This window comes from Mercenaria mercenaria, chromosome 13 (assembly GCF_021730395.1).
Source record: "Mercenaria mercenaria strain notata chromosome 13, MADL_Memer_1, whole genome shotgun sequence".
Lineage (NCBI taxonomy): Eukaryota > Metazoa > Mollusca > Bivalvia > Venerida > Veneridae > Mercenaria > Mercenaria mercenaria.
Window position 1 is genome coordinate 14,722,832 of NC_069373.1, and position 72,089 is coordinate 14,794,920.

A 72,089-nucleotide genomic window follows, 5' to 3' on the forward strand; every position below is an offset into this window, starting at 1 on the left:
CATGTGCGTCTATGATTAAAGCGATCATAGACATAGGCGTTTATGGTTATTGCGATCATAAACAAATATGTACAATGCTGCGCGTTTATGGCCATTGCGACCATAAACACAATGAGTACAAGATTTAAATGGGCATGACCTTTCGATCTTCGGTTGGCTTTGAATTTTCATAAATATCTACTCGGCAAATCTGTTAACCGAGAGAGATGTGTGCGATCAAATTTTTCCACATATATATTTTGTTCGTTTATTTGAATCATATGTTCCATTACAAAAATGTTTAGTTCTTGTCATTTGGTATGAAAATATGCATAATAACAATAATGAAATTATAAAAGTTGTTTATTGTTCATTGACAAATATTTGTCATAAAATAAACGGCTATTATAGCATATTTGTAAACATGACATTGTAAGTGCTCTGGTTAACAATATATGACGTTGTTGTTGATACCATCCGGAGGCTCATTAGAAAATTCCTCAGACATAATATTTTTGTGTGTTATATTACCAGCTGTATACTTTATGTTAGTCTAAGATTGATATGACATTCACATTAGATCATGTTGGAAACGTAGCCGTAGCAGTGGACTTGTTCTATATATATGTACATTTTATACATATGCATGTATTTCTTAAAGAGCACCAGCTCTGTAGGATGAGTGAATGTCACAAGGTAAGGTACGTAATGTTCTTCATGATAATTTGGCAGACGGTAGTAATGTCAGAATTATTTGTCTACCACTTTTAATCAAATCCCTGGATGGAACTATAGGAATGCCGTCCGTCTGTCCTTCCGCAAATTTGAATCTTGCAGTTACTCAATAAGTATCCAAGCTAGGTTCATAAAACTTAGTACGTGAATAGAGGGCAGTACGTAGATTATGCATGCACATAAGTTATACTTGTAGGTTAAAGGTCAAGGTCACTTTTGAAGATCAAGTAAAATTGTTTCCGCTCCGTAGCTTTTATATGAATTGATGGATTATCTTTATGCCAGACACAAACATTCCCAATCATGATCTATGCTTGTCGGTTAAAGAACAAGGTCACTCTTTAAGGTCATGTAAAAATTTGTTTCCACTCCATAACTTTTATATGCATAGAAAGACTTTTTATTTCCACTCCATAACTTTTATATGCATAGAAGGACGTTTTATTACAACACAAAAATGTTCACCATGATGAGACAATGTGTAGCGCATGTGACCCATGGATGTTGGTCAAAGGTCAAGGTCACTATTGATGGTCAAGTAAAATTATTTCTGCTCCATAACTTTTATGTGCATTGATGGATTATTTTAGTACTGCACAGAAATATTCCCCATGGTGAGACAATGTACATGATCTATGCTTGTAGGTCAAGGTCACTATTGAAATTTAAGTAGAAATAGATCCTATGAACCCCGCCACATATTCAGATATTCCAAGGTAGGATTGATGATATATTCTATTATGCTTATTTCTGTTAAAACACGGTTATGCTTAAATGACGTCTCGTTAACATGCGATGACGTGTTTTTGTTGCGACCAAGAAAGAGCGTTACTATATCTATCTATTGTTTTAGATTAAGGACCTATCAGAATCGAATTAATGTATAGCTAAATCGTGTTTTACCTTAATTAATTCACTCAAAATCGGTTATACGTCACCACAATAATTTCGCGGACGTATAACCTCGTTCCGTATATTAATAACGTTAAAACACGGGTTTTCTATACATTACATCTTAAATAATCATATAGCATTACAATGTTTTAATATATTTAAATAGGACGTAGAAGTGAGTTGCTTGTGTAGCTCAAGAAAATTACATTAATATTTTATGCAGTGTATAACCAATATTGAATGTTTTAATGTATGAATATATTAAAACATAACTCTGCTATGTAGTGTTTTCATTTTAATATGTTTTTATGTAAAAAGGGGGAATTGAAATGTGAAGCACTATTTCTTAGCACACGTATGCAATAAATAGGTTGACATGACCGTGTTTTAAACAGGAAAGAGGTTACACGTGATGTTATTATTATTATCATTATTATTGTTGTTGTTGTTGTTGTGAATTTTCAGAATGAATAATCTAACCTCTGACTTGTATTTACATTAGCACAAGTTACCGCAAAGCATAGTATTTATTGGTCAATCAGCTATGTGGGGGATTTGATGAATTTGCAGTAAATGATAATGGGATCATCTGATGCAACATAATACAGTCATCCTTCAGAAATGTGGAGAGAAAAAATGCTAAAGTAGGGCACCATGCCAATGCTTAGAATGTCCTTTAGACATGTTGCACTTGTTCTAGGCATTTTAACGTATTGTGTTTTATCAGAGTTATTGCCCCTTAATGATATATTGTGATAAAGGATGAGAATTTTAGCAAACTGCAAAGCTTTGACAGTTATATAGGCTAGCTGGGCAGATAGTTACAAGTTTTTGGTCAGATATTTTTTATGGAGTTATTATCATTTGATTATTATTTACAATACTACCTTATCACACCAGTTTCCTGAAATCTTAGAGACATTATTCCCCCTAAAACAATCCTCTAGTTTATTGACTGATTTTGGTTTGTACAATCAAAGTTTGTTATTGCTTTCAACATAAATTAAAGGATTTCTATTAAACATTGTACAAATGTTAACTGCTATAGGGAAATATCTGTCTGCATACTGCATCACGATTGCTCGATAAAGGTAAGACTTGCCCAACCACTTTTTTGGCCGAGCATAATATCGGCCGTAATCGGCCGTACCAGGTGTGTTTTTTCTTTCGCATTAAATTTGATATTTTGCTTTGATTAAAAGTGCCGAAATATTACATTGTTAAAGTAATTATCCACAACAAGCGGTATCTGTAATGATTGCCCGCATGTGTGAAAACAAATTCGACACACTTCGTGTCATACGTATCGACCCTGCTTGGTTGGATAAATCATAATAAAACGATTATCTGACGGATCTTTAATCTTAACTTACTGCTTCAAGTACGACCTCGGGCAAATTAACATTGCTGTATTTAGCAGCTCTGAGCTACGTTACTATATATCTCATACTTATAACAACATGTATTACAGATATCCCCGCTATAGTTGTTTTTTTTATTTATTTTCTTTATTTCCCTTCTTTTCTTTCATAGACATAGTATTCAATGCATACATAAAACTGGCATAGTAACGTAGCTCAGATAATAAAATAATGAAATGAAAATAAAAACTATAGCAGGGATATCTGTATCAGACTTAATCGTTGCATTAAGTTTGATGTCACCATTTGATGAGACTCACAGAGGGGTCAAAATAGTTGTTTTCTAAGTCTTGGATGACACTCAGTGGCCGGACCACTTTTTCGAAGCCGGCGACGACCCTGCATATTTAGATTTCATGAGTAATAAATTCTGTAAGAAGACTGAGGTAATACTTTTCCTTCTGTGGTCAAAGGTTAGATCATTGGTGTCTGCTCAGGACCTTCAGTTAGGAATTAGGCATTGCAACCAATGTGGTATTTTAAAACAAAATTGCATGGAGACCATGGTTAAGATGCATTAGGGGTTGCTTGGGTCAAGCAATGGATTTCGATCATGCAACAACTTCAGGTAGGTATGAGACAAAGAGACAAAATTTCGAAAATAGGTAACTTGCATAGAGGCCAATGTATTCTAGCTACGGTCAAGTCATTTGTGTTTGAAGGTTTTTGAAGTTTTACTTACTGAAGTTAGGACTTTACGTATTAAATATTAGACTTTTAACGCTAAGCCTGCTGGTGGCAATTGATTCTGTCTTTGCGAGCAGTGTTGACTATGATCCGTGCAGGCTGATCATGGTTTGTACTGTTCGCTATTCAATCAGAAATTTTTCTGTCAACACCCCTTCGAATAATAAATGGTATTGTCCAAATTGAATGATGGGCCAGCCGATTTAAGAAACTTAGCAGGCTATGGTTTAATTGAGTGACATTACTGTTGATTCACTAAATCAGTAGCGTGCATTTTTGTGAATTTGGGCTTTATTTTGCAAGATCTAGATATTAGATACACATCATTTTTAAGGTATCTGTGTTAGCTGGCACTTTATAAACTTGTAAGATAGCTATAAGAAATGTTATGTTGTAGTTAAAGTTATGTTTGCCCTGTGTAAAATACTCTTTAAAATATTCTTTTTGGACAATATTGTCAAATTAAAGAAATTCTGAAAATTCAAAAAAGATACTGTTACCATCTTAAGGAGAAATCCAGGAAAATCCTTGTTACAGAAAAAGACAACAAACAGTAGATTTCAGTCTGTTCTTTATTTCTGCTTTCTTAAAAACATAGGTCAATATTTTAGGCCCCGGAATTGCATTAACGGTACAATTGACACTTTCTCTTTTTCTTTAATTTACTTATCACAACATTAAACAGTTCAGAGTTCATTTTCTAAATTTTTGTTTATAATTATGTAACAGAATTTTATGTAAAAATGAAGTAAATCAGTGTACGACTAGTGGACTCTACTGGCTACATAAAACTACATCAAAAGAGGTTGGTACGTGTTCAAAAATAACAGTAGTAGCTTAAACACTTTTCAATCAAAAGAATTAAGTAGATGTTTTTTTTTCAGTGTAAGATTGATATACCTATACAACTTCAGTCACCATCTCCTACAACCTTTCATAACCTTTAATACTTTAAGCTAACACCCCTTCAAGTAATTGATAAGCTTTATTACTGCAAGTTTACAATATTTTACAATATTTAAAACTGTAAGTTCAGTCACCATCCCTTTCAATCGTTGAAAACCTTTAAAAATGTGAGTTCAGACGCAATTCCCTTCAATCTGATAACCTTTCTACTATATGTTCATTCACCATTCCGTTCAAGCTTTGATAACATTTAATAGTGTAAGATCAAACACTATCCCCTGCAATCTCTGATAACCTTTGATACTGCAAGTTCAAAATTCATCCTGTGCAATCTTTGTTAACCTTTAATACTGTATCTTCAATCACCATCCCCTACAATCTTTGATTACCTTTAACTTCGAAATGTGTTGAAGCAACATTCCCTAAAATCTTTGCTAACTTTAATACTGTAAGGTCAATCACCATGCCCTACAATCTTTGATAACCTTTAATACGGTATGTTCAGACACCATGCCCAACGATCTTTGATAACCTTTATTACTGTAAGTTCAGTCACCGTCTCCTACAATCTTTGACAACCTTTAAGACTGAAAACAAACTACTTTTGATAATATTTAAAACTAAATTGCAGTCAGTTGATAATATTTTAAACTGTAGTATCAATCACAATCCACTACAACCTTTGATGATCTTTAATGTTGTAAGTACAGTCTCCATCCGTAACAATCTTTGGTAAACTTTAATACTGTAAAAAATCTGTAAAAAGTTCTTTTGGAAGCAAAGAATGCAACCTAGAAGAAGAACAATAATATCAGACCTGGTTTAATTGAGTATGTTCATGTGAGGTAATGAAATTTGCAACACCTCTTACGCCCCCTAGCACCGGCTTATCGAAACTATTACACATATGCTGAATGGACTCCATTGTAAGTTTACAACCTTTGATGCTCTTTAATACTGCATGTTCAGTCCACACCCGTATCAATCTTTGGTGACCTTTAATACTGTAAGTTTACAATCTTTGATGATCTTTAATACTGTAAGTTCAGTTCCCGTTCGTAACTATCTTTGGTAACCTTTAATATTGTAAGTTTACAACCTTTGATTAGCTTTAATACTGTAATTTATGTCATCACACCTTACAATCTTTGGTAACCATTATTACTATCAGTTTCCAAGTTTTGATAGTCTTTTATGCTGTAAGTTAAAGGGCTTGGAATGCCTTGCAATAGGTAAATTTTATATGAAATCCACCTCAAGCCGTCCATATCACTGAAATAATTTTTAAAATCGGACTACTATTGAAAAAGATATGGCAGTTTTAAATTTTTTAAATAGGCTGATCATGGAGGCAGCCATTTTAGCGTGTTTAAATATCACGTCATTTACACACTGCTGAATTCTTTTCTTAGCAAACAACATTTTAAATAGATTAATTTGATATGTTTTTAATGTAAGATATAAAACATAATAATATTTTTCATAATATCTGGAAAAAGTACACAAATTTACAAAAATAAGTAAATACTTTTCAAATAATTTTATTTATCTAGAAATTTAATAAATTCGCCATTTTGTTCTTTGTTGCCGTGGAAGCAAAACGGCCGCCATTTTGATTAAATATCTAAACCTCATATCTTTCTCATTTTTAAACCAATTTGGACAATTCTTTCTCTTCTTCAAATTGAAATAGATATGGCAGTTTTAAATTTTAAAAAAAGGCTGATCATGGAGGCAGCCATTTTAGCGTGTTTAAATATGACGTCATTTACACACTGCTGAATTCTTTTCTTAGCAAACAACATTTTAAATAGATTAATTATATATGTTTTTTTAGTGTAAGATATAAAACATGGGAATATTTTTCATAATATCTGGAAAAGGTACACAAATTATTTTACAAAAATAAGTAAATACAGTTCAAATATGTATTTAGAAATTTAATAAATTCGCCATTTTGTTCTTTGTTACCATGGAAGCAAAATGGTCGCCATTTTGATCAAATATTCAAATCCTCATATCGTTCTCATTTCTAAACCAAATTGGACAATCCTTTCACTTCTTTATATTGAAATAGATATGGCAGTTTGAAATTTTAAAAAAAGGCTGATCATGGCGGCAGCCATTTTAACATTTTTAAATATGACGTCATTTACACACTGCTGAATTCTTTTCTTAGCAAACAACATTTTATATAGATTAATTTGATATGGGTTTTTTTAGTGTAAGATTTAAACCATGGGAATATTTTTCATAATATCTGGAAAAAGTGCACACATTATTTTTACAAAAATAAGTAAATACAGTTCGAATATGTATCTAGACATTTAATAAATTCGCCATTTTGTTCTTTGTTGCCGTGGAAGCAAAATGGTCGCCATTTTGATCAAATATTTAAATCCTCATATCTTTCTCATTTTTTAAACCAATTTGGACAATTCTTTCTCTTCTTTAAATGATTTAAGAAATCCTAGCAGATGGAATTAACATAAGAACAACATTGCCTTTCCCTTTAATGCACCATCCCACAATCTTGATATTGTATTTTGAATTGCAGTTCTGACTTATGTGGGGGAGGAATAAATTCGGCAAGTAAATAATACTTTATGACCAGAGTTTGTACAGAGTTTATGAAATTGAAATCATTGTTACAAAATGAAGAAACACAATATCTCATAACATTCAAACATATCTTCCTATTGCACAATAAAGATGTTAAATTCATAATTCAAAGAAATATTCATACTTTATTTTTTAGCAAAAGAAATGCTAGAAATAAAAGAAAACATCTGTGTGTTATTGTACAACATGGAAGTATGTTCAAGCTTTTGTCTCGAGATCAGGGGTCGTTGGGGGAGCAAAACCTTCACGACAAACCAACCAGTATGTCTTCACGTTCCCTTTAAATGCAATCAGCAGGTCAGGGTCATTCTGAAGTAAAAGGGTTTTTAGTATAAATATACACACTTATATTACTGTTTCTCTTGAGTAAATGGTTGTCAGATACATTGTACTTTTATGACAATAATATAAAAATATCTGATATATATATTTCTTTGTATTCTAATCCCGTTGTATGAAAGGTTGAAATCTTTTTATGGGAAGTGCCTGTCACAGTTGTGTTTTATTCTTCTTGATATTATATCTTGGTGCCTATATCCACATACATACCCACTTAGCCATCGCTAATTTTTGTTTCTTTCTGTTCCGTTTATTTCCTTATTTTATTTTCAATGGCAACCTTCCATCGCCTCCTCACCCACTCCAACCTCCAAACAGAACTGATGTTTTAAAGCCAATGTTACAGCCTTGCAGACGGACGTATTATGTCCAGTAAGGCGTAGATCTTGTCATAACGTTTGTTGGACACATACACTAGGAGACATACGTCAATTTACAGTGACAGCTTTTGCGTTACTGACCGTTTATTTCATGTAATATTGAAGTAAATTAAGGGGCGTATTATAGCTTTTATAGCAACATCATATCCATAAAATGACTTCTGTCTAGTATTTTTTTCATTTTATTTAATCTTTATTACATCCAAAAATTACCAAATGGACTTTGTCTGTAGAAAAAAATCGCCAGTAGAAAAAATGATATAAAAAGATAGTTGACTTTAGATATTTGTTAAGTCTTGATGGATGATAGATCGTCGCCCCAGAAAAAAAAACGTGGATAAATGTTTTTGTATAAAGAAACATTCGCAACTTTTTTGCTTGAGTGAGAAATATACAAAAATATGGAAGTAGAATAGTGCTAACATTTACCTTTTCGGGAAAGTCGTCTCTCTCTGTGATCACGTACCCTCCAACCTCTGTGAGAATGTCTGCTGTTGTCTTACTCAAGTGGATTTTACAGGCTGGCAAAATAGAAGAGATCTTGTTGAAATATTATACTTATAATGCCCAGTAAAATACTGGTTTTTGAAATTATCTTATATATTAGAAAATGCCTGTTATATGAAATTAATACCATACCTATCAAGTACAAAGAATAATGAAAATGCGGGTTTCCTTGTGGTTTTATCAAGATTGTTGTCAAAATTCTCAGATATATAAACTGATCATTTGATATCATCTACTGACCTGTATACAAGTATGCTTTACCAATTTAGTTAAAGCTATACACGAACATGTTCTGGTGTTTTTTTTTCTCTCGGTAGAACATATCATGTATATTCAATATGTAATGGGCTTTTGGACTTACGTTTGCCTAGCGCCTCCATCTTGTTGGCCACGTTCACGGCCTCACCAAAGACACAATAATGAGGCATCTTTGTACCAACGACTCCCGCCACAACCGGACCTGAAACCATAAAATATTTCGAGTAAATTATATTGTAAATAGAAATCGTTTCCAAAAATTGACCATCCGAACATATTTTGGGTCTACTTTGACTCCTTCAATGTTTTGACGGTAGTTGTTTTATTCTTTCAGTAGCAAAAGGTGTTGTAGAAAGACTTTCGTCTTTTAAATTTTTTATGCTAATATGGTAACACATAGCCGGTGTTAGAAAGGTATAGCGTAATATTCAATGTCATTTTAAATACTGGTCGGTACGCGCGAATTAGTAACGTCTTTATGAATCTTATGGTATAGGAGGTTCATATATTTCGTGTAGCGTTCTTAAGGTAAAGAAGGTATAACGAGCGGGATAAAAAAAACAAGTTGCATCCTTGATATCATGTTTAAATAATAGCAAAAACTGATCTATCTTCACCCGATGTTCTATTATTAAAAAGGTTAAATGCACACTTTTTACGCAAATGACGTCGAAAAAATCACGTTTTAGCCTTGCCCTAAATAGTTGTGACGTTGCCGGTTTGCGTCGATTAATTTGGTTTCGGAGCGTCCATTTAATTCAAACAGTATTGTTTTTTCTTTTAATATAAAAAGCCTGTTGAAACCTATACGATGATATAAATTTCAAATATGTCCTCCGACTATTCGCCGACGGAAAGCTTACTTTATGCAAAAGTCATACCAAAATCTTTCTACGAAATCACTGTTTTCGAGCGGAATGACTAGTGTGTGTAAATACAGTCCCATAGATTTTTTTTTGAAAAAACCCTAATATTATCTTGTATATTTATTTTACTGTAAAAGGAGCGAAAAAAATACGGGGGTCACCGACTTCATTTTCACCGTATTGTCTTTATTTTTCCCTACCCCCATTTTCACGTGCAGATTTTGTGCATCAAAATTTCACAAAGAACTGTTAGCAGTTTAGGAAATCACAATAGAGTTTTAAAAAAATTAATTTCATTTAAGATTATTCTAATTGTGTAAGCCTTTTACGATTTCTTCCCAATTATTTTGCCACACTTGTATACATGGATGCATGTTATACAGAAACAAGCGTAATGAAAAAATTATACATGTACTTCTTATTAAACATTTTCTGCTCGTTCTCCCCTCAATAGATTTTTAATATAACTTGAGAATGTTCCTGAAATGTTTCTGAATAAATTTAAGGTTTTAAAAGACCTTGACTATCGAGTTCGTTTTCACGCTACGATGCTAAGAAAATTGGGAAGTTTAAGCACAGTTAAAAAACGTTACATCTTATTCCCGCGTCTTTTCTACCAAGTTCACATTGTCTTTTTGTAGGATTTATAAGCAGCCTTTATTGAACAGTGTGTTGTATTATCAGCTGGTTTCAGTCCGTTTCAACTATTTCATAAATAGTTAAATACAATATTCCCCGGAATCCGGAGGTGTTAGTTCGAGCCAGACTAGATACTGCTTTCCACGAAGTGGGAAATTTGTCAATTTCTTCTCTTACGGAGAGTGCCTACTGATTAGAAACTATAAAGACAGGTTGTATAAGCAGACCGCCGTGACATTATTGAAGGTTACTGAGAAACGGCGTAAACTCTATAATCAAATGCATAGGGCAATAACTTATATATTTCATGTCCATACACTTATAACGTCTAGGAATAATGATTGTTTTTGGCTTTACGCCCGTTTTCGACAACATCATATTTTTTTCCAAGCACTAAACTCTTTTCCAACAGTAACTTGCAACTGTTCCATTGAAAAATATAAGTCACGGATAGGGTAACTGTACCGGATCGCTCGAATGAACCAGTGTGGCATTGGTTCCGACATGAGGAGTGGGGGTCTTTTTTTGACTGGATGAATTAGACAAGAGACTACTTCTCAGGGTCTGTTGTATTTGAAGTTTTCAAAACGGGAATTATTCTAAAAGCTGAAATGCACATATTTGTTAACCATGGTTTAAAATGTTCATTTAAAAAGATGAAAGTTAACATTTAGGGAATGGCTGTATATGCCGATATTGAGATAACCTGCAGCCCGACATAATTGTTTTTGTTTTGTTTTTATGTTTTTTTTTCTTTGTTTAAAAGATATATTTGTATTATGTTATGCATGAAACAAAGAGCAATCAAATATGGCTAAAATAAAAATATTAGCAATTACACACTACGTAAACCGATATGTTCGGCGCAGGATGCTATGTTCGGCGCAGGATCGATATATAGATTTGAAAACTTTAGTGGTGTTAGTGTTCTCCTTATTTTGGTCTATAAAAGCAATTAACCAGTAAAATCACCTTACTAGTCTTATCACGTAATAAATGAAGTTTCCAACGCCGATTTAAAACCCTGAAAAGATGCCATTTTAATAAAAAACGGCGAAGGTAAATGTGAAACTTATCGGGTTACCTAGTTTACAATAACCTGCTCCCGAACATAGCCGCAAAATTTTTATCCTGCGCCAAACATCGCCTTCTTTCGTTCATATGGTGTATTTCAATCTTAAAAATCTTCACTAAAACACCGATTTAGACATTATGATTTGGAAGGTCGATAAGAAAAAGGTTGATGAATATGGTCCATAAAGATATTGGCTTTGTTTTGCAATATTTTCAAAGAAATGTGGCTAAAAACTTTAAAAATGCTGAATTTGGCGTAAAGTTTCACATTTACCTTCGCCGTTTTTGCTTAAAATGGTATCTTTTCAGGATTTTAAATCGGCTTTGGAAACTGTAATTCTAAGTTTCAATTTAACGTTCGGTTTTTTATACAATTGGTTTTTTATAGACGAAATAATGAGAATACTAACACCACTAAAGTTTTCAAATCTATGTATCGATCCTGCGCCGAACATATTGGGTTACCTAGTGTGAATTATTTATCAAAACGCGAAAGCTCTTTGTTATCACTACCACCTTCCGTCTATTCATATTAATGTTTTACTTTTTTATTTATTCTTTTATTTTATAGTGCCATTTCAAAACAGACTCTGAGCGATCATCTTTTGAGGGACCCGGGTTCTAAATTTGTGCGTAAAAGTTTGGACACGGCACCAATCTGTCATATTTTATACTTCAGTTCATTCATATCACCTGGTTTTGTTTCAAGCTAAAGTTGAAAATGACAACGATGAAGCGGCTATATCCAGCTGTAATGCTCACATTTATTCAAATTAAAAAAAACAATCACACACTGATAAAAACGGCAGAAATTAGATATGAATGCGGTCAAATGCTGAAAAAAATCTAAGCCATATGTTTACTATAAACATAAATATTTCTGTTATATATATTGGCTTCAGGGCGTTCATTCTAGCTTTGGTGGAAGAGAATATATCAGAAAATATATTTAAAGTAGGCAGTAGTTATAGTCACTCCTTTTCTGAACTACAAGTAGATATTTAATTGTTAAAATATGACGAAAAGCTGGATGCGAAATGAAATCTTCAGAATACAAGCTGTTTACCATCAACGTTAAGAACGCAAAGACGTGACGTCGTCAAGCATAATGTTTGACGTTATGCTAGATGGCGCTAAATTACGCATTCTTTACATTAATGTAGTATTCGCCAAACAATATTAAAGTTTCTATATATTGGACGTATAAATTCAGTATTTAATAAATTGATTATAAATTGTATGCATGTTTTATATTACATAGTAAAAATCAACTTTGGTTAAATTAATAAATACTTCATTCTAACTTATTATCGTTCTTACGCATAAGCGGTTTTCATAAATGATGAGTACTACTGAAAAGTACCTACCGCTATGGCAGCCGATTCGCAGTCTAACGTTTGTTCCAGGTATGTGCGGGATTTCCATTCTATTCACGTGCTCTAGAATGTCAAGTGACAGCGAGGCTATCTCGGAGGCGTGTCGTTTACCATTTGGTTTAGGGACACCTAAATCAAGAATTAGCAAAACAATAGTATGTGTAAGAAATGTGAATTGTTTTAATTTCTACAATTTTTATACGTGTCCATCGCGAGTATAATTCAAGCTGTTTCAGGTTCTATATAAACCTAATCAAATTATTCTTCACAGACAGAAAGAGACACAGAATTGTTGCCTATGAGAAGCGTATATAGCCCTGTCAAAACCTGTATAAAATGAGACTTTTGTCGGAATCACCGACCGAAGTCCGTGGATCACAACATCGGGTCTCTCTTTTCCATTTATGATTACAGTAGTAGCTGCACTGTACGAACTACTAACCAGGGAACAAAAAATCAAAGACAACAGGCAACTTACCTGATAGTACTAGATAAGCATCTCCGATAGTTTCCACCTTGTAAACATCGTACAGATCTATTCTCTCATCTAAACACGAGTAAATCATGTTCAGCATCTCAACTATCTGAAAGTTAGACATGCCATATGATATCCACCGAGTTATTTTGACAGTAAAAGTAGTACATGTAGTTGATATCGTTTGTCTTGTGTTTATCGCTGTTGTTTAACAATATTTTTATCAGTTTCGTACCGGCGGGCAGTTTACGTAACCAGCGTTCCTCGATTCTCTACCAGCTCTAACTAGTTCTCCACAAGTAACTGCCAACTTCTACGCATTAATCAGAAGTAGAGGCATGGCTTTTATCGAATGGTCACGGAGGACATAAAGCTTGCCCAAGAACCCAACTCACGACTCGCCGACCCGTAGATCTGCGCTTTCCCATCTGAGCGAAGCGTGCGTTCTAGTTTAGTTTGACAAGCGCAGAAAAAAAGTGATGCATATAAAGTCATGAATGAAAAATATTTGCAGAAGATAACTTTTAATCAAGTGTCTTATTCAAATCGGTTATCACACGTCATAAAGCTGTGAAGATGAAATACAAACGGCTTTGTTCACTACCGGTATGTTGAATTTACTAGAAAGAAAATGAAACGTTAATAAGGCGATTAAATATCTTACCTGAAGAGGCGAGCTGCGTGAAGAAATATTAGTGAAGCCGACAATATCACTGAACATGATGGTAGCTTCTACAAACTCCTCGGTCCTCACTTCCTGATTCTGCTTCAGTTGCTCGGCAACCTCCTTGGGTAGCATCTGATAGAGCAATGTATCTGTTCTCTTCTTCTCCTTGCTTAAAGCCTTAGTTCTGAATCACATCACCAAACAATGTTCAAAGTTAATGGGAATCTGTTTAAGATTGCTTAAATGCTTTTTCTTGTGAATATTTCATGCAATTCTAGTTAAATAAGACTTGTAATAAGTAATAATATTTTTTTCAGCTTCCCTCAAGGAAACATTTTGTGTCTAACAAGAAGGCCAAGATCACCCTAGGTCGCTCACCTGAGAAACACACCATAACAGTGTAAACATGTTTGACCTAGTGATTTCATGAAAACAAATATTCTGCCCAATTTTCATTAAGATTGGGCCGAAAATGTGGTCTCTTTAGTTTAAGCAAGTATTTTTTAGGTATGACCTAGTGACCTAGTTTTGACCCCAGATGACCCATATTCAAACTTGACCTAGATTTTGTCAAAGCAATCATTCTGACCAAATTTCATGAAAACCAATTGAAAAGTACAGTCTCTATCGAATACACAAGGTTTTTCTTCTATTAAACCTAGTGACCTAGTTTTTGACCTGAGATGACCCATATTCAAAGTCGACCTAAATCTTATCAAGGCAATCATTCTAGCTTAATTTAATGAAGATCAATCGAAAAATACAGCCTCTATCGCATTCACAAGTTTTTTCTTTGATTTGACCTAGCGACCTAGATTTTTACCCCAGATGACCCGCATTCGAACTTGACCTAGATTTTATCTAGGCAAGCATTCTGACCAAATTTTAATGAAGATCAATTGATAAATACAGTTTCTATCGCATATGCAAGGTTTTTATTTTATTTGATCTAGTGACCTAATTTTTGACCCCAGATAACCCATATTCAAAGTCGACCTAGATTCTATCAAGGCAATCATTCTGACCAAATTTCATGAAAATTGAAAAATATAGTCTCTATCGCATACGCAAGATTTTTTCTATAATTTGATCTAGTGACCTAGTTTTTGACCTCAGATAACCCATGTTCAAACTCGATCTAGATTTCATCAAGGCAATCGTTCTGACCAAATTTCATGATTTTGCAAAATACAGCCTCTATCGCATAAACAAGGTTTTTCTTTGATTTGACCTAGCTGCCTAGCTTTTGATCTCAGACAACCCATTTTCAAACTTGGCCTAGATTTCATCAAGGTTATTATTCTGACAAATTTCATGAAGATCGCTTCAAACATACAGCCTCTATCGCATACACAAGGTTTTTTCCTTGATTTGACTTAGTGACCTAGTTTTTTGACCCCAGATGACCCATTTTCAAACTTAAATTCATGAAGATCAATTGAAAAATACAGCCTCTATCGCATACAAAAGGTTTTTCTTTGATTTGACCTAGTGACCTAGTTTTTGACCCCAAATGACCAATTTTCAAACTTGGCTTAGATTTTATCAAGTTAATCATTCTTACAAAATTTCATGAAGATCACTTCAATAATACAGTCTCTATCGCATACACAAGCTAAATGTTGACAGACAGACGACGGACGCCGGACATCGAGCGATCACAAAAACTCACCTGAGCACTACTCAGGTGAGCTAAAAAGATTAATTTTCTCTCCACATAGCATATTATAACATATTATAAGAGATGGAAGAAGGACACTAGGCGTATCAATACAGACAGAATACCTAGAATAGTTACAGTGTGTAAGACGAGATTCAAACGTACCACACTTAATTGTATTTATATGAAGTTCTAAAGCCTGTCTGAAATGTTCAAGACAATTCCTAGGTGCGCAAGTTTCGAAAGTAAAATAGCCTATACCTGTGTGTTGTCCGTCAGTAAGGGAGTCCGATGACAGATCTATTGATATCTCTGGATTTTTACAGAGAGATTACAGACCACGCAGATGATAACAGGTTAGAGTATAAGGCACGGCACTGATGTAATTAAATGATGGCGAGTCATATTAAATGGAGGCTTAGATTATATCGATGACAAGCCTTCTATCTAAACGCGATATTTAAGGCATATCTCTAGATGTCTAGAGTGATTCCATAAACGGCATAAAAGAGGACAGGACGGAGTAAATGGACGACGCCGAAGAAAGGCCATCGAAATTAAATCACTTACCTATCTTCAATATGAAGGGAATAACTCTGGACTTCTTCAGTGAGATCATAAACGACGTAGATAATAAAAAGGTAGAGTATAGGGCCGGAGTTTAAGTTAGGAGATCAACAAGGGACAAATTATTCATCTTCGATATGAAGGAAACAATTCTGATCTTCTACAATGAGATTATAGACGATGTAGGCGATGCCAGGGTAGAGTATACAGATAACACAGACAAAGAGATTGATGAGAGTCCACCTACCTATCTGTGATATGAAGGAAACAAGTCTGGATGTTTACAACGACATCATAAACGTCCCAGATGATAAATGGGCACAGTATATGACCATTGCTCAAGTAAGGAGATCAACCAGAGACCACTTACCTATCTGCGATATGAAGAGAACATCTCTGGATTTCAACAGTGAGATTGTAGACGGCGTAGATGATGACGGGACAGAGTATAAGGACGGCGCTGAATATGATACAGATGATGATGATATTAGTGAGGTCGGTCTGTTGTCTTGCCGCTAGAAGACCGTCAATTGTAAGTGCCAGTGACACCTGGGCCTCGCGGATAATATCCTAAACAAAAATTATTACATTAGTTTCATATGTTAAAGAAATCTCCTTTTTTTGGGGGGCGGTGGGGAGGGGTCGAGGCAACTGCATCATAAGATTAGTTGTTGATGCAGTGAATTCTAAAAAAACTATTTGAAGGTCACGTTGTACCATACACTGCATGTACTGTCCTCTCCAATTAATAACAGAACTGTTGCTGCTAACATTAATGGCGGTATCGCTTTTTTAGTCAAAAACTAAACAATATAAACGTTTTTGCTTGAAATGATTTTTCGAACCTTGTTCATGTGAAGGCTGTAAATCGTGTGTTAGTGCTTTGAAAAGAAAGAATCATATGATAAAGTCCTGGTTTGTGTCACTCTTACGACCTACCTGAAAGTATGTCATATTTTCAAACCAGAATTTGGCATCTTGCAGAGACCCCACTGTATTGTTGACGGCCCCAGAGTTCCGGGAACGAATTTCTCCCCTTTTGTTCTGGATGGTGCGCATGATTTCAGGATTTCCTTTGATTTTAGCGTCGTAGATCTCCTTCGCTATTGTCGAGTACTGCCGAGCAGCGGCGAATGAAGCGTTGGAGGTATCCTGGCTTTCCACGAAATACAAGTACTCTTCTCGTGTCGGGAACTCACCAAGGGTGTAAAATATAACACCCATCGCACGTTCACGACCGAGGTACTCTGATGCAACCAGTAGTTCTTGGTATGCAACGAACGCTTTCCATACCTAGATCATGTTGAAGAAATGGTTTTATTGAAAGAACTTTTTAGGACATAGCTGTAGCATTTTATATAATGTCATGCCTGATTGTCTGTGGTAGTACATATACATTTTTTCTCCATTTCAGTTTTTGTAAACAGATGCATAAATTATATATATAATTAATGTTATAACATATGCAAAGACTTTGTTTATTAAGTCTTTAAAGGCAGCTTGATCTGCGGACAGAGCATTAGACGGAAATGACGTCGTAGATTTGTCACTTACTTGCAAGGAATACCTTAGAACGTAACCTAGTGCCGCGAAATGAATTCAGTCTAGTACAAAACATGCGAAAACAAATCAAGGGTATTAAAATTTACAAATATGTTACTTTTTGCCTAGTTCCATATCCTATCGAATTTATTTTGACTCGTACCTTTTCTGCACGTGCCTCAGTGATAGACTTGTAGAACCACTTGATGAAAACTTCAATCCAGTCAGAGTATGTGATCAATTCTTCATGAAAAGTTACTTTTAACGTATCTAACTCATATCTATCAATGTAAGACATAACTTTGCCATTTGCGATAACTTTAAAACAGACACAAAAGCTTGCATTTAGTTGAAAGCAACAGACGATATCGCAAAAGACAAAAAATACTGTCCAGACTGCTAAATATACAGAAAACAATACGTGAGCGTTTTATACTCATTAAACATGTAGGCATAGAAGTAAGATTCTTCCAGGGTCACATATTGATATGGATAATTACATTATTTTATACAAAAAAAAGTATGATTGTATGGGAAATTAATTCAGAATACCGGTAGTCGGACATTTTACTTTTAATTCATATATATATATACAAAGTAGTATGCTTAACATCTTTAATTGTCTGTATCAACATTTTTGTAACTTATCACATTAATTGGCTAAGCGTTATGGTACAAATATACCTGTGTCGATTCAAAGTCTTTAAGAAGGTCTCGCTGGAATCGAATTCAGATCTAGTGTTACTGAGTGAAGTCGGCCATTCCGGCAGATTCTGCACAGCTTCGTCTGTATCAAGATAGCGTTGAAGTAAGAAGCCTTTTGTCTCCGGACGAATTGAACTTAGGTAGAGGGCGCTGCCGTCTCTCTCACGCTGCAAGGACCGAATCATGTACGCCATATCCAAACTGAAGTTTAACCGGTGATACTTAATGTGAATTTTTCATAGAGAATACAGTATTTTCTAAAGTAAATTATAAGTGCACTAGCACAAAGTATATTTCCTTTCTTATTTTTCACTGAACAACCGATTATGGAAATGTACGACAGAAATGCATATGTCAACAGAAATACGTGCTGTTAATATAGATAGATTATGACAGACATTTTAATTGACAACTAGAATTGTTGAGATGTTAAAAAGTAGTGGGAACAAAAAAAAACGACAGAATTCAAAGGCAAATTTGGCAGCCATTATCTACCATTACTGGAGCAGCATGAACAAGACATGACCTGCATAACAATCTCAAGTGTAATGACTCGACGGTCATACAACTTTGTTTGAAACACTTCTTTCTGAATGAACCTCAGTTAATGCTTGTTTTGAAAAAAATGTTCAAAGTGCCTGACTGTTGCAGGAGTACTAACCTGAAGAGAAGTGTAGATCTGATGCGCGTTGAATAGAGGTAGTTGTTGAGCGTCGTGCCAAATGAGTTACCGGTGAGTCCGACAAGAATAGAGACAGGTATAAGAATAATGGCTAACATCTTGATCATCTGGTTCCGCTGACCAGCCGTTGTGATCGGGTTACCTTGACAAAATGATGGACATTTATTTTTAGAATAAAATAGAATGATTGAAATCCGCTGAAGTCGGCGCTAGTGGATATGAGGGATGTTGCACATTTCATTTCCTCTCATGAACAGTCTGCTATTATGTTGATTTGCTGTATTTTATGATTCCAAAGGATATTTTCATAGATTTATCAAATGCTTACAAATACTTGCTGTACAATAATAATGAATATGTCTAATAACCACAATAAGATGCTCACTGAGTTTCTCCCACCCTTAAAAAGAGGACAGAATTGGTTCTTCCCAGGAAAGAGAGTTCTGCGTGACCGGTCACGTTAAAGAAACGGGCCCTTAGTTCACGGAGAACTAGGCTAAGTTAGCCCAACATGCATGTATCTCGCTGTGTGTTCTGCGGACTTTGACTCGCACTGTCCCTCTGGTCAGATTGATCTTGATCTGCATTGGTAAAGGATGAATGTCGCCCCATTTGTGTATATGCATTTGTCTGCACATGTTTGTAGATTTAGTGTAATATAATATGTAATATAATACATCTTTGGCGCAAATAATCGCTCGTTTTACTTCTTGATTATTATTTATAACTGATTCATCCGGTTTCACGTATTAAAATTGGTATGTCATTCGCTTGCAGACATGCTTTCGCGCATATACTTAAAGTTTCAAAAGGAATTTGTAAAGGCATCGCTTGTTGTAAAGCTGCATGTCCCATAATGAACCATCGCCAAATAACTTTGTACATAGTCTATTATGTCAGAAACTATGCGAAAAAGAAAATGGTACTGCCAAACGGGGAAAGAGATCGGTGCGGTGTATTCACATGAAAAGGTATAGAAGAGTAGCTTTGTTTTGCGCTTAATCATTAATCACATGATTGGTGCATGAATCTTCAAATGTTACCTGGTTTTATAAAATGGAACGTTGATTGAAAATCGAGTCGCTAGCGTAGCTTGATTTTGGACATACACATTATACATGAAACGTAAGTTGCGAGTGCTGTATATTTTATTACGAAAACACGAAACAAGCGTTGAGACGTACATGATTTTCCAGTTGACATGGTAACATGGTTACATGAAATGTTTACAAAGTTTACGACGCAGTTTTTTAGCTCACCTGAGCACAAAGTGCTCAGGGTGAGGTATTGTGATCGCTCACCGTCCGGCGTCCGTCCGTCCGTCCGGCGTCCGTCCACACTTTCCTTTAAACAACATCTCCTCCTAAACCAACAGGCCAATTTTGATGAAACTTCACAGGGATGTTTCTTGGATAGTCTTCTTTAAAAATTATTCAAAGAATTGAATTCCATGCAGAACTCTGGTTGCCATGGCGACCAAAATGAAAAACTTTAAAAATCTTCTTCTCCAAAACCAGAAGCCCTCAAGCTTAGATATTTGGTGTGAAGCATTGCCTAGTGTACCTATACCAAGTTTGTTCAAATCATAACCCCGGGGTCAAAATTGACTCCGCCCCAGGGGTCACTTGATTTTACATAGGAAAATCTTCAAAAATCTTCTTCTCAAAAACCAGAAGCCCTAGAGCTTAGATATTTGACATGTAGCATTGCCTAATAGACCTCTACTAAAGTTGTTCAAATCATGACCCCGGGGTCAAAATTGACGCCGCCCCAGGGGTCACTTGATTTTACATAGGAAAATCTTCAAATATTTTCTAAAAACAAACCAGAAGGCCTAGAGCTTAGATATTTGACATGTAGCATTGTCTAGTAGACCTCTACAAAATTTGTTCAAATTATGACCCCATGGTCAAAATTGACCCCGCCCCAGGGGTCACTTGATTTTACATAGGAAAATCTTAAAAAAAAATCTAAAAATAAACCTGAAGGCCTAGAGCTTAGATATTTGACATGTAGCATTGCCTAATAGACCTCTACTAAAGTTGTTCAAATCATGACCCCGGGGTCAAAATTGACTCCGCCCCAGGGGTCACTTGATTTTACATAGGAAAATCTTCAAATATTTTCTAAAAATAAACCAGAAGGCCTAGAGCTTAGATATTTGACATGTAGCATTGTCTAGTAGATCTCTACAAAATTTGTTCAAATTATGACCCCCATGGTCAAAATTGACCCCGCCCCAGGGGTCACTTGATTTTACATAGGACAATCTTAAAAAAAAAATCTAAAAATAAACCTGAAGGCCTAGAGCTTAGATATTTCACGTGTAGCATTGCCTAGTGGACCTCTACAAAAAAAATCAAATTATAATCCCTGGGATCAAAATTGACTCCGCCCCAGGGGTCACTTGATTTTACATAGAAAAATCTTCAAAAAAATTCTAAAAATAAACCAGAAGGCCTAGATCTTAGATATTTGACATGTAGCATTGCCTAGTTGACTTCTATAAAATTTATTCAAATCATGACCCCCGGGATCAAACTGACCCGGCCCCATGGGATTACTTGATTGTACATAGAAAAATCTTCAAAATTTTCTTTAAAAAATCCAGAAGGCCTAGAGCTTAGATATTTGATATATAGCATTGCCTAGTGGACCTCTACAAAATTTGTTCAATCTTGACCCCCGGAGACAAGATTGACTCTGCCCCAGGGGTCAGGTGATTTTACATAGGAAAATCTTTAAAAAAATTCTAAAAATAAACCAGAAGGCCTAGAGCTTAGATATTTCACATGTAGCATTGCCCAGTGGACCTCTACAAATTTGTTCAAATCATGACCCCCAGGGTCAAATTGATCCCGCCCCATGGGGTTACTTGATTGTACATAAAAAAATCTTCAAAATTTTCTAAAAACACCCCAGAAGGCCTAGAGCTTAGTTATTTGACATGTAGCATTGCCTAGTGGACCTCTACAAAAGTTGTTCAAATCTTGACCCCCTCAGGGTCAAATTAACCCAGCTCCAGGGGTTACTTGATTGTACATCTTCATAAATTTGCTAAAAATAAACCAGGAGGCCTAGATTTTAGATATTTGATATTTAGCATTGCCTAGTAGACTTCTACAAACTTTGTTCAAATCATAATCCTCGAGGTAAAATTGGCCCCGTCCCAGGGGTTACTTGATTGTACATCGGAAAATCTTCCAAAAAATTTCTAAAAATCATCAGTTTGACATTTGAAACATGTAGCTCATATTACTCTGGTGAGCGATCCAGGGTCATCATGACCTTCTTGTCATTTTGTTCATATCTGTTCATCCTAAGCATGGTGCTCTGAAGCTGTGGGGAAACCAATCTTGTTGCCATTGTTATTTGATACCGTCGCAACATGTATGTGTAACTACAGTATGTATCAAATAAGTATTCCATGGCTAAAAATTAAACATGGTTAAACATTCATCTCAATAAAAAGACAGAATCTGTGCAGTTGAAATGAATTAATAACTATGAAAACATAGCATCCAACTTGCGTAATCTGTTTAAATTTAGGAAACCTACCTCGACAAGCATTTAAACACTGGTTCCCGGTGTTGTTCACGTGCAGCATGTCCATGATGGCTGCATTTAGTTGAGAAGGTGACAGTGACGTCATTGAGGAGGACATTGCGGACATTGGCTTAGCAGGGGCCACCTTACCCCCAGACTTCTGCCAAAACGGCATCTTGAACTGAAATTGAAATTCTAAGACTTCACAGTTATGTATCAATACAACCACGAAGAATAGATATAGGAACACTTTTATATGTGAAATCTATAAAAGTAGGTCTATTCTATCGTTTGCCCCAGGTTTCTTATTATGTTATATTGAACTATCAGTTACTCAAGAAGAATGAAAAATCATTCGGGTATACACCTGATTGCAATAACACTTCATATTTATCGTTTATGGAGCATATCCACATCTACGTTTAGTTTAATACTGTTAAAAGTAATAATGAACAGTAATGATGAATTTCTCATATCCTCTTCTCTTTGATTCGCAAGGCTTTATTTTGAAATGCTTAAATAATAATTTTGCATAGTTTAATATTTTTTATTCAAAATATTACATTATTTGTTGAAAAAATAAAATGAACATGAATATATAACATTGACAATATTTGAAGAATATTTTACCTGTTGTCTAACTCCTTTTCTTTCCAGAGTGTCTTATTGGCAAAGACTGAGTAAAGACGCACAACTCGCTAATGGTTACCATAGCAACGGCTGAACGTTTTTCTCGGTAGCGGGAAGGTGACGAGAGCCATTGATTTCTGAATTCTCATTATTATCACCTCTTCCCTTCCCAATTGTAGTTATTGATATCTATTTATTGTTTATTCCTTACGTTGAAACATAGTGGATAATGTCATTGAATATCGCTGTCCGGATAACTACATGAATGTGAGAATAATGGACTCTATGCCACACCCTGTCAAAAACTTATATTCCTGCAAAACTTGATTCTACATTTTGCACAGTAATTTGAATTTTCATGCTAAAGTAATATCAGGTTTTTACAAAAGCGCATTTCAGACAGGCAAACCCGGTTAGCTACAGGCGCGCATTTCAGACAGGCAAACCCGGTTAGCTACAGGCGCGCTTTTCAGACAGGCAAACCCAGTTAGCTACAAGCGGAACATAGGACACACAGTACATTTTATGTTCGATTCTAACACGATCTGCAGCAATTGCTATATAAACATATAGCGAAATCGCCTATACATGAATCTACGATAAAATATGGTTGGCTGTTACATTTCACCCCCTATGATTGTGACATAAGAGATTCTACTTCAGTTCCATTACATACGAATTATTTAAGGGCCAAACGGTTGAAAACAGCATTTCAAAAACACAAATATGATAAAAAGTCATACTGACTTATGTGTAGGGCCGTAAAACACGTGTTGATCTCTACGAGCGAATTCAATTAGCTTAATTAAGATTCAGCGGTGACGTCATAAATGTATGACATAAAGTATGACGTCATAATGATGTGACGTCATATAAAGTTAAGCTCGTAACTTGTAACACTGGGTCAACTCGCCTAATCTGATGATTCTCTTCATAATTAGTTTGCGAGCTGTTAGATTACTAATTCATAAATACTTCTCAAAATTCTGACAAAAAGAAACAGATAGCTATACGTTCCATTGGCTATGCTTCTCTTTCTAACCATAGGGGGTAAATTGTAACAGCATATGACCCGAATGACGTATTACGCTGAAAATGTAATACTGTAAAATGCGAAGTATTTGCGTTGTTAGAATCGAAATAATAAACATGTTCCAATAATTTTATCAATTAATAAAACATGGGCAGTCGTTTGGATGCGAATAATTAAATCACTCGTGATACGCACTCGTGATCAAATTATTACGCATCCAAACTCCTGCCCATATTTTATTAACTGATAAAATATAGGAACAGATTTATTATTTCTTAAATCTCAAATGATGTGCTGATTTATTTTTTCATTTCTTTCTTAAAACTCTTTTTTTTTCCATGACCATAAATGAAAACAAAATATAGAGGAGACTGTGCTATAATCTAACAATTATTTCTTCGAAAATTGACAATAGTTACACAAATAAACTGACTGTTTTGATTAGTGGCTGAAAATTTAAAATCTATTCAATGTAGATCTAACAATTTATTGACAAAATCAAACTGTATTTATTTTGCTTATAAGCTTAAGTACGTAATATGATGTAAACTTACATGATACCATGTAAAATACGCACCCTTATTATTTGATAAAATATTTAAAATCTGCATCTTTGGTAGATGATCACATCCCCTCTTTTTGATATGGCGTCATTTATCATGACGTTGTGTAAGCCTGTTCCGTTCAACGTGACGCCTCACATATTATATATATCAACCAAAGCGTCAGCTGAAGTCTATCAGTGAGCATTTTTCATATTATCCCCTATTTCGAGTAGTGAGCATTTTTCATATTATTCCGTATTTCGAGAAGTGAGCATTTTTCATATTGTCCCCTATTTCGAGGAATGAGCATTTTTCATATTATTCCGTATTTCGAGGAGTGAGCATTTTTCATATTATCAATTATTTCGAGTAGTGAGCATTTTTCATATTATCCTCTGTTTCGAGGAGTGAACATTTGTCATATTATTCCCTGTTTCGAGGAGTGAGCATTTTTCATATTATCCCCTATTTCGAGGAGTGAGCATTTTTCATATTATCTCCTATTTCGAGGAAAGAACATTATTCATATTATCCCCTATTTCGAGGAATGAACATTATTCATATTACACTTTCAATGATGCATTATTCATTTTATTATCCTGAGAAAACATATAATACCGGAAAGTTGAAATAATCAGTAAAAAGTAGAAATGAATGTATGTAAGCGCCTAGTCAACTTTGATCGTTGCGGGGAACGTATCATATCACTCAACTGGAGATATGAAAAAAAAACACATGCGCAGAAAAACCAAAATGCGACTTTGCGCAGGAAATATTAAATCGCTGAGGAATATGGTATATCATTAAAGTTAAAGTAATGGGAAATTTGCATAGGTATAATTATATATACTATAATAACACATCATATCCAATGATAGTTTAATCATATCTGCTGAGCCTATACATTTATGGTTTATTATGGTTATCAAAACGAAATTTTCTAACGATACACAGAATGATTTTTGTTATGTCGCGTGGAAAACAAAAACAGAAACCGTGTCGGCATTTATTTGGTGTCATAAGCAGATAAAAAATTGATCACATATGGAAATTAGTTTATTTATAGATTATGTAAAAAATCTTTTAATACTTCCTTTTTTAAAAGATAAGAATCCTTTGGCTTTTCATTGACCTGAATCTGTATCTGGCCTATACTATCAAAATCATGCAGAACTCATTTTACAAACCCTTTCAAGTGTTGTCAAACATCTATATTCTTTATTTTTTTGTTTATTTTTCAGAATTAATTACAAATGTCACAACCAGCAAACACGAAATTCCAATGTTCAGCCGATACTTCACTTGTTCAAATAACTCATACGGGTACTTGGATTACTACGCTAGTCTAGAAGGCAATTAACGGCTTTGATACTGATGAGCAATCATATGAAAACACTTGATAGTGGAGAAAAATAGTTCCACCTACTGTCGTTGTTGCTAATCTGTCTGTTTAAATCCTTTGATATCTCTATCAGTCAAAATGAATTTCGTATAAAAAGATTTCGTAAAGCATATAGGGTGAAATCAACACTTGACGATAGGTGCAGACCAAAAATATTCGTACCCTGCGTTCCTAGTCAAAATGGCGGTCAACCCAAGATACGTGGACGCAAAAGATACCGTAGTAAATTACTTCTGCCAGGTTCGTGTGAAAATATGTAGTGGTTTGTTTGTCATGTCGAAGTTTACTGTTGAGTTGAATAAGATGGTTACTTTGATTGCAATTTACCACATCTAGTTTGAATTATTTTGATATGCCGCTATAAAAGGTAGATCAGAGGCCACGGTTTGATTCCCATGGTTATTGACCGATATCGTGTTTATTAATGAATGATAAATGAGGGTATTGTAACAAAAGGGCGACGTCTGTCTTTGTGGAAAAAAGGAATTTTATTAAACAATGAGGAATTTGGGAAAAGCTCAAACTACCCCTAGTGTCGTACTGGTCTTTGACACCCTCTTGTACATATGATATAGGAGCCGCACCATGAGAAAACCAACACAGTGTATTTGCGACTAGCATGGATCCTGTCCAGACTGCGCGGATGCGCAGGCTGGTCTGGACCCTTGCTGGTCGCAAATGCACTATATTGGTTTTCTCATGGTGCGGCTCAATTACGAAGGTTTCTTGTCACGTGAGTGTCAGAATCATTGCTTTTTGTCACGCGGAGTAACTAAGATAAACTAGATACAGTAAACTGCCTTGTGTGTTTTAAATATTTCAAAGCAAAAGACATAGTTTGATATATATAATAATCAAAACTTCTAACGTCCACCGAAATCTTTGGCAATATCTTTCATTCTACTTGGAGTACACTTATGAAATGTCTCATAAATTAAGAAAAATATGTTGGTAATAACATGTAAAATTTTCAATATAGTCGAGTATTGTTAACAAATGTCTAGAATTTTAAAACGACTGAAATTCATTATAACGAAGGGAGATCGTGGCAATAACAACATAACTTTTTTCATCCTGTCATAACTTGGTTGACCAAATATCAGTGAAACCTTACTAACTACACCTCTGTATTTTTATAAATATTTTCTCGTTCGTGCATCGAAATTTTCAGATGTTGTTCTTTATATTTAAGTTCGTCACGACATTTGTCCGTTCAGCCAGCGTTCTGTGTTTTGTAAAATGGTAGAGGCCGTAAAGTGAGTAAAATGGTATTTTTGCTCGAATCGATTTTGTTGACAAATTTGTCAGATGTTATTTCAATGTCATGTCAATTTATATAGTTGTCTAAATGTTTGCGATGCGCTGTTAGTATTATGAAAGATGTTGCCACTACCATCAAGGGTACGTTTCGATTAATGTAGACACAGCAATGCCTTATAATTATGATTAACCTTATTACAACTACATTCTACATACTGTTCTACTTTTCTGTTTTGGAAAGTTTACCTCTCTCACTCCTAGTCTCCCACACATTGTTACCAATTGGTTACAAAATCACATTATACATGTAGTTACAACGCACTTTTCCCTTTTCCTTGGTGTGTCTGTTTACTTAAAGCTACTTGCTTACGACATGGGCCATTTTAATATCTTACTGCATATATAATACACATTAAAGTGATGAAAATCGAAGTTTCCGTTTGATTAAGTATTTTCCGTATCGCAATTTGGAATTTTCCGGCTGGTTGGTTTTCAGCTGCATTAACGGCCGAAAAATACCGAAGTATAATACAGAGATTACGTAACTACACGGAAATCGCCGAGCGCCATTACGGATGCAATGACCTAATGGGTAAAAGTAAGCATTTTTTTATTTAATTATTTACATATATATAGCGTCTCAGAGGTTTTCATGGATGCATGTTTTGTCAGTATGTTAAGCCCAATTTTCCTAGGTAAAGTCTCTTTTTATGGGGAATAGTTAGATTGCATACACTTCTTTACTTGCGTTTGAAAGAATTCTGCACAAGAAGGGTCCATTTTAACTTGATATTTTTTACCCCAAGATCCAGTGCTCTTACATTTAACTTGATATTTTTTACCCCAAGATCCAGTGCTCTTACATTTTATCACAATCTAATTATGTTACAATTTACATGAATCAACATGCGGATTAAGGTAATATGGAATAAATTGAAAATCATTTTCTCGATTGTTTTTAAATTGTTATCATGCTTAGACATAGACTAATCTACTCAAGCACTTCACGCCGATTTCTTTGCTACCAAAACATTGGATAAGATAAATACCCGCCCAAAGAGAGATCATGAACAAATCGCCATATCTCACCATCCTCTCACGAGATTAAACGAGACTTAATTAATGACATCCAGCCAATGAGATTACGTTTTCCCCTCCCACCCGTATGACACTTGTAGAGACGGCGAAATGTGACATCCTGACTTGGCCTACCATGATTAAAAACAAACAGGTTCTTGTTTTAGAGCCACTTAGTACCAATGTTTGAACTAGTTTGCCGCAAATCTTGTATACAATCTTACAATCGGTGGACTTAGTCTGTTGTTTATGTACAATTTTCATAATTTTTAATGTTGTTTATATAGGCTGTACTAATTCCTGTTTCATCAACACGCGAAGAAAACAATAAAACAGTTTACACTTTTTGGAATCAATATTTATCAGAATAGTTTTGTTTAATTTCGATTGTTTATAAAAACATTCGGACAAACTTAATTCTGTGATATGCTATAATGCATCACCACTCTATGACAATGCAAGGTGGTTATTTGGATACAAGTGGATTCCAGAATGGAATTTACGGAACTCTGGGATATGATGGCAGTTCTATAAAACTACATCATGGACATTATCCGGAAACACAAGACACGTGCTACCCTGGTTACAGCAATACTTTGTCTGGAGGAAGTGTTCATTATGCCGCCGCACGTGATCCGCCATCTTATTCCGAGTCAACAGTTTACCAGAATGGATACATCCCAAATTCTACATCTTCTTACTACAAAATGGCAGGATCTGGTGATTTCGGCGTTCCTAGGGATTCAACTGGAATGCTTTTGAAGACAGATGTAATTGATTCTAATTTGACAGACAATGTGAACATAATAAATCATCGTTTTGAAACTGAAAATACCGTGACAGATATAAATAGTGTACAACCAGAGTCACAAACGCAAGCAAATAACAATACATCGGGTCTCAAACTTGAAGAAATATCCGAATTTAAGACAGACCTTTCTTTACAAGATTCAGTGTCTCCTAACAATTCATCAGAGTGTTTGACTGTTGATATTAAGGATCAAGAGACATGCAGTAAGGCGGATGACATTATAGAAAGTGAAACTGGCGGAGTTGTTGCGGAAGAGGATAACGCGCGTGGAAATTCTGAAGTTAAACCAGCGTTGTCATATATCGCTCTTATAGCTAAAGCCATTCTGGAATCCAATCAGAAAAGACTGAGTTTGGGTTCCATTTATTCTTGGATTGAAAAAAACTATCCGTATTATGTGAACAAAGGTCAAGGCTGGAGGAATAGTGTACGGCATAATCTGTCTTTAAACGATTGTTTTATAAAGGCCGGACGGTGCGAGGACGGGAAAGGAAACTACTGGGCGATCCATCCTGCAAATATCCAAGACTTCATGCGCGGGGATTTCAGACAAAGACGGCGCTCAAGGAGACGTGGTCGCAAGAAGGACTGTGACCTTGGGATGTATCACGTGACCAACGGCTACATCGGCACTTCCCCTTCGCTGGCACCGGCTGTTCCCTTCAATCCAACACCAGCACTCAGCTCGATATATTCACCCTATACAGAAGCCGAGCGCCGGGCCTATAGACTTGATGACGCTTTACTGCGTCAAAACATGAACAATCCTTTCATGAAATGGTACCATGGCAACAACAGTTATGGCAACCAGACACCCGGATGTAACACGGGAATGTATGGCAGTTCCTCACCACAATGGCAGCCAGGTTACACTGATCAGACTACGTACCCGCTCAATGCATTCTCGCCAAGGTGAGTCTCGTAAATGTAAGCTGTATTATGTAAATCAGGAAATGCTACCATGATACGTGAAATATTAAGTGAGAAAAGATCGCTTGTAATTCTGAAAACTAGTTCATTTTTTTTTAAATCGGAGCGCCTTTTGAGACTGACCATTTTCTGAAGGAAAAAAATCGGTAAATAAATATATTATTTACATCAAATGTTCACCACGTGCAAATGTACTTTTGACTTCCTGAACTACATAAATGCCATAAGTCTATCATCAAACAGTTCAGTTCAGTTCAGTTCAGTTCAGAATGATTTCAAACAAAAAGATGTTACCATAAAAAGAGAACAGATCTGTCTAAGGCTATAGGCATACACTTCTATTTTAATGATCAATTCATTTCTCAAGACAACATTCACAAGTGTAATCTATTTTTATACTATTGTTTCGTTGTTGATTTTTTAAGAACATTGTAGGTAATTTACGATTTCTTGAAAAATATACAAGATAGTAGGACATAACGCGACGGAGATGACATGAAGATACGTTTCTTTTTTTATTATAATAGCTAAACAACGTCAATTTACTATTTTTCAAACATTGCAAATCTTAGATACGTTACTGACCGGAAATGTTGTGAGTTTTGTGTAGTTAATGGTTTAGCAATAACAAGGATTAAGTTCTATTTATATTTTTATATTACCAAAATACATCATGTCTTATGGACGTTTTATACATACAAATAAACCCATAAAAGCCGTGACTAAGAAATTAAAAGTAATTAGGCCTTGAGGATCTTTTACATCAACCATTTAATTTTTTGATAACTTGTAAAAACTTATATCAGTTGGGCTGACTGAAAGATCTAATGTTATGCATTTAAATTAAGTATAGTAATCATATTGGAATAACTCATATAATGATGATGATGAAAATAATAATAATGATAGTAATAATGATAATAATAATAATAATAATAATAATATAATGATGATACTCATAATTATTAATAAAGACTTTATTTGAACAAGTTGATCTCCCATGAGGCCCTCAAAAGCTTCACGTGCAAGCATTTACAAAAACATAACAACAAAAAAGAAAAATATAACAATAATCAGTCAAAGGAAAAGTTAATTTGTTCCACTATTATATAAAGACATAACCTACTGAAATTCCATTGTATATGCAGTGAGGGAAGCTATTCCAAACACAGTAACTGTCACCAAACACAGTAACTGTCACTTAACAAAAACACAGAAGGGTTCCCTCTTTGGTTTGTAGTTGAAGTAGTTAAAGATGTAGTTGAATAGGAGAAGAATATGAATTTTCAATTTATGTAAAATGTGCATTTTTTACACAAAAAAAACAACTCTTTTTGAGATACGAGATACTATGGACGTACAAGTGATATTATCACATAATAACGTCACACTTTCAGTATATTTTGTTTAATAGAAAACCAGATCGGGTCACGTTAGAATTGTTTTCAAACTTTTGCAACTTGTTCAGTAATAATTTTTTTTAATTGTAAGGGATGTTTCGTATTAGAAATGAAAGTTTAGCAAAACCGTCTATATAATATTATCAATCTGTCTTTAAGTGTTTACTTTATTGTCCTTTTCCGTGAGAAATGAAAATATTAGCTATGTAAATTAGGACACAACTTTCACATCTTTCAGTGTTAAGTACATTTATATGTTCATTCCACTTTATGGGAGAAGAAGTCACATTTTTCGCATGTCATTTCAAACAATCATAATGTTGATAGTCCATCGGGGATTATTTATATAGACTGATAATCCCTATCAGGAATTAATGAAAATCTAATTTGTCATTGAAGTATTAGACATCCGCGGCGTGAAAATCAAACACTATTATCTCTCTAAGTTTTTCTTGATTTTTAGAGATGTGACCGCGGATTAACACTATTATTAAATCACGCTCTTCTTATCCGAAGTAAACTGTACGTATCATTTGTTGATACTGTCTATATATTACATTACAATTATATTATAAACAGGAATAAAAAAATATATCATACGTTCTGTTTGATGTTGCATTTAACCACAAAAATAAATTGATTAATTGCAGATACGGTTTTTGTTTTATCAAAACTGTATTTTCATCTTGCAAAAATGCCTGATCTGCATTAAGTTGAATTTTGGAGAAATATTATTGTGGCAGGTTTAGTCGGGCTCGACAGTTATTTTGGAAAACGTGTATCCTGGGTAAATGATGACTCAAAAAATGTTTTGTTTCGTTCTTTTTTCTGACATTGAATCAAACAAGAAATAGTCATTTCTGAAGCAAGACAGATTGATAGAGTAGAATAATAGAACGGCATTTTCCTGTTTATAAATAGATATTGAGTATAGAATACGTATGGCTGTCAGATTATCACATATTCAAGTGTAATTTCATGTATGGGAAAGTAAATGCAATTTATTTGCAATACATCGAAAAAGAAAACAGCATGCACTGCCATTTTTTTTTTTTTTTTTTTTTTTTTGTAAATGCCGACGAGTTCGCGAGAAAATGGTTCAAAAAAGTTATATGAGATATTTCAAGAACAGGAAATAGGATGCCATTTCTCATATACACCGACGAACAAATCAACATTGCATTACAGCCAATCGGCCATTTCACAATTACTCTGAAACTGAACTGAAAAGTAAGAGAGACTGAAACGCGCACGAATTGAAATTCTAGATTTACCGGTCCGATAAGGTTAAAAAAGGACGTTTTTCCAGAAGTTGGTCGATTAAGAAATTCGGATCAAAATTCGGCGTATTTGTGAAAGCTCTGGTCGATTCTGAAAGGAAAAATGAAAACAACATCCTTTTGGGCCTAGTTTTGGTTATGTATATTTGTGAAATTGCCTTAACTGACGAATCCCAATGCGGTTAAAAATCTAATACGAGGAGAAAATGTTATTAACTTAAGGCTGATTCTGTTATTGAGTCAAATAAGTATGTAGACAAGCCTTTGTTACCTTTGTCGTATCTTTTAATATTTTTATTTTGCGACAGGTTATTTCATCAAGTTGTTAAACTCGATCTTACGCTATGTTTAAATCATTCAAGAGGAATGCCTTCTCAAATCGATCTCCGTGTTGAAGGAATGTTAAAAGCTAAGGAAATTCCGTATTTGCTGTAGATTTATTCGTTAATCTGTTTCAAATCTTTACTGGATCAATTCTACTCGATTAAGGGCTCTTGAGAGAGACGGAATTCTAAACCTCTCCAACTCCAAGAACTTTCAATCAAGTGCACCCAACTGCACTGTTTATTCAAATATTACAATGTTGTTTGGAATATAACCATGTTGTTTACGAACAGACTTATACCCATATGCTTGAAAGTTTTATTATCGAATTTAAAATAAAAGCGAATTTCTGAATCATTTGTTTTTTGATTAATTTAAGATATTAATGTAACTTAAAGATACGTTAATTTGTTTTGTCTGTCCGACACTTCATTCGTCCGTTTTTTTTTTCTCAATTCTCAATAGTTTTTTTTTTCTATTTCTTTTTCTTTTTTTTTTTTTGCTGGGCGTATAAAATGAAACTTGGCTCAACAATTGTAAAGAAAATTATAATGATGTTAAAGATATTACACACGCAAAAATTAATACATGGACAATTTTAAAAATATAGCTTCGAATATCGTCGATAAAAATTAATGATAATTTGCACATATACGAAAACATAAGTGCTTTATTACTTTGTCATAAATAAATAAATATGAGTTCTTTTTTCTTCAGAAATTATGCTGCTCCAGCACTTGTGTGAACGGAGGTGACGTTGATCTCAAAAAGAGGCTGCCAAAAAAGGGTGTATCACGATGCATACTTTACCAGGAAAGGAATCAATCAATGTGTATGGCTATAGGTCCTGACTGAAATTATTGTTCTGTTTTTATCAACCAACAACGCATACAAACTAACTGTGATTTGTTATTAAGTGACATTTTTCTGTGGTGTGTGCTCAGAGGGGATAATAAATTGTAAATTTTGTAAATATAAGAAATATTATTTAATAAATGCTACTTGAAGATAATTTGTTTTCATCGTCACTAGAAGATACTAACATGTCCTCCAAAGTATATTCTGCGGATTTAGAACAGATATGTTGATATATAACACATGTCTATTATATTACTCTGTTGCGTTCAAGTAAAAAAATATTATTTCACACGTGTCTTGGATGTAGCTACTATTGTAATACAAATTCGGCCAACTTGCATAAAAGCTGCAGCGTTCACTTTCCAATTATACATGCATGCACATTGCCTGACAAGTCATTGCGAGATTATTTTTTCTCGCATTACCCGGTCCAATACCGTCACGTGTAATTTTTACGTCGCCATTAAACTGTCCTTTAAAAGTAACGTTTCAGTATTTCTCCTCTCTGATAGTAAGCTTTTGTGCTGAGGTGTATTTGATTTAAACTATTGAATGGTAAACATATGATAAAATTATCAATAATCAATCTTTTTCACAATGCCCACGTTAATACATTATCCTTGTATTAAAGGGCCATCATGACAATTAACATTAAAATATACTCTGCTTAAAATTATGGTTGACTTTTGAAGTGTTTTAAAAGTCTGTAACGGTTCAGGGAAAGAAATAATGATACTAGTAAATGATGCAGTTAGCTGACCGACCTGAGAAACAACAAACCTATACATTTGAGTTCGCCGAAAATTTCGATTTCTATGTACTTTCTACACTAGAAGTTGCATATGAGAATGAGGGGGAAAAGAAACAGTTAGCCTGGGTAATATTTATGTATTGGAACCCTCATGCCGTGCGTAACCACCCAGTGCCTCAGTCATGCAGTAAGGACAACGAATCGGCTGGTGATTACAGCATTATTAAAAAGAACATCTTAACCATTCATATCGTAAATTACAAATTTTGATATTTTATCATTAAAACTTTTGATATTTTTATGTAAATCTGGAAGCATGTGTCTTTTAAAGATATGAGTGTGCAGATTTATGTCTGAATCATTCAATATTTCCTGTATTTAGTTATCATTTTAGTACTCGATTTTAACATGAAATATTTGACCCGTAAAGTCAAAAGAAAAGTGTTGACTAGATTGTCATTTTACTTAAGGTCCGAGTGGTTATGTCAACAGAAAAATCAAGATGATTCTAATTACCACGATGTTATTCTTGTTTGCTGAGTAGGCAAACAGAAATTTCAACTTTCAAAATTGATAAAAATGGAAACGTCAAATTGAACAATTGTGTAATTGATAAAATGTCAAAATTGAAGATTTTCACTTTCAACTCGACATGAATTTTGTATATTTTGAGTTGAAATGGCGTTGAAAGTAAGTGCTTTGTCGAAACTGCTTAGGTCACTTTAACGTTAGATGTGCATTTAAACTTATCTCTACTAGGACACTAATAGCAGTCATGGTTTTGAAAAACACACGCGAAAAAAACATGACAAATTGTTGTATTAATACGCACAGTTTCTAAAGGAGTATCAATAAAGCCCCAGCGTCAGTGTGTGCTTAGGACAATGATAAGTGATTATGTACATAAAACACAATGAAAAATTTTAAGTTGTTCATTTATGTTGGCTCATTTGATTTGATTTTCTGGAAAATGTCGTTAGACCTCGCAATGCTTCAAGACAGGAAGCCTGTTCGTTCACTCGTTAAACTATTCATATACATATGATATTTGTAAATATGCATGTATTGTATTGTCACATTGAAGAGACTATAATACAATAAAATAATAATGTATATATTATATGGGGCCTATTTCAGTGTCTAAAATACAACATGCACGGAAGTGTTTTCAGCGTTATCCTATTTCACTATATTGAAATATTAGACATAAAATATCTTCCTAAAACTTTATTTAAACCATTCTTCTTGTTGTATTGTAAGTCCATGTACTTTACAGCAATTTATATTTTTGTATTTCATTCCACAGCTTCTCATTGAATATTCCATGTTGACACCGGTAACTTATTCTTAACTTGACCTTACCTTTTTGTATTGTTCTTAGCAAAACTACTTGCAGTTTATTACTCATAATTATTTTTATTTAAAACGGAGTCTGGTAAAATAAAAGGCATACGTAAATATTCTAGTATTCTCTCCAATATAAAATAAGAGAGTTGTCTTCTTTTCATGTGATTTTGTAAACAAAGTAACTGATTTAAAATGCAAATAATGCACACATGTGCCGTTTTTGACACAATACAGTCATGCAAAGTTGTTTTTAAGTACACGGAAATGTTTTATTTCTTACTTAACAGTGATTGAAGGAAAAAAGGAAACAGGATCTAAAAAAGAAAACCTTATATGTATGAAATGTTATTTACTGAAGAAAAAAAAAAGAAAATGGTCCATTGTCGACAAATATATTGTAAAGATACAAACTTTTAGGTATAACAAACTGTGGCGAATGATATATGTTTGATGAATATCTTTGAGATTTATTGATACAAATGGAAATATTTGATAACATAAAGATAATCTAAAATGGACAACTCTTGTAATGACAGTCTTAAACCTGCACGTGCGGGTGTGGCATGTTGCGCATTTTATTACTCCCTTCAAACCGACTCTGCTGTTAGTTTTCGCTAGCTGGCGTTCTATGGTTCCATAAATCTTCTAAACTATTTCATTTTTAGTAATTATAGATTTCATCAAGTTAAATAAATTCAACAGAAATCCAGTTAGCAAATGGATAAGACTATTGTCAGCAATTTGAAACAAAAATATTATCATCATTTATTTATTTATTATGCTCCCCGAAGGGCGAGCATATAGTTGCCGCTTTGTCCGTCCGTCCGTCCGTCACACTTTTGTCCGGAGAATAACTTGAAAAATAATAATGGCATTTTATTGAAACTTCACAAAATGATAGAGGCCATTGAGACAAAGTGCAGTGTCAAAGAATCATAACTCTATCTTACCTAGTTTTTTGAATTATCTCCCTTTATTATACAAAATAAGGCTTGCCCGGAGTATAACTTGAAAAGTATTAACGGCATTTGATTGAAACTTCACATAATTAAAGAGACCATTGAGACAAAGTGCATAGTCAAAGAATCATAACTCTACCTAGTTTTTGAATTACCTCCCTTTATTATACAAAATAAGGCTTGTCCGGAGCATTACTTCAAAAGTATTAATGGCATTTCATTTAAACTTCACAAAATGATAGAGGTCATTGACGGAAAGTGCAGTGTCAAAGAACCATAACTCTACTTTACCTAGTTTTTGAATGATCTCCCTTTGTTATACAAAATAAGGCTTGTCCGGAGTATAACTTGAAAAGTATTGATGGCATTTGGTTGAAACATCACATAATCATAGAGGCCATTGAGACAAAAGGCAGAGTCAAATAATCATAACTATACCTTACCTAGTTTTTGAATTATCTCCTGTTATTATACAAAATAAGGCTTGTCCGGAGCATTACTTGAAAAGTATCAATGGCATTTCATTGAAACTTCACAAAATGATAGCGGCCATTGACGGGAAGTACATTGTTAAAGAACCATAACTTTGCTTTACCTAGTTTTTGAATTATCTCCCTTAAATATACAAAATAAGGCTTGTCCGGAGCATTACTTGAAAAGTATTAATGGCATTTCATTGAAACTTCACATAATGATAGAGGCCATTGACGGAAAGTGCAGTGTCGAACAAAGAACCATAACTCTACCTAAACTAGTTTTTGAATTATCTCCCTTTATTCAATTTTCTTCCTTTTATTATCACTATTTTGTTTTGTTTCTAATATGTTATTCCCCATATTGGGACAAGCACATGCATCGGGGAGCATCGTTCGGTTTTACCGATTCCTTGTTTATTTATTTATTGTCTTTAGTAAATTCAAGATAAAAAATTAGTCAAGAGTCTAAAACTCACGAAAAAAGTCTGGATAAAATTTCATTATGATGCTACCGAACCTCAACCAATTAGCTCAAACAAGTAAAACAAGTAATTTGTATCAAAACAGTCCGAGCATTATTTCACCAATTGTTTCCGCTATTGCGTTCAATGCACACGTTGGTTACAATATTTAACCCTTGACCTGCTGGCGGCAAGTGACTCTGCCTTTGCGACCAGTGCAGACTAAGATCAGCCTGCACATGTCTTCACTGTTTGCAATTCAGTCAGTATCTTTTTGGTAAGCATTCCTTTTAACAGTTAATGGTACTGTCCAAACTGAAAGATGGACAAGTTCATTATAGAAATTTAGTAGGGTAAGGGTTAAAACGCACCGCCAAAAACATTGTTCCTCTTGGCTTAACGGGGAGAGACACAATCTCTAAAACATTACTGTACATAGCTAAATTTCAATTTGATTCTTGTATGCTTTACTAAAGTCCTAAATATCATGTGTCTTTGTTTCGCAGTTGCAATTTCCCCTTGTCAGAAAGGGAAGGGACTCACTACAAAGCCTGTTATAAACTTTGGTATTCAACTATCACAGCTTAAAAATATTACGAAACTCAACCCTTTCTTGGAATTTTCGGCCCAACGGCTCGAAGAAAGACTTATCTACGGAACGACTTCTTATGGATTATATATAAATAAGGTCAATAGACTCTGTTTTCTTATCAGCGAATTATTTATGTATTTAAGCGTATAATGTCTTGACCTCAAAATGTAAAACAACCAAAGTGAAACAGGTCATTTTGATGTGACGTCACTGCACAAACAGTAGAAGGTGTCAGGTGCCCAACGGAATGTATAATATGTGCATTTCAACGGAACTGTAAAAGTTCAAAGATTGGTTTAACGGGACATGTTTTATATGTCCTATTTATGCTCCTTTTCTTAGTTTAACAGTCAGAACAAATATGTATTTCGAAAGAAATGTTAACTTTGTGCTCAAACAGAATTTAAGTTAAATGAGTTTCAATAATGCGTCATTGTTTGACCTTCGTAAAATGTAATGTTCTACTCTGTGGTAGGGATCACAGCTGACAAACGCATCGTCCTGAAAAAAAAATCTAGCAATGTTTATATCGTTGCAAAAAAAGCAACGTAACACATAAAAGTAATGAGACACTACAAGTCAGACGGACGACAATTTCTTTCTAGATTGTTATTTGCAAAATATCGAAAATTTTGACAATAGTATTCTAGGTTCACGAATAATAATGATACAATCGGATATAAGTCTACATAGTCTTCTTATTAGCTCACCTGAGCAATGCTCAGGTGAGTTTTTGTGATCGCTCGATGTCCGGCGTCTGTCTGTCTGTCTGTCTGTCAACATTTAGCTTGTGTATGCGATAAAGAATATTTTTCAACTGATCTTCATGAAGTTATGTCTGAATGATAACCTTGATAAAATCTAGGCCAAGTTCGAAAATGGGTCATCTGGGGTCAAAAACTAGGTCACCAGGTTAAATCAAAGAACAACCTTGTGTATGCGATAGAGGCTGTATTTTTAAATTGATCTTCATGAAATTTGGTCAGAATGATTACCTTGATTAAGTCTAGTTTGAGTTTGAATATGGGTTATCTGGGTTCCAAAAGTAGGTCACTATATCAAAACAAATAAAAACTTTGAGTGTGCGATAGAGGCTGTATTTTTGAATTGATTTTCATGAAAGTTGGCCGGAATAATTGCCTTGATTAAATCTAGACTGAATTTGAATATGGATCATCTAGGGTCAAAAAGTAGGTCACTAGGTCAAATCAAAGAAAAACATTGTGTATGCGATAGAGGCTGTATTTCTCAATTGATCTTCATGAAATTTGGTCAGAATGATTGCCTTGATAAAATCTAGGTCAAGTTCGAATATGGTCATCTGGGGTCAAAAATTAGGTCACTAGGTCAAATCAAAGAAAAACCTTGTGTATGCGATAAAAGCTGTATTTTTCAATTGATCTTCATGAAATTTGATCAGAATGATTGCCTTGATAAAAATTAGGTCAAGTTCGAATAAGGGTCATCTGAGGTTAAAAACTAGCTCACTAGGTCAAATCAAAGAAATACCTTGTGTATGCGATAGAGATTTATTTTTCAATTGGTCTTCATGAAATTTGTTTCGAAAAATTTCCTTGATGAAATCTAGGTTGAGTTTGAATATGAGTCATCTGGGGACAAAAAGTAGGTCACTAGGTCAAGTCAAAGAAAAACCTTGTGTATGCGATAGAGACTGTATTTTCCAATTGATCTTCATGAAATTTGGTCAGAATGATAGCCTTGATAAAATCTAGGTAAGTTTGAATACGAGTCATCTGGGGTCAAAAACTAGTTCACTAGGTCATATCCAAGAAAATAGTTGTTTAAACTCAAGAGACCACATTTTTGGTCCAGTCTTAATGAAAATTGGCCAGAATGTTTGTTTCCATGAAATCACTAGGTCAAACATGTTTACACAGTTATGGTATGTTTCTCAGGTGAGCGACCTAGGGCCATCTTGGCCCTCTTGTTTCTATATTGAAACTTGAGGAATATTCTTTGGAATCCAAGTCTGATGTGATATTAGTATGGTGAAGCCAGTACATTATTAGCAAAATAAACTGTTTTGAATAATCAAATACATAATGAAATATTTTGTCCGAAGCATTGGTTGCAAAGATCTGTTAAAAGTAGACCCATTATCTCGTTATGCTTCTTTATTCGTTAATGGGAATCAACTTTTCATTAACAATAGTCTCTGAATACGTACAGATTATGTAAATGTGGAAGAGACTTAAATAAACTAATAAACTAAACTGTACATGTATAATTTTATGTATACTAATTGTAAACACATTAAAAAAAATTACTTGTCCGTAAGTATTGACCTGGCACTCATGAGTATTCCGTATATTTCCGTAAATTAATTTTCGGTGTTCGAACATAAATAACGATAATCATATAACTAGATATTGCATATATAATTATTAATTGATATTCTGTCGCAAGTGCAAATAGCTGTGCGGACAAAGCGTTTAGCTGCCAATATCAGGGTTGTGGGTTCGAGTCCTACGTCTAACCATATCTTTTTTGTCCCCAAATTTTATATGCAGACTTACTACTTATTTGATCAAACGTATCGTGATATTCATGGTTCATTTATTAACGGTAATCATATTTATAAATGGAATAAAATTGTTTTAATAGTATTGTAGATAAAAGAAAGACCAATAACCTGTCACCAGCGATCCAGAAAAAAATACTACAAGAGAAAAGAATTAATTTTTATGAAATATGATACTAGTACATAAAATAATGTAAAAATAAAACAGGTATCGGTAACATTACAATACATTAAAGTAAAAAAAAAGGTCTATGTGATTTTGAACCCGTGGTAACCTGCGTGGATACCTTACCTCTACGCCAACGTGTCATCGGTTAATTTTATGTGTTACTTTAGTAATATACAGTAGGTCTTTCAGGATACAAATATTGCGTAAATTAACGAAAACGCCCGAAAATACTGGCGAAGATTAATGAGTGCCAGGTCAATACTTACGGACAATAAAGTGCCCAATAATAATTCCATGTATTGCTAAAATTATAAAGGATATTTTAACCTTTACATCGACTTATAGTCGTGAATGTTCATATTTCAAATTTATCGTATATAAAAATAATCAAGCATGAATTCAAAACTCCCGCAATGATATTTCAGAACCTTTTTGTGATTAATATTTTGATGATTTTTATGCAGTTTTAAGTTCAGTTTATTGTTTTAAGGTAGCATAATTATAGCATTTTATGAGATTTTTATTCATTAAATACTAAAATGTTTTTGATTTATTTTGTTTATAAAATATATACACAAAACAAAACTGGTCATAGTGTGTATGACTACAAAAAGATATAGGTCTTTCAAGGGAGGAAAATAACGATCATCTTATGTTTTAAAAGCCTTGCTCCCCTGTACGTTACCCTAATGTTTCATTGCGTTTTATATGATTCTCATATATACAAATATATATATATATATATATGTAAATGTTCAAAGAAAGGGACTATGAAGTTTGTTTTTGACTCGTACTTATATGTACAAAGAGAGTGCTTCTGGTCACTCCAGACAGACCTCCAGCTTATCGTGAATCTAAATTCGCTCGGGAACTGATTTGTCAACATGAAGCACTCTTTGTGGCTAATTCTTTACTTATCCACTTTAAGTAGCCTAATCAGATATGTATCCTTTAGGAGATTTTAAGCAAAATTGCCAAGGGTGGGATGTTTGTACCAAACAATCTTAAATTGTCCAAACTTCGATCTAGCGAGCACGAACATTGTACTAAATTGCCAAATTATGCTATTGTTTGTCTTATGTATCCAGTTCTGACACCTGAAAGTTGTATATCAAAGGTGGAACTCGGGTTGATTCCAAGCTCCCACTGCAGACGACAGTTAACAAAACTTCCGGGAGCGTCAATTTAGGCGCACTATTTTTTATCCTCCTCTCATATTTGTGTTTTCTTCCCTCCTTTATATCAGTATATTCACGGATGTCTTTTGAAATTTATACCTCGCTACCGTTCATATTGGACGAACCTGAACATAAATATTTTTGACAGACAAATATTTTCATCAATACAGACATATTAGATGAGAACGTAACTTTAAATGTTGCAAATTTGCCCGTTTTTTAGGCGTATACTGACTTCTTTTTGCAAGTGTAAGCAATATATTAAAAGATTAATAAGCAAAATACACAGCAATTTATATTATATTGTTTTTAACAAAACATTGCTTCTGAATTTTGCGAAGAAAAAAAAAAGGTTAAATAGACGCAATTGTTTGTACATTGTATATCAAATTTCGGAGCAATGTATCTAATATACTGCTTTTATTTTTCATTATACATAGTTTCTGAATTCTGCGAGAAAGAAAAGAGAAAACGCTGAAATAGACGCAAATATTTGCATATCAAGAAAACGCGAACACAAGCGATAGTTCTGCATACTGAAAGTGCGTAAAAATGACGCCATCTGAAACTAAAAATTGAGCCGCGCCATGGGAAAACAAACATAGTGCATTTGCGACCAGCATGGATCCAGACCAGCCTGCGCATCCGCGCAGTCTGGTCAGGATCCATGCTGTTCGCTAACGGTTTCTTTAGTTGCAAGAGACTTTGAAAGCGAACAGCGCAGTCTGGTCTGGATCCATGCTGGTCGCAAACGCACTATGTTGGTTTTCTCATGGCGCGGCTCAAATAATTTTTTTTTTCAGATGCTATAAGAGTGATATCACCATAAATGTTTTAGTCGTTTCCAGTTACTAATGATACTTATTTTCAAAATCTAGATTATCAGACAAAGTGTCACGTTTATTTTGCGATGAGCATTTGTCTTTTTATAAGAATACTAAATATATAAAATAGAAGACAAGAACGTGAAATGTATGCATACACATTCGTCGGACTTATCTTACTGCCTTTAAAGTCACGGAAACGTGATGAGTTCCATATTGTTCATGTCGATATTTTTTTCATCTAAAACTAATTTCAAACATAAAAACCCGTTTCTTCGTTCTTTTAAATCGTATAACTATTATGCCTGTCCTTTCTATAAAAACAATTTTATATAGAAAATATTCAATGACTTTGAAATAACTTTGATGTAGGGTCGAATTGGTAACATTTATAATTTCTTGTTTTACTCACGTTTATTATCATTATTATAATTATTATTGTAATTATTATTATTTATTATTATTATTATTATTGGTAGCAGTAGCAGTAGCAGTAGCAGTAGAAGTAGCAGTAGAAGTAGCAGTAGAAATTGCAGTTGTAGTTGTAGTTATAGTTATTCTCATCAAAAATTATTAAAAGTGGTTACATAATTATTTGCAGTATAATATAACATGTTTTTGTGATATATTTTACTTTATATTTAGTATTATTCATAATAATTATGTCCAGCAGTGAAGTATGAATAGAGAAAATAAATTTTACGACTGAAGAGTATAATATTATAGAGATATTTAATACAAATATTTCCCCAATCATTGTATTTTAGGCAAGAAAATACAGCGCTCAAGGTAGTTTTCATCATTTTTTTTTCTAGATTTTTCATTAAACATTTTTTTTTTCAAATTTTCAAAATACACTTAGAAAATTCGTCAAATAAAAAAGATAGGGTCTCATGCCTGATTTTTTGCTACACTGATTTGTAAAACTTCAACCTTTCATTTCATAATGGGAGTATATGGGAAAATCGCTGTCCTTAATAGATTTTTTTTGTACAATGTATATTTAAATGAAACGTCTTATAAACACGTGGTACATAACATAGTGAAATAAAAGCTTGTGTAATTGTATCTTGAGTTGCATGTATTTGCTGATGAATAAAAAGATCCGCACCTTCCAAACTGTTTGGAATTATTTACTATGTTAAAATTATGTGTTTCAAATTTAATCCTTAGAAAGACAGTAACGCCGCCGTTTCAATAAATAGTCTCGGCCTGCCGTTAATTCATACACTGATTTTCGTTTCCGTATACCGAGTTAAAACTTTATTGTAGGTTATGGTTATAACACACTAAATAGTTGTTGTTCTTTATTCTATATAAAACTGACCTATTTCCAATGACCGCAGCACACATCAGGACCCATTTTAAATTTCTGTAACTTACATTTTCTTGAAGAATATTGTCAGTGTTAACTAAAAATCAAAAGAAGTGGGTGTCATGTTTGATGCAAGAAAAATAATTTCAGTCAAACACACAAACTGCAAAATCAGCTAAAAAATGAGACCCCAAATTATACTGGTGGTGTTTGATCTAAGTTTCCATGAAAAAAATTGTCATGTTATTTCATTATGAAAATGCTACCTACATGTCAAGCATAGATCTGTCATGTGATTTTAGTCAAAAAATTGCAAAGAAAATAAGGAAAATAGCTCTGCAGAGCAAAAAAACTGAGGACTATTTGTGTCCGCCATTATGCGCCATTTTTCTATTTAGTGTATGTATGCCTTATCCGAACGAATGACATTTCGCCATTACTTCCGGTTTATGGAACGCGCAGAACTACCGATGACATTGGTAAAAATTGAAATCTGGCCAGATGATGGTGCAAATGGGCTACTTTGATTAGAATTTGATAGAAAATGACAAATTTATTGCAATTTCGTTGAAAATGGGGATAAACCCCAAAAATATAACATTTTCACTGTTTTGAGTGTATTTTTTTTTTCAAAAACTGCATATTTATAGCCTACTGATTGCTATTTTCTGGCCATCAGAGGTATAAGTGAACGTATTTAACAGTTTAAATGTGTAATATGCATGCAGATCAGAGCAGAAAATGTCAAAACAGGGCAAAACAAGGCTGCATTTAGGGTAACTGCTTCAAAATTATGTCGCGACAGCTATTTTTGACAAAATCTGACGCTTTGTCTTATAGTACTGAAAATGCCTTAAGAACTGTTGATATCAAGCTAAATTCTTGTACTTTTTTTCATGCATTTGGGTTTTTTGTACATTTCAAATGAAACTGGCACAGTGTCAGAGAAAAAGTTTTTCTTATAGACATACAGACACTTAAAAGAAAAATGGCGCGAAAAAAATGGTAGTCGCATAATGGCGGATACAAATAGCCCTCAGTTTTTTTGCTCTGTAGAGCTATTTTCCTTATTTTCTTTGCATTTTTTTTTGCTAAAATCACATGACAGATCTATACAGAGCAAAAAAAAAACCTGAGAACTGAGGACTATTTGTATTCGCCATTATGCGACTACCATTTTTTTCGCGCCATTTTTCTTTTTAGTGTCTGTATGCCTAAAACAAACAAAAAAAGCAAATAAATAATAACAGAATTTATCCATGGGTATAAAGATCGATTTGGGAGGGTAAAAGTGGGATTGCATTTCAGTACAAGAAGGGGATATGCATCATTTCCATAGGCAATTAACTTCATCTCCAGTAATAGAAATTGTATGTTACTGTTTATTTTGGTCCCTATTAAATACTGTTCGGATATTGTATGTTTTTGAGTGTGCTCATTACAAGTTTTATCATGTTTGTCTGTTTCGTTTTTGTCGGGTCCAACGTTATACTAATATAATTATAGGTCATATGGCGACATTCCAGCTTTTGATGGCACTTAGATGCCCATCCGGGCATTATTTCAGCCAAGGGTTGGCATCTGGGTAGAACCACTGAACTTCCGCAAGCCAGCTAAATGGTCTCATACATATACATGGAAGTTTTCTACGACGCAAACGAGGTATCGAACCCACTGTAGATGACTGAAAGTCGGCGAATTTAACCGCTTGGCTACTCCAGTATGAATTTTCTTCGTAGGCAGATTTTAATTACCCACTTTTATTTTATGGGTTATGAATATGTACAGAAAAAGTACATGACCGGTATTTCTTTTCATCTGTTAAGAACATGCTTTCGTTGGCAGAAAAGCTTTTTAACTAGTGTTAACATTTGTAGAATATACTCGGTCCGACATAAAGCTTCTTGTGTATTGTGTCTTTGGGAATGTTATGTAACAAGTCAGTTGAGATTTTCGCCCTTTAAAATACATAATTACTATATAAATAAAACTTTGACGGAGAAAGTATTGCAGGGTTTGGGTTGATAATTTATCAGCTTTTGTTGGAAGTAAAGCTATACCAATATTTAAAACATACTTACCTCTGATTTTCATAGATCATATATTCAGTACTAACATGTATCTCTACAAGACAACTAAAAATTTGAAAAAAAGCAGGATCCGATCCGAAAGCGCAGAGTCCTGCTGCCATTGCCATTAAACGTACGGACGGGTTGCAAGACAGAATAATTGTGCTAGGATTTGGGTTGCAAGATTAATCAGAATTAGTTTCTAAAACATTCAGAAATCAAACCCAAACTATCACACCTTGCATACAAAGTGCAATATTGGCTTCCCTTCTTCTCTAGTATATTTATAGCGTTTGCTTATTTTCATTTAAGAAGACCGCAGTCACTTCACTCCACTCCAATGAATCGATGAGGACAATGCGTAATTTAGAACTAAGATCTTGCAAGTTAGTAATCAGTCGAGTGTACTATTATTTCCGAGCGAAAACAAGAATATATATAAATTATTTAAGTCCCATGGTTCTTGTTGGTAACGTTTTTGACTTTTCCCAAACCTCACACCGAAAGCCCCTGCATTTCCATTTCTTCTTTCATCACATAGTCCCTTATATCCTTCACAATTAGATATGAGCGCACCGTGAGAAAGCCATCATAGTGAATTTGCGACCAGCATGGATCCAGACCAGCCTGCGCAGCCGCGCAGTCTGGTCAGGATCCATGCTGTTCGCTTTCAAAGCCTGTTGCAATTAGAGAAACCGTTAGCAAACAGCATCCTGCGCTGGCCTGGATCCATGCTGGTCGCAAATGCATTATGTTGGTTTTCTCATGGTGCGGCTTCCTGAATGCAAAACGAGATTTTATAAGAAAAGAAAACGAAAAATAATTTTATTGACTGTATTTTAATGTCAAAATAAGTAAATTATTATCTTTATCTTTATAATCATAATTATAAGTTACAAATACTAAAACTTTTCCTTCGGTCTTTTAATCAAATTGATCTACATGTGTATTGCTGTCTCTACAAAAATCACACATTACGTCTGGTTTGTCCTGAATGCCTATTTCTTCCACCAGTTTGTACACGGCGAACCTATTTGTTGGAGCCAAAGTTTCCATAAAATACAAACGGCAAATTGATATAAAATATTGAAGAATTGAAAAAGACTTTCATGTTAAGCATCCGCTCCTTCAATCAGGAATGTTCACATTTGACTGCATTTTTTTCAGTTTTCATTAAATTCTTTCTCATCTGAAGACGTGGTTGGACAAACTGATATACAGTAAGTGTTTTCATAAAACGTAAACATTCATTGGCATCCTTTTCTTCTTTTTTTTCTTATACGTGCAAAGCATTGTATGAAACAGTGTATTTATCGCCCAAAGAAATACAATAAAAGATTTTGTGCTTCCTAGCTTACTCTATGTAAATCTGTTACGTATATGTCCATGAAACCTGGCCCTGCAGCCGCCACTCTTCCATGCTTCCTCTTTTGAGGTCACATATATCTCCACTTTTGAATTTCGAATAAAAGAAAGCTTAATTTGTGTAAATAACGTCTTTGTATCTTAATTGATAAACAATGTTTTTATCGCCACTAGAGTGTATTTGCTAATCAGTACTCGTTTGATCTAATCAAATGGGTTAATTGATTTCATAAGAGACTTTCTCTTTAAATAGATTACTAGCATAATTGACAATCTGTTTCCCTCGTAAACTGTCCCTGTTACCTTACAATATTTTTCTTTTCTTTTACGGTAATACATGTACAAAGACATATTTGTACAGCCGTGATTATGTTTTTTTCCCACCAATGATATGTTACACTTCTGTACCTTTACTCGATCTTGTTGTAATTCCATGCAATTGTCATATGAATAATAAAGTGTCTGTATTCCCGTCTGTCTGAGGCTTTTTTGAACAAGTTTAACTTATCTATTTTTATGAGCATTTTAATTCATATTCAGACGGATATAGATATTTGCATTTGTCAAAGGTTTTTTTATCTGTAATAAATGAATAACAATCTTGAATGAGTGCAATAAATATTTCACTGAATATATTAGAATGAAATGCATTTTAATATTTCGTTTTAGTTAAATTTGAAATGATGAAAGAGTCTTTCATCATTTCAAATTTAACTATTTTATATTTCTGTGATTTACGACACACAATTAATATTTTATGAACATTTTAATATTGTGGTGAATATAGGACTGATGTATACAAGAAATCATCAATTAATATTCTATTCTGAACAATTTGCATTTTCATCTTGATAATCATCGTTAGATATCCGCAGTGCCAAATGGAATTTGAAATGTCAATTTCCTGCATTTGCTGTTAAAAGTGTTTTTATAAGCTTTCTAAAATCAAAAAGACTGCATTATCTACTAAAAATCTAGTTTTAAAAAGATTTGATATTCAAACATAATATTCGGGTTGAGATGTTAGCTAGTAGCGGCCCTTTTAACTGTTCTAGGTTTCCAGTTTTATGTCCCTAATCCACAGACATACAGAATGTTTGACTAATTATCCCATGTTAGATCCAAGATAACGGACCCTTGATTCATTTTAAGTCCAATGTTTATAAAATCATTTACTAGAGGTTCCAGATATTGAATATTAAGGCAGTGCGCAGGGCTGGTTTTAAATTGCTGTAATTACTTTGTATACAAGTCTTGCATAATAAATTCCCAAGTTTGTGAATTTCTGATTTTAGACCGCTGATAAATTGATAAAGCTTTCATTTCGATACAGAATCTCGTCTCGGAATTAATAAATGCTTGGCATATGTCAACGTAAGTAACTTTTATCTTGGTTTTCTATTGTCACTAAAATAATTCGCAATTACAGAGAAAACACATCGGCCCTTTGAGACGTATTTGATGAAATATTGTGATGTGAATACACTCAAAAGCATATTTGGTCATCAAAAATATCTAAAACATTTCAATTACGGCTTGGTTTTATTATTTACGTTTCAAATGAAATATGGAATTTTCTGTAAGGTGCAATTCAGTAGAAAAAAACATACAAGTATTTACTGACTCACACTGCGGACAAATTGATGCTTTTTTAAATTATTGGTCTGGTATCTGTATCCAGCATAATTATTGCAAATAACCAAAATAAAAATGTTACAAAAAAGAAGCAAGTATCTTTTGATACTTGACTATTTTAAAAGAGTTCTTCTTTCGACCACCATTGTAAGTAAGTAAGTAAGTAAGTAAGTAAGTAAGTATTTTTTTTTTATTATAGTGACTTGTGTTATACTATATAAACATTTAATACATTCAAATATATATAAACAAAAAAAAAACACCCAGTCCCATGATCCTATAAGTCATTGTAAAATACAACATTTATCTAAATACAAATTAAATTGAATTTAACATCATTAACATTATTTAATTTTTCATTTAGATATTTAGAAACAAAAACACGCTAAAGTGTATACTAATACTTATAAATGCATTTTCTAACTTATGCTCATACTTTTACTTTTTCTGTTTTAACATGTTTGTGATAAGAAAATGAACTGTATACATGTATTGTAAATATTTATCACCGCAAGGTGGAAATAAAGAGAATATAATATATGATACTGTTTGAGCAATTTCAATAATGGACAAGTCATATAAAAATGTGTAAGCTATTTGATGTTACCTTTAAATATCTACAATAAAGCAACAGAGATAATTTTAGATTGCTTCTAATCTTGTAATATAGATGATGTAAAAATGTAGAATATTTCTTATCACCAACATCTACCAACTTGTCTCATCACAGGCAAATGATGACTTCTTCCTATCTATGGTAATCCAACAAAATATTTTCTCTGCAACAAAGTTTTATTTTTCATTCAACTATTTTTTTCCCTTTGCAATTATTTTAGTGTAATCATTCTACCCTGCAGATTTATATAATATAATATTACCGATCTCTAAATAAAATAGAGAGGACAAACAATAATGTAAAAAGTTATTCAGTTCATTCTAACATTTTTACAAATAATTATTTTTCATATGACGATGTATAGGCAACAGAATGACTGAAACAGGTGGCAACGACAGTGGCGGCAGCGAAGAAAATGATGAGTAAAAGAATTATATGAATGTCTTTTTTTATTTTGTACATTTTAATAAATTTGTAGGGTGGAAGTTTACTATGTTTGATTCATAAAATGACATCAACAGTAACTGATTTAAAGGCCTAGATTCACTACTATATAAGTGCCCCCCCCCCCCACCCCCACCCCACAATCCAATATACAACTCCCATCTTATCTGCTGCTTATCGGCGATAATATAACCGTAACTGATTAGAGGGCAATTAGCACAGCAGGAACCCCAACTAGACCAGTGGAGTTGAAAGAAATTAATTATTCTTATGTGAATGTGGAATGATAATAATATTAATTATTATTTTGATATTATATAGATGATAACAAGTATTACTTTAATGTTATAATAATGATGATAATAATAATAATAATAATAATAATAATAATCATAATAATAATAATAATTATTATTATTATTATTATTATTGTTGTTGTTATTATTATTATTATTATTATTATTATTATATTACATAAAGGATGATTAAACATACATTAATAATATTGAAAATAATAATGATAATAAAACACAAGTATAGTGAAAACTTCAGGGGTTCTTTGTGCTGGCAAACAATATTTTTCTAATTGGAAACTGGGTTTCTTGTATTCATGTAATCAACATTATTTGAACTTAAAATTATTGTGTTCCAGCTATACTGAATTTTCATTTTCAGTATGTTGCCAAAAGTGACTTTTTTTCATGCTTTGCTTTGTAACTTTGAAATGCACATACTGTTTTCAATTTTTAGACAAATGTTATTTACAGTATTCCTCAAGCTTTAGATGAGTGAAAGTCACAATTTTCTGAAATATCACAATTCTCCAGACAGACTTTGAAAACATAAGAACTTGCATATTTCTTTAAGTAAGTTTATCATTATTTCATTATTGTGAAAATAAGTTTCTGGTTATCTTATTATTGTGTTTGATCAACAAATATTTTTCTTTACATAGAAATGCCAAAAAAAAAACAAAACAAACTAGTATAACTTTAAAAGTTATCAATTACATATCAATTTAAGATAAATTACATTGTTTCCCATTCTCACTAATTGATACACTTGTAAGGTAGACTGACTCTCTAATAAACATTGACCCTCGTTAATTGGAATCATACTGTGATGGTCATTAGCCCCCAACTGTGCTGGTGAAGACAGAAATCCTTTGGCCCACTGCCAAAATCTAGGCCTTTAATGATAAATGGTGAATTTATATAATGTTATATTATATTATACAAACATGTTGAAGTATTAAACAAAATGTAACATAATTTTCCTCCTTTCAATAAATGAATTAAAGATTGTGGTCCAAAAAAATGCCGAACACCATAACTAATCAGAAAAATCATACCAACTCTTGAACCAAAAGATGGATATAAAATAACACCGCCGTGAATTATGCTGAAAAAAAAAAACAGCAAAAAAACTAAGATACTGAAATTGATTTTAATGACGAGCAATGGATGTTGCAAACAGAAGGTTGTCCCCGGTCCCTTAACTTTTAATCTGATCATGAAGATAAAAAAAAATCATTTAATATGCAAATTTTCTAAAATGATCGTTGCAGGTTGGAAATCTAAATGATGTTCAAATATTGGTCGACAACAACAGACTAGTAATACATGTTCAGTTTAAAGAAAATCACAAAAACTTGATATATCCTACATACATGTACATGTACATGTATATGTCAAAAGTCAAGTTCTGCCTGGTACTAGACTTTCGAGTGAGTGGGAAACAGTGAGATTGATAGTAAATATTTCTAAATGGGTGGCAATAAGATCTCACAAAAAATATATGTTTAGATATATTATTCACAACCGGTCTCCTTTCGCTTTCGGAAATCGTAGTAAAATCGGTGTACTATTTAAATATCACATAGAGCTAATAGAATCTTTTTTTTTTCTTTTCAAATATTTTGACATTGTTTTTCTTAGAAAGAAAAGTCGGCAATTTGGAATTTAAATATATATTTACATAATAAGTTTCAATAAAATGTCCCTCATATTTTCGAAATATTATAAATTCAAACGAGGTAACCAGCACATGTTCTTTCGTAAAAAGGGACCTTTTGTACCCATGTAAAATCTTCATATGTACGATGATAAAAGACTCAAATGAACGTGCTATGTACACGTACTTCGTTTATTTATATATTAGCTGCAGGCATAGAAAAACGCAAACTGGCTTTGGTGATATAATTCATCAGTTTAAGCTTACTTTAGAAAACGTTGTTACATACTTTGAATTATTTAATTCATCAGTTGATTTACCCATTTGCTTTTGAATTAATGTGTTGTACTCCGATCTAGATGCAGTAGGCTACTGGATATATATGAGCCGTGCCATGAGAAAACCAACATAGTGGGTTTGCGACCAGCAAGGATCCAGACCAGCCTGCGCATCCGCGCAGTCTGGTCAGGATCCATGCTGTTCGCTAACAGGTTCTCTAATTGCAATAGGCTTTGAAAGCGAACAGCATGGATCCTGACCAGACTGCGCGGATGCGCAGGCTGGTCTGGATCCATGCTGGTCGCAAACCCACTATGTTGATTTTCTCATGGCACGGCTCATATATATATATTTTTTTCTTTATTATAGTCTCATCAATGTACACATTCAACATATCACGATAAAAGCAAAAGCATAAAATACAGTACATTGCCATTCGGTTATTGAATTACAAGAGACTATTAACCATTTTACACATATGTAAAACTATATTAAACTTTTATTTTTACCATTAACATTTTCCGTGACAGACGTGCTAAATTACATGATCGATCAGTTAAAAATGTAAATTTTAACATAACTGATCTAATTACACATATTATATCTTTGTAACTGTTCTCGTTGAAAAGAAAATTATTATATCATAACTTTGATATATTTTATATATTTATTCATTTATTTAAGTCTCATCCATTTAAAATTAGTTTACATAAAATTATATAGTATGTTTTAAAATACACTAATTGTTAAAAAATGGCCATTCTTTTAAAGAATTATACGAAACCATTTGTGAACCACATACAAATCTTTGTTGAAATTAAAGACGAATTTAAACTTTGTCGTATAAATTCGAATCACACGGACTATCTAAATAATATCACTTGCTGTTTGACAATGTAGTCACAAATCTAAAATACTACTGTACACATGTACTAAAATAATGCCAGTCTGAATGAGGCATATTAGTAGTTAAAACATATAGCTCTAATTAAAATATATATTTTGAGAAGCCATATTTACACATATAAACACCGAGATTGATTTCATGACAGAATAAAACAGTTACCATCTTTTGATAAAAAAAATAAAAGTGTTAAACACTATTATATTTATATTCCCAGGAGTCGCTTGCAACGCGTCTGGTCCGGCATGGCAAAATCCACAAGAAGCGAACTTATCCTAGCTGATCAAGGTTCTTTTATTATATACACTTACCTATTTCCACTGTTATTTTAGCCAAAATGGATTATAATTTTAAACAAATAAGGCTGAAAACCCGTTTGAAACGATGAACCTTTTGACGTATGGGATGTCGCAACTAAAACAAGTAGTCTGACCATTGAATATTTCTCCATATCCGATTGAAGTTGAATACAGGGTTTTGTACTCTTTAGTGAAATACAGGTCGTATTTCAGACGGAAAATTCGTAAGTATAATTATACTGAAACAATTTCCTGGTATACTTCAAAACCAATTCCGGTGTTCAGTTATATTCCATATATAAAAAGTCAAACTCATTTAGATACATACAATTACTGAATTTTGATTTCTGTTAAATATCTGTTACTAGTTTATTTGTTTATTTCAGTCTCATCCATTTTCATGTTTACAGTATAAAAACATGACATATACATAATAAAACACAAGTAAATGGCCACTCAAATTTGAATTACAAGAGACTATATATATAAAATTTCTACATATCACATATTTCACATTATTCAACTATGATCATTATACTGTTCATTCTAGTCCTAAGAGGGCCCCGTGTAAGATTAGCTTAGCTAATTGGGTTACCTTCTATAAATAAAGAATTTACTTACTTATTAGTACTTACTCGCTGAATCTTCAGTTACTCTGCAAAAATTAATTTGTCATTCGTGATAATAATTAAAATTTTCGAGTGATTCAATGAAATAAGTTTTTTTGTTTTGTTTTTTTTTTTTGTCAGTTGCCGTTTGTACAGTTTTTCGGCAATTTTTGAAGAAATCCGTACAAAAAGTATATTTGGGAAATGTTATACTGCTATTCCACAAATACTTTGTTATAATCAATTACGGAAAAAATCTATTTGTAAATTATATGTATGCAAGCTTTTAGAATTGTGTTACATGAACTAACTTCATGTATAACGAATTCAAAATAATAGGAAACAACACATTTCCAACTATGTACATCCCATATTGAATTTAAAATTAATTATACAATATTGTTAAATAACTGATATTTTAAATAAAAGTGAACAATATTGTGTATTTCCTTATCTAAGCGACAAGATATGTTACTTTTTGTTACGCATTTTAACTGCATCCACTGAGAGTAAGGCCCCGGAGTGTTGGTAATTCTGGGTTAGCGTCTCTGCCTGAAAACAGAACTATTTGCCCGGATAAAGATTTTTCAACATGTATAAGTTGATCACATATATAAATAGTGTAAAATAAAACAAAAAAAAAAAACCCTTATATTTAAAGTAAACTTTAGTTCAGTGTAATAGGAAACGTACAAGCAAGAATTGTAGTTATGAAATAAACCACAATTTTCTTTTTAGTCACCAGAAAATGGTCTAGCTTTATCTTTGTACTAAATGTTAAATAATAAATACAATTAAACATAATGATTATGGTGGAGTATGACATCTCCCACTAGAACCGAAAGTTCTTTGCTTTTCGAGTTTTCACCGACAATATTCCAACTTAATATATTGAAATAGAATAGTAAATGCATTTTTTATATTGGGTCATGGTTCATAATTGTCTTAAAAGGATATTTGTCATATTTATAAAGCATTCTGAAACATTCAGTAATTTTATTTTTGTGATTCACACAAAACAGAACTGAACATATTTTATGTTTATAGTAATAAAATAATTACTTTCCTTTAACAAAAATAAATGTGATATTCAAAAGTTTGTGCTTAAGTTTTCCATACAAAGAATAAACAAAACGTTTTTGAATTTGCGCGATTTCTACGAAATAATATTTTATATATAAAAAAGAATGTGTGCATCAGATTGAGAACAACTTGACTCTTTTTTGACAAAATTTCCCCACAAAACTGGTACTTGAATGTTTTAAGAAAATCCATAATCCGTAAGCAAACTATGTGAAACCGTATTCAAACATTTTTCTTAACTTCTTGCTTTTTTATGGTTTTGCGGATCTTTGTCAAATATTATATCTGCTCTTAAACAAAATATGTATCTCATTAAAATAAACAAATTGTGCGAAATAAACCGGAAAGCTTCAGTTAGGGTGCCTCAGACGCACGAAGTACTCAAAATACTATACATGCAAATTTTAATGAACTTAACTATTTTCAAGATGAAATTTTATTTATATATTTTCGCAATAAATTAGTTTTCTTTCCTTTTTAGTGCCCCAGAAAGAGAAAGTTGTTGAAATATAAGTGTAATGGATGGGCCAGGCGGAATCGCAGCTAACATTCCAGGTTACGGATCGCTATGCTACTTGAAAATTTAAAACTTGGAACAACCATCTTACGAAAATAATTTTGTTATCATTTTTTGACTTAATTATGATACTTAAGTGGATATTGTTTTGTAAATTAAAATATGTACGATTATACACGCATTATGACACAATATTCATTTATTATATAGTCTGCATGTCACTGTCAGAACAAACATATCTTGCAATAATTTTACGAAACTTGGGTTAAATAATCTACATAATATATGGAGAGGTCAATATTTTACAAAGTCTGAAATGTAAATGAAGAGTTGCTATAATTTTCTCTAAGGCATGTAATTCTGGAGCCTAATTAAACAAAAATTGATTAATATATTTCCGCTCCTTGTTTTTCTTAAATTTTTCAAAGCTGTTTTGATGATTTACAGTGTGTGAGTGGGGGTGGGGATAGATTTGGAGAGGGAGGTAGTTTCTTGTACTGGTACACCTGTGCAACTCTCTCAGAATTACTGCCATTATATGCTACTCTGTCGTACTTGTCCGCGTATTCTGTTTGTCTTTATTGTACACTTATTAAATGGTTTACCGGTCAATAGTAAAAGTCACTGCCCAAAGATGGTCAATAGTTTATACTTTTTACCGGTAAGCTATTCAGTAAGTGTTTTATAACACGACACCAGAAATAAATTTCAATTAGATATAGAGCAAATTTGTTATAGTTTTATAATTTCAAGTTTTCACCCTAGCCCAACAGAAAATATAGAGTTGAACTTAAGTTCTTTATTCTAAATTGTTTCAATGATAAAAAGCTTCCAATAATTCAAGTATTGAATGAAGTTGTGCCCTTATATCTTGGGAATGTTGTACAGAATGTATATATATAAGCAACGTTGTACCATGATGAGGCTTAAAGGCACTGACCTAAACATCGTACGACAAAAAAAGAAACTATTTAGATATCAGGAAATCATTGCTATATTTCTTCAGAAGGCTTTGGTACTTTGTTAATGACAGATGGTATGTTATGGAAACAAATGAAAATTGGTTGTTATTATTATTATTTCCATTCAAAACTGAAAAGCGTCTGTATCGGCTACCGGTGCTAAACAGCCTCTATATTTAGCGGTCGTAAAGTACAAATACTACCATGGTGTATTGGTCAAGAAATTGCCTTTCGATTCCCGACTCGGACATTTTTTTTCTTGATTTCTCATCTTTTAATAGTCTGGAAACAAAAACTTATGTTCGAATGTTCAGAACATAGAAATATTATTTTAGGCCAAACTTCCTTTAAATAAATAAATAAATAAGATAGATTCTATACTTCTTTGATTTATGCCTTATGGATTGTTTGACCGTTACAGTTTTGCATCAGTTTTAAGATCGGTCTTGTATTGTATATGTATCTATACTAGAAGATACAAGTTAAAAACAGAGATAAAAAATTTACCACATTTTTACTTTCTTTGTCTAAATATGCAATTTCTATACAACAAATTTAAATTGAACTGTCAGTTCGTTCATGTATACATATATATAATGTAACATCATATATTTGTATGTATAAAATTATTTTCCTTGTAATTTCTTTGTATTTCAATAATTTTTATTTATTTATAATTCATTTTTTTCTTTATTTCGTATGTAACAAAAAACTGAATATGATAAAATCCAATATTTAGATCCTTGTTATTTCAAGTTATGTTAAACCCAGATTTCATATTTGAAAACTTGATATGAACACTCACTTTATATAACTTACTTAATATCTGACAGTTTTTTTTATCTAGATACTGTTACTAAATGACACTTAGTTAATAAATTATGAGTGTAGCTATGAGACAGAATTAATATATATATATATATTTTTAGTAAAGTTAAATACATTTGATGTTTTATATGTTTTGTACGCTGTCCGCTATTGTATTTGTGTCAAATGTATGTCATCATGGGCTTCTTAGCCTATTTATTTGAAATAAAAATGTCTGTATGTCTGTCTGTCTGTCTGTCTATAAAATTACATTTTACATTGTTAATAAATTAAGTGACCTATAGTCCCACTGGGCTCGGTGCGTTTTTGTATTTATATTTGTTGTAAATGTACATGTCGCTATAATCAACAATGTCTTGCATTTGATGAGAAGTTTGACATTTGAAGTAAATAGCTAAAAGATAAAACATTGTGATGAAAGATGACCATTGTGTTTCTTTAAATAACAACATACTTCTGGTGACTCCTAGGTCGGCAATAGTTAGTAATTGCTTTAGTATAAGTAAAAATATCGACTTGTATTGCCTTCGATCAATATGGACCAACACCACAACATAAACTGAAATGTTACCATAGGCGCAATTTATTTTTTGCCGTGATTGAATTCAAAAACCGCTATTAGATGCACTTTTAATTTATTTCGATTACAATACCGTTATTTTTATAACTGCTGAATGCATTTTTTATTATTATCATTAACAATAATATATTATTATTATTATTATGTTTTACGTCGGTGCGACAGAAACAAAAAAAAAATAAGGATATCTGTTTTTCTTTTTTGTTCTGACATTAATTAAATGTATTTGAAAAAATAAAATAAACAAACGATTGTGTCATTTGCAATGCATATATAAACACTAATAATAACTTTCCGGTGTAAAAAAAAAACACCACATGGAAATACTGAAATATATGGTTTCATGCCAGCGAAGGGAAATTGCTGGAACCCTCAGCTATATCAAAAAAAATGTCTAGAAAATAAAAATAAGCCAAAATGTTCGTTTTGTGCTTCAGATATTTTGTTTATTTTAGTAAAAGATGGTATGAATTAAAAGTTATATCGGCTGATTATTCGTAAAGCAAGATTCTTATACTTATTTTCTGCGCATTTATCAATTGACTTTTCCTTTTACTTTCAAGGACTGCAATGAGTAATTAAAAATAAATTTTGTTAAGTTATCTGAAGTAGTAGTTCGGGTGTAGTAGATAGTATTTTGACTGGATATGGCGTCGCCGTTATTCCATGAGTGGTAGGCCGTCAGTAAGTCTCACTCATCCGAGTCTCAAGTACCCAGCATACCAAAGTCACCCTCTTATTCGTGAGAAAATCCCGCCATTCCACTGTGTAACCCCAGCTACGTGGTGCTCAAGATATTCTCGCTATCAAATAGATTACATACATCCCCACTTTCACTGATACGCGATTTGATTTTCTGTAACGGATTCTCTAGAGAGGAGGGATTGTTTACCCGTAAACATTGTAATACCTTATTTGATTACAATTGTCACTTTAACGTCTATCGATCATTATGTTACACCGCTAATAGGTGGCGCTGTCATATTTACGTAATGGCCGATTCGCACATTGCATTTAGATATTGCTGCGGTCATATCAGTGAATGTTAGTTTAGACATTTGACATTATCAAGGAGAAAGATTAGCCATGTTGGGCAGTTTGATGGACTACCGGAGAATATGACAGTGTCCTGATAGTAGATCATAATACTCAGTAACATACAAGATGTAAATGCCATTTCCAACTGTCATTCTCTTCCTGTTGCAGTAGTTTACAATGGTATCTGTGCATGAAACATTAAAACTATTTCGAGATTATTTGTCATAAGAGCACCCTACCCAACCTGCCCCTTCTGCGCATTGAAGAATGTTTACGAGTGATCTGAAACACGAAAGGATTTCGATCCTGCAACTAGGTGTTAGTTCAAACTATGTTCTGATGTAATACAATGAACTCGGGCAGGTTACAGCAAACAAAAATATATTTATTATTTTAATCTACTTGACATACTTTTAGTATTTTTCTCGCCGCGCTTATTAGTTCTTATTTTTGATAAAAAGCAAAACAATATTAGTTCTATAAATTCATATTGACTAACGGTGTCGAACTAGCATGTTTCCGTATCTTTTTCGCCAGTGTTTTAGCTCTAAATCAACTACCAAGTTTTAACCTTGCGTCGTTTGAGTTTTCCTTCTATTTCTATTTGACCGCATCACACAAATATTCTGGACGTTTTAAAAAATAGTCCCATATTTTTTCTTATAATCTTGGTATTGTGTGAGTGTGTGAGCAACTGAGGACTATTATTTTAAACAACAAAAACAATCCGGAATAATTATGAACTTTATATTCACATTCGAAATATTCGGAATCACACTACTTTAGGATTAGGGTTGAAACTGGCCTAACCCTGGGGCAAACTTAGTTTTACATAGACTTGTATAGGGAAAATCTTAAAAAGTCTTCTTGTCTTGAACCACAATGCACAGAGCTTAGATATTTGGCATGTAGCATTGTCTAGTGGACCTCTACCAACATTGTTCAAATCATGACCGGTCTATTCGTAATGAAATGTTGATTCTTCAGGTGTATCGGTTGAAATATCACTCAGTAAGCACTGGCTATCAGTTATTTCAGGGCTTTGATTAATTAAATTAGTAAGGTACATAAAACCCCTTTAGTATGCACTGCCTGTAGCAGGAAATCCGGGTTTTCCACATCCTACTGTCGGCCTACATGCAACTGGAAGTATCATGTGGAAGGTAAAGCGGCAAAAATGTTATAAGGGTAATTGTAAATGGTGGTTTCAAGAATGCGATGGTAGGACCGCATCCTTTGTCTATATTTCGATGCAAAGAATATACCTTCGTGAGAATTAGTGTTACAAGTGCGGGACAAAGTGCAGCGGCAGTGAACGTTGATTCTTTCGGTTAGTTAGAATTTTCTGTACAGCTAAATCATTCTAATATCAATAATTGTCAGTATAAAGGTTGATTGTTATAATTTCGTTCTAGGTGAAGATATGGAGAGAAATTCTTGGCAGTCAGAGTTGTTTAATATGTCATGCCAGACAGTTTGACAAACCCATTCTAGTTTCAGGGGAGACAGAGCAGATGTGCAAAAGAAACGACAGCAGTCGGAGGTTAAGCAAATTCGCTAGACAAATACGGAATGCCTCTGGTAACATGTATACAAGAATCCACTAACTGGATAATAGTCACAATGGCAAAAACGATATTCATCTTTCTAGGAAATATGTTTAAAATTAGTTTTAATCGGAATAAAAAAGTTTTAAGAAAAGAAAAATTTATCCATGTAATTGATTGGCGTTTTGAAAAAAAATGCACATATACATTATATGTACTGATAACTGTAAACGAATCATTTCCAGTTTTACTGTTTGCAAAATCACTGGTTTATGATATGCTGGACAAGAAGAGTGATTCAAACATCTTACACAACTTTGAACTTTGTTAAGGTGGTGATGCTTAATTGTTTGTCATGGGTCTCCTTTCAAGACAATGTTTATGTACTAAGACACAAATGATAAATTCAGCAACGATATACTAAAATGCAAATCGTGCCATTTCAATACCAACTGTATACAAAACTGTATTATATACATATAAAATATAAATAAAAACATTTGAAGAAAAGAAAAATAAATTGTTTCATTTTGTGCATTTGCTATATATTCTTCTGTTTGTATGTAGCTGTCTTTTCATGTTGATATTTGAGACAATACACATCTTCATTTTTAATTCTTTTCTTTCTCTCTCTTTTATTTTTGTATATTTTTTGTTTGGGTTTAGAACTACAGTTACCACTCCATACATTATTGAAGCCGCGTGCTTACACCTGGGTAAAACCACCTACCTCCAGACTTCCTTATATGAAATATTTCTAAATCCAAAGTAAGGTTTCGAACCAGTAACTGCGAAGGACAAGTGATTCGAAGTCGGCACCCTTAACCTCCCGGCAACAGAGATCCGTCAGTTCTTTACTTTAAGGATACCATTTGCTAAAGGGAATAAATCCATTTACAATCTAATTAGGAAAATAATAGTTCGAGTCTACACAAACGGAGATTCTGCCGTTTGTAAACATAAACCACGTGTTGTGAGGTTGAGCTTCGATCTTTGCATTAGCTTAGCGTGAAATTCTGTATAATTGATGTTTAATTTCGATCTTCGATCTAGCTAAAATTAGAAAAAATTACCTGCTTAAATTCTAACCTCGGTCTTCTATATAAGTGTCTGTTTCTAGGAAAAGTTTATTATATGTATATTGCACAGACTGCGTTAGTTTTGTTTATTTTATTACCCTTATGTTAAAATACGGGTTGTATTTTACAAGTAAATATGAACAGGCAGAAAACAAAGTCCGTATTGTACTCAGTTTTAGTTTTATTGAAAGTCACTGCCCTTATGGGCATCTGACATAAACATAACATATCAAACAACATGGCATATTAAACTAGATATATGTATGGTTAACAAAGTGCGAGGATGATGAGAAATGCTATTAAGGTAGTGGACCCGCAATGACAATCGGCGAACTCCACACATTCCACATACATTCCACCATTCTCATTCATCAGATGCTCGACATGGTACCAGAGTTCTACCGGGGTACCATGGTAGACATCTGGTTTGCGAGAATGACATTCCACACACATTCTCAGCACTCTCCAGTTTTAATTTAAAGGCATACTTCTACATTCAAAGAATGCCGAGCCGTCCAAGGAGAACACGCAATCACTCGGAATTGCTGGACTATAACCCCAAAACTTGCAAATTATCTAAAACTAGACATGTATTTTTACAAAAGACTGTCAATTTAAGTAAAATTGCTTTATTTTTACGATTTGGAAAATTTAATAGCATTAAGTGGAATTGATTCATCATATGACAAGTTATCCCGTATTATGCTTGTCTCCGGACTACTTGCATAAATATTCATGACCCGGTCTTTAAGGAATTCCTTTTCTAACAATGAAAACCGAGTCATATAGATTCTTCGTTCTAACTGATAATGGTATTATTTTCTTATTAAGTTTCAACATTTTATTACGCTTTTTGATCAATAAATCTGGTATGTGAAGGGAGCACGAGAGTCTAGCATGCTCAAGCAAAGGCATACTAAATGAAAGAATTCCAAATATGACCTGTAACGTTACAGTAGGGTTCTTTTTTTAATCATGTTTGTAAAATACTTGTCTATAATTAAAGAGTCATTACAATAGTAGCTTGATCTGGGATGTTGTATTCGGCCCGAAGCCTACAGAATTTTATGCATGTAGATGAAATTTGCACCTTGGTCCGTAGGCATACTTGTTTATGTGCTTATATTACAGGTAACCTGCCTGAACTTTCGGGCTTCTTTACGTTTGGTGACCTCTACGTAAACTGAACAACTTTGGGTATTGGATAAAAGGGATATGAGCCGTGCCATGAGAAAACCAACATAGTGGCTTTGCGACCAGCATGGATCCAGACCAGCCTGCGCATCCGCGCAGTCTGGTCAGGATCCATGCTGTTCGCTTTCAAAGTCTATTGCAATTAGAGAAACTGTTAGCGAACAGCATGCTGGTCGCAAAGCCACTATCTTGGTTTTCTCATGGCGTGGCTCATATATCGCATTCTCTGACGTTTGAGGACAGTTTTCTGTAGTCGCAGAGGGAAATGTCTTCTCGCTGTATGCAGACTATGAAATAACATGTTTACATGTAAGTGAAAAATGATAATCTTGAGACACTGAAACATTTTTATTGACCTTTGTATTTAGCCCTTAACTTGCTGGCGGCAAGTGTTTCTGCCTTTGCGACCAGTGCAGACCAAGATCAGTCTGCATTCTGATCATGGTCTGCACTGTTCGCCATTCAGTCAGTATTTTTTTTTTTTTTTTGGTAAGCCCTTGTTAATGGTACTGTCCAAATTGAAAGATGGACACGTTCATTATAGAAATTTAGCAGGGTAAGGGTTAGATAAAATGTTAATGCAGATTACTAGCAAAATGTCGCTTTTGAAAAATAATTAAGGTCCCCAAACATTATCTTTTAATAATATTATTATATATCATATTGAAGAACTCAGAGGGTGGTAGCAGGATTTTTCAATCTACAACATCTCTAGATTTATTTTGCATTAATCATCAAAATCGATTTCTATGGGTGTACATGTATTTTGACTTTAATTGTAAATGAGTTGTTATAAAACTTTCAAAATATCTTAGTTAGCATATAAAAATATTTCCTCAAAATATTGTATCGAAATTATGGTAATATTTTATCAAGATCACATAACCGCCCTTGGAAAACGTCAAAAGGGTGTATACATCATATATAAAGCAGTAATACAAGAAAATAAGTTTGTTGTGGATTAGGTATAGTTGACACAGTAACTTGAGAGTTTAAGTAGAACTAGAATGATTTATTACATGTTTGACGTCGCGGGAGTGTAATAAAACCATTAAATAAAAATGATAATACACTAGTGTAATAAAGCTTTGACGTCGATGTCGTTTATAGTGTAGCAGACATTGGTCAAATTGACTTGTTTATATAGTAAAAGCAAAGAGCTATAAAAATATTATACTTTTTATTGTATTTTATACTTCTTTGGTAAAAGAAAGTATAATTTTTGATGTTTTGACAGGAAAGGCTAACATGTGATAAAAAGAATATTACATTTGTGACTTTCCACATTGAATTTATTAAACTTGTTGAATAAAATTGATAAAATGCTCGGCAGAGCCAGAGCCTCGCATTTTATTATTTTATTCAACTCGTTTAATAAATTCAATATGAAAAGACACTTATGTTATATCCTCTATGTATTTTTTTCTGAGGCGTGTAATACTATCCCGTATCTGATATATTTTTGCTCAACGGTCATGCCTAAAATATACAACTGTATATTTGAGTTTTGATTTGCATGACTTCAGATGAAAATGTAACTACTGTAAGTCAAAATTACAATGACTTGAAAGAAAAGGCGCTTTAAAATTGTGAGAAAATAGATATTCAACAAGGGTTGACTTCTATTGCTGGTGCGCATTATACGAATTTCATCGCGAATGAAGAACATATAATTCTTTTTACCTAAATGTCAGCGAGATACTTAATAGCATATTTGTTGATATTTATTTGCTAATAATGATCTGAAATTGAACATTTCTGTCGTATTAATATACTTTTGACATTTTAGGCATAACTGCAATGTATAAACATAAATATATTTTAAAAGACGATGCATCTGCTTGCATTTTCCCATTGTTTTAAGAATAGTAAAACTAGTTTTACTAGTTTTCATATAGCTTCGCCTGTGTGTATTTTTTATGTATTTTATATTTTCTAGTCTCCTGTTATTGTTCAGACACTATGGATAATATAAAACGTAAGCTACTTCCGAAATATCAGTTTCAAACACAGTCAATTTAACTTACTTATCAGATTCGATTCTTACTTTGTCCAAATTCTAAAAATAAGTACGAACTATTCTAGAACTGACCTGTGGATTTTAAGAATCCGAATATATTCAGCCATAATGTAATTCTTTAAATGCGCGGGTCAGGTCCATATTTTCATACTGCGCATATCAAATACACTACGGAAACGCAAACTCACTTATTATTTTGTAAAGTATATCAGTATCTTCTTGACTTAAATACTTGGATAGGTTTTACAAATAAATAGAACCTATATAATATAATTTTGTGAATAATTTTTTGTTCGATATACATGGCTTATAGTATTTAGAACAAAGTTACCTTTAGACTAAAAGATAGCAAATGCATTCGTATATTGGTCGTAAAATGTTGTTTTTTTTAGTACTCAAAATTAGTTTTGTTTCTTACTTTATAACGGAGCCGAACATCTTTTGCGCTGGTTTCAAAGGGAATTAAAAACGTGCCTGAAAATAGCTATTTGCACTTTATTCAATAACATAAGTGCTACTGTAATCAGTTTCCAATTGCATGGAATAAATGCATATACGATAATATTTGACATTGTATACAAAGACAGACGGAATGGTGCCGTTGGTCAATCAAGATTAAACAATAAATTTATATTCAAAATGGCATATTGTAGATTGAATGTTGAAAATGGATAAATTTTTGCACCTGGGGATTCTTATTTTTAGTATTTTTAATATCAAATAAAATGTGCACACGTCCTTCTTAAAATTTGATCACTATCGATTATCGGCTTGGACAAATATTTTTTTTAATGGATACCAAGGGTTTGGTGGTAAAAAATAATTAAACGGCATGGTCAACAATCAGCATTAAGCGACCATATCTGAGACATTTTATCAGGCACGTCTGCTTAGCTCAGTAGGGAGAGTGTTGATCTACGGATCGCGGGGCCGCGAGTTCGATCCCCGGGCGGGGCGTATGTTCTCCGTGACAATTTGATAAAAGACATTGTGTCTGACATCATTCGTTCTCCACCTCTGCTAATTCATGTAGGGAAGTTGGCGGTTAATTGTGGAGAACAGGTTTGTGTTGGTACAGAATCCAGGAAGAATGGTTAGACTAACTGCCCGTCGTTACATGACTGAAATACTGTTGAAAAACGGCGTTAAACCCAAAACAAACAAACAAACATTTGATCGGACCATTTCTACTCCAGTTACAATTTAATTTTATACTTTTACATAATAATAATAATAATAATAATAATAAGATAACCGTTGTAATACTGTTATATTTTCTGGTCCTTGAGGATCATGGAGTCCATTCAATATCTATGTAATAGAGTTCCACTTAAACCGCTGCTAGGGCACTTTCCACTATCTCTAATGATCATACTCGGTCAAACCGAGTCTGCTATTGTTTTGCATAGTTGCATTCTTTATTCTATAAGGTATACTGAATGTCAAAAATTGTTGCTTTTTAGTGAGGAGGATAGAAGCTGTACAATATTTTCAGGCTAGCCGGATTACAAAACTGGGGACTAGAAGATCAAAACGACATTCAGCTCATGTGTATGGAGTGATGTTTGTGTAGCCGTGAAAGAAATGTTGAAATGTTAGAATATTTAAAGTCAAAGTTTATACAGTGTTATAATTTATTTGACAATAAGTACAAAAATCAAAACAAATGCATGGAAAACTAGTTTATTCAAACTGTAATATTCTTAATGAAATTGATATTGAAAGTTAAAATCATAGCTTGATCTAGTATGTCTATGCTTGAAGTAAAGAAACCTGTTTTAAATTCAGGGAGTGTGGTACAAAGCTTGAGTAGTTGATGAACTATCACATGAAGTTGTCAAGAATGCTATCCTATAGAATAAATAGAATAGAATAGGAGAGAATAGAATAGAATAAATAGGATATTTCATTTCCTACACCGGACACTCTCGGGCATGACAATTTTGATATATACACAGAACATTAACACTACAAATCAACAGCAAAAAGAGTAATAATAAACAATAATGTAATACTGGCAGAAAAGTACAATATAATATTATGCCTAATTTAGTAATGTAATATAACATTATGACTAGTACAATATCATATCATGATTAGTAATATCAAGGATTTATCTGGCTAACAGACTTAAGATGGACACATCATCATTACTTAGAAGAAATATTAGTTTGTCCATAACAAATATCTTTAGTCAATAGCAGATGGAATAAGTTCACGCGTGACATAGCCACGAGTGAAAATGTAAAATATGATGTTCATAAGTGAAATATATTTTGATCTGACATGTAAAACAAACAAGTTTTCTTTTTATTTCATGTTTTGACTTAATTTACCCATTTTATAATTTCTTAACAGGAGTGAAAATATTTTCACTGTGAAAATACTAGATAGATATCCTTTACTTTAATATTTTCAATTATTCACTAAAAAGCATGTAATGAACTATTTTAGTTTTAGCGCTGTGTCGTTGTACAACGACAGAATGTAAATATATACCACGGTAAGGTAAAAAAATACTTCTAAAAAGTACTCTTAAAAGAAGAGTAAGAGTACATGTGTCTTTTTTAACGCAAATTAAGACCCTAAATATTGTATATATACATCTGCATTAATATCCAATGGCTAGACTCTTAAATATGTTCAAAAATATAAACGTACCCTAGAAATCCAGACACGTACGCAGAGCAAACATTCCGCGGTATACCCAGTGTGAGCGAGAGGGTGCATAATCATCTAGAAGAATATCATAACTTTATGAGATTTCTTAGATGTGTTGTCTTGGTTGAGGCGGAAAAAAAACTATTATTATTATTATTATTATTATTATTATACCTAACTTATATAGCACTCTTTTCATACAAAATATGTACGTTCAAAAGTGCTTTACAAAAACACAAAGAACACATACACACACATATATACATGTAAATATATTGGTAAAAGATTAAAATGAATAGTAATTAAAACAAGATCATCCATAAATTATGTTCAACGTTAAGGTAGTTCTGCACGTTAGGATCGAACTTTTTTCTACAATGTAGAATTTGATCAAACTCTGATTTTTCAAAACTTCGGAATATACTAAGAAAATTCAGCAAATAAAAAAGATAGGGTCGTGTGCTTGATTTTTTGCTAGACTGATTTGAAAAATGTCGACCTCACACAAGTTTTCATAATGGGAGTCTATGGGAAAAAACGCAATTTTCATAACATTTTCGCGAATAGAAGTATTTCTACAATGTAGATTTTAATGAAACTTCTCACAGTCATAAATAAACATATGGCCTATAATATGATGAAATAAAATGTATAGGTCCGTGTGCTTATTTTTGAGATATTTGGCTACGATTAAAGTGAACCGCCTATTTCAAGCTAATTTTAAGGCATTATTTTGAATTATTTAACGTGTAAGATGTTTTAATATCATAATTTAACTTTCGAAAGATAGTAACAGTGCCATTTTAATACATTAATTCACAGGTTGCCCTTAATTCATAAACTGATTTTAGTTTCCGTACGCCGAATCCGGGCATTATTCTACGTTTTTCGGATAAGTGACGTTACGCCATCACTTCCGGTTTTTCAAACGTGCAGAATTACCTTAAATTACATTACGAGACCAATCCCTTTCTAAACACGAAACAAACCTTTCATGGTTTTTGGTTTAACGCAATTTTCAACAGTATTTCAGAGTTTGTTATTTATTTATAACATATGTGAATGTGATTTGGTTTAACGCCATTTTCAACAGTATTTCAGAATTTGCTATTTATTTATTTATACATAAAACTAGACGACATAAAAAAAAACAGCAACTTCGTTCTTTAGTTGTTGCTGGCCATCATAACGACAGGACGGAATTGAGTTGGCAGAAATATGTATAACGTATATTATAGCACATATTGTAGGCCTTAACTGCAAATGTTTACTGTTGGACATGCCCATTCCTTATATGCAGACAACTCTATAACAAACACACACAGTTCCAAGCGTTTTATACAAAGGCTCGGTAACTACAAGTCCCTGGCAACTACTATAAGGCCATACCAAATTGATTAAAAGTTCTTCGGAAAATTTTCAAAAAAATGGGAGCGAGCGAGCGAATTTTTTTTTTCTCAATTTTAATTTTTTCAGAGACGGGTAGATTTTACAAGGAGCGAGCGGGTATTTTTTTTTCCAACTTGGACCCTAAAAGGAGGCATAACCAGTTATGGTTATACATGAAGTTAACATTTCTTTGAGAATAACACAGAAATCAAACATTTACAGTGTGACTAACACAGTAGATTTTCTATATGTTTTAAAGACTACACGAATGGTTTTGCAAATACATTCATGCCAAAACTCACTGAATCAGTTTGTTTTTATTTTGTATTTATAATTACTAAGGGATGAGTGTCCTATTTTTAATTTTGATTGTTCTACATTAATCTGAAGGCGTGCCCATTTAACGGCAGATGATGAGGAATATTTAAGACAAAACGGGCACCCAAGTGGAATAACATATCTTCTGAAACCCAGTTAGATGGCTTCGACACATGAGCAACTTTGTGTCCCTAGTGAAACTCCAAACGGTAGAGGTGAGGGGAAAGTAATAAATCACTTGACCAATGAGACCGAACGGAGATGGGCACACAAATGCCTCGACATTGCTCGAATCCCAATGGAATAATTTCTGAACAGATCAGGCTAGCTTAAGTTTTTGTGGTAGAGGTTCATTTCAGTCAAAAATGATAACAGACGGACAAAAAATATCCCAATATGGCCACTCATAAAAGTGTTATTTGTTGTGCTTTGACTGACCAAGAAAATTTGAGTTGGGAAGGTCTGTTTTTTCAGTTTCTTGCTTTCAATCAATTCACAGCCAATTAATAGATATCCATACAAACAGTGAAAATTGGGAAAATACGACAGAAATTATCTTTATATCTACACTACTTATTTGAAAAGCTAAACATATTTTTAAATTGAATATATGCATTTTGATAGAATATCTGACTGCCGTAATAAAGAAGTTACATTCAAAATGATTTGGGCCCGAGACAATTAAATTTAATGTGATCGATCAGTTAGGATCTGTGAACAAACTTTTTTTTTAAAGAAAGCACTTTGCTTTAGCTCTAGATCTAACATATTGAATTAAACAACTGATAACAAATAGTTTGAAAACTTTATCTGAACAATATTTCTATGTTTAATCCAAATATTTTTAATTGAATCCCCGTGCACGTCTTACAAGTTGGGCTCTGTGTATTCTGTATTGAACAATCGTAGAACGTGCCTACTTCATCACCTACTGGCACATCGAAGGCCAAGAGTGGCATTAGCACAGAAACTCCAGATTTAAAACAAATGATGAACAACATCATAATTCCTGACTTATTGAGTTTTGAGTCATCAGCTACATGTATTACGAACGCATGAATTCCGATCAATATCACTTTGACGCATTAAAACAGCGATAAAACCTGTTTTGCCGTGATCATTCCGGACCGCGTAATCGGAAATTTTTTTTAGATTTTTACGTACGTGCGGGCGGGTGATTTTTTTTCTTTTTCTCGGGAATGAAATCATTGATGCGGTAGTTCCGACGAACGACAAATCAATTTGGTATGGCCTAATGAATAGGCCTTGATAAGACACTATTCTGCTCATAATTAATTTGATATATAAGTAAGTATCCAGCCTGCACTGATGCATATATGCGTTGATCTTTACGGTCTACCCCGCAGAGATAAGCTTTGTTGTACTAACCCGAGTTTTGGTACGGAGTACCAAAATTTGACCGAATTGTGGTAGTCACTACCAAAAAATACGTTTAGTCGTTGACGTGACATCATAGTTTCATGTTTTTAGCGGAATTCCTATCAGAATTAGCGAAGCCAGCTGCAAAAGATGAAGAGTTTAATAAGATTGATTCTGAAATGTTTTTTTGTTCAAGTATCATCGGCAATATTGGTAGGTGGGAATTTTTTTTAGTAAGAAACAATACCGAGAAACACAATAAAGTTAAAATAATAGATACATGAAAGTTAAAGGGGAAAAAGAAGATATGAGCTCGTTTAAAGCAGCATGAATGAACTTAAATCAAGAAAACTTAAAACAAGAAACACAAGAAACTTACAGACCTAAACGTAAGTGGTGAAAGGTGTGGGTCGTGGTAGTGTTGGCGGGAAGGAGATTAAGAAGAAACAAAAGAAGAAACTAAATTAGTTATTATTTGGGAAAAGGGAGAGCATGTTAGGGGGGTAGTGGGGGGGGGGGGGGGGGGAAACAGGATACTAAGAGACACTATATGCTTTATGTAAGCCAGCTTATGTTTTTATTTCATTGTGGACCTATACTTGACATTTTGGTAGCATTTTCATGGAGTTT

At 33.4% G+C, this 72,089-nt stretch overlaps 2 protein-coding genes and 1 long non-coding RNA gene across 3 annotated transcripts; 2 read left to right on the forward strand and 1 right to left on the reverse strand.

Annotated features, from left to right (window-relative positions):
* Positions 1-7,442: 7,442 nt before the first annotated feature.
* On the reverse strand, positions 7,443-22,684 carry LOC123530507 (uncharacterized). The gene is made up of 13 exons (XM_053520742.1): positions 22,540-22,684; positions 18,961-19,123; positions 18,279-18,500; positions 17,758-17,875; positions 16,992-17,345; positions 16,423-16,622; positions 13,823-14,009; positions 13,162-13,267; positions 12,675-12,812; positions 8,832-8,930; positions 8,387-8,484; positions 7,928-7,930; positions 7,443-7,553 (listed from the first exon to the last, which is right to left on the reverse strand). Exons 1-13 carry the CDS (start codon positions 22,652-22,654, stop codon positions 7,443-7,445), a joined length of 1,914 nt encoding a protein of 637 aa, XP_053376717.1. The 5' UTR covers positions 22,655-22,684.
* A 5,980-nt stretch (positions 22,685-28,664) lies between these two features.
* On the forward strand, positions 28,665-34,219 carry LOC123529871 (forkhead box protein fkh-2-like). Its single transcript, XM_045310436.2, has 2 exons — positions 28,665-30,197; positions 33,937-34,219. The coding sequence occupies exons 1-2, from the start codon at positions 28,909-28,911 to the stop codon at positions 33,962-33,964; spliced, it is 1,317 nt and encodes a 438-aa protein (XP_045166371.1). The 5' UTR covers positions 28,665-28,908; the 3' UTR covers positions 33,965-34,219.
* Positions 34,220-50,740: 16,521 nt separating this feature from the next.
* LOC123528429 (uncharacterized) lies at positions 50,741-59,263 on the forward strand. The gene is made up of 3 exons (XR_006681976.2): positions 50,741-50,798; positions 54,174-54,244; positions 56,428-59,263. It is a non-coding gene; the product is annotated as an uncharacterized LOC123528429 (long non-coding RNA).
* The last annotated feature ends 12,826 nt before the right edge of the window (positions 59,264-72,089 follow it).

Bases quoted from the DNA above. Each gene is read 5' to 3' on its own strand.
- LOC123530507 (XM_053520742.1), bottom strand. From the start codon at position 22,654: ATGTCCGCAATGTCCTCCTCAATGACGTCACTGTCACCTTCTCAACTA. The intron at 18,501-18,960 runs GTTAGTACTCCT...GTTAAACTTCAG, and splicing joins AGATCTACACTTCTCTTCAG to TTTGGATATGGCGTACATGA. The intron at 13,268-13,822 runs GTAAGATATTTA...TCTAACTTTCAG, and splicing joins CACGCAGCTCGCCTCTTCAG to ATAGTTGAGATGCTGAACAT.
- LOC123529871 (XM_045310436.2), top strand. From the start codon at position 28,909: ATGCATCACCACTCTATGACAATGCAAGGTGGTTATTTGGATACAAGT. The intron at 30,198-33,936 runs GTGAGTCTCGTA...TTTTTTCTTCAG, and splicing joins CTCAATGCATTCTCGCCAAG to AAATTATGCTGCTCCAGCAC.